The sequence below is a fragment of the Capsicum annuum genome, chromosome 3, assembly GCF_002878395.1.
Source record: "Capsicum annuum cultivar UCD-10X-F1 chromosome 3, UCD10Xv1.1, whole genome shotgun sequence".
Taxonomy (NCBI): domain Eukaryota; kingdom Viridiplantae; phylum Streptophyta; class Magnoliopsida; order Solanales; family Solanaceae; genus Capsicum; species Capsicum annuum.
In genome coordinates, this window is record NC_061113.1 from 15,242,577 (window position 1) to 15,314,422 (window position 71,846).

General features: G+C 35.2%; 6 protein-coding genes, 1 long non-coding RNA gene and 2 pseudogenes across 7 annotated transcripts in view; 1 reads left to right on the forward strand and 8 right to left on the reverse strand.

Moving 5' to 3' along the window:
- Positions 1-7,395: 7,395 nt before the first annotated feature.
- LOC107866607 lies at positions 7,396-8,503 on the reverse strand (annotated as a pseudogene).
- Positions 8,504-8,663: 160 nt separating this feature from the next.
- On the reverse strand, positions 8,664-11,365 carry LOC107866606 (1-aminocyclopropane-1-carboxylate oxidase homolog 1). Its single transcript, XM_016712639.2, has 3 exons — positions 10,723-11,365; positions 9,200-9,521; positions 8,664-9,105 (listed from the first exon to the last, which is right to left on the reverse strand). Exons 1-3 carry the CDS (start codon positions 11,256-11,258, stop codon positions 8,860-8,862), a joined length of 1,104 nt encoding a protein of 367 aa, XP_016568125.1. The 5' UTR covers positions 11,259-11,365; the 3' UTR covers positions 8,664-8,859.
- A 6,869-nt stretch (positions 11,366-18,234) lies between these two features.
- On the reverse strand, positions 18,235-20,333 carry LOC107866605 (1-aminocyclopropane-1-carboxylate oxidase homolog 1). The gene is made up of 3 exons (XM_016712638.2): positions 19,553-20,333; positions 18,998-19,319; positions 18,235-18,727 (listed from the first exon to the last, which is right to left on the reverse strand). Exons 1-3 carry the CDS (start codon positions 20,095-20,097, stop codon positions 18,464-18,466), a joined length of 1,131 nt encoding a protein of 376 aa, XP_016568124.1. The 5' UTR covers positions 20,098-20,333; the 3' UTR covers positions 18,235-18,463.
- Positions 20,334-21,252: 919 nt separating this feature from the next.
- Positions 21,253-23,064, reverse strand: LOC107866603 (1-aminocyclopropane-1-carboxylate oxidase homolog 12). Its single transcript, XM_016712637.2, has 3 exons — positions 22,397-23,064; positions 21,864-22,185; positions 21,253-21,775 (listed from the first exon to the last, which is right to left on the reverse strand). Exons 1-3 carry the CDS (start codon positions 22,939-22,941, stop codon positions 21,509-21,511), a joined length of 1,134 nt encoding a protein of 377 aa, XP_016568123.1. The 5' UTR covers positions 22,942-23,064; the 3' UTR covers positions 21,253-21,508.
- Positions 23,065-23,576: 512 nt separating this feature from the next.
- Positions 23,577-25,461, reverse strand: LOC107865742 (1-aminocyclopropane-1-carboxylate oxidase homolog 1-like). Its single transcript, XM_047408161.1, has 3 exons — positions 24,929-25,461; positions 23,931-24,252; positions 23,577-23,840 (listed from the first exon to the last, which is right to left on the reverse strand). The coding sequence occupies exons 1-3, from the start codon at positions 25,459-25,461 to the stop codon at positions 23,577-23,579; spliced, it is 1,119 nt and encodes a 372-aa protein (XP_047264117.1).
- Positions 25,462-25,973: 512 nt separating this feature from the next.
- LOC124897010 lies at positions 25,974-27,606 on the forward strand. Its single transcript, XR_007053426.1, has 2 exons — positions 25,974-26,110; positions 27,343-27,606. It is a non-coding gene; the product is annotated as an uncharacterized LOC124897010 (long non-coding RNA).
- An 11,556-nt stretch (positions 27,607-39,162) lies between these two features.
- LOC107864589 (1-aminocyclopropane-1-carboxylate oxidase homolog) lies at positions 39,163-40,798 on the reverse strand. The gene is made up of 3 exons (XM_016711007.2): positions 40,214-40,798; positions 39,729-40,050; positions 39,163-39,633 (listed from the first exon to the last, which is right to left on the reverse strand). Exons 1-3 carry the CDS (start codon positions 40,750-40,752, stop codon positions 39,382-39,384), a joined length of 1,113 nt encoding a protein of 370 aa, XP_016566493.1. The 5' UTR covers positions 40,753-40,798; the 3' UTR covers positions 39,163-39,381.
- A 20,384-nt stretch (positions 40,799-61,182) lies between these two features.
- On the reverse strand, positions 61,183-62,358 carry LOC107865741 (annotated as a pseudogene).
- Positions 62,359-70,928: 8,570 nt separating this feature from the next.
- Positions 70,929-71,846, reverse strand: part of LOC107864588 (1-aminocyclopropane-1-carboxylate oxidase homolog 1-like) — a 1,477-nt gene continuing 559 nt past the window's right edge. Inside the window, exons 2-3 of the mRNA XM_047409114.1 lie at positions 71,671-71,846; positions 70,929-71,400 (exon numbers count right to left, since the gene is read on the reverse strand). The exon at positions 71,671-71,846 is cut by the window's right edge and continues 121 nt beyond it. Coding sequence (XP_047265070.1) covers positions 71,149-71,400; positions 71,671-71,846 — 428 coding nt within the window. The 3' untranslated portion in view covers positions 70,929-71,148. The remainder of the gene's footprint in view (positions 71,401-71,670) is intronic.

The window sequence follows — 71,846 nt, forward strand, 5'->3', positions numbered from 1 at the left end:
TGTTTTGAAATTCTAGTTAGTGTAGCCTTCCCTTGTTTTGTTAAAAACAGTGCTTGCTCCTACTTTTCTCTGGAACACAGATAGTTTAGAATATACAGAAGTAAATAATATAGGACCTTGTATTCTCCCACCATTTTTTAAACCCCAAGAACTTGCTTGATCTTGAAATACCGCATCTTGCAATCTTGTTAAGTTATAGTCTTGTATCAATGTTCTTGGAGACTGCAATCTCACCGACTTATTCAACTCAGGTGTCAATCCACCTAAATAACAACTAATTTGGTTCTCAACTGATAAATTGACAAAACTCAATAATCTATCAAATTTAGCCTAGTGCTCCTTGACACTACCTATTTGAGTCAACTTCTTGAGTGCTTCTATAGCATCCTCAAACCCTTCTCCAAATATTTCATTTAAAGCTAAAACATACTCTGACCAATTCAATTGCACACCTGAGTTTCTAGACTTCATATAGGGCCTATGCCAGGCTATAGCCTCCCTTTTCATGTGCACAGAAGCTATTCTAATCCTTTGGTCAAATGGAAAATCATCCACAAAAAAATATTTCTCTATCTTGTATAACCAATTGCGTAATTCTGAACTCGAGAATTTGGGGAAATCTAGCCTAGATCCTTGGGCCTGCGATTATTGGGAAAATCTATAGAACAAGATCGAGCAGTTGAGGATTCTGTCGGACCTCCTTATTTTTCCCTGTTAATATCAGCTTGCGTGTTTCTATCCATGATGCTAGTCATTCCTTCCATCAATTTCTGAAGCTGGTCTTGTATCTGGGATATTTTATCCTCTATGACTTCAGTAAATTTGCTTCTGTTAACCATTTATGGCTGAAAATCGAGTGGCTTTGATACCAATTGATGCACAATTGATAATTGAAGGCCAATTGTGAAGTAGTTTTAGGAATTATCTTTGAAAAACTAGTGTGCTAATCAGGGAAAATCCAAAAATTTAGCTAAGAATAAGAAGAAATTGAGAAAGAGAAAAGAGGTTTGCTGTTATTCAATGGATGTAACAATTAGTAAAATGGTTTATATAGCAAAAACTCTTAATCGGATAATTGTAACCGCCTTAACTAACTTTGGGACGTAGCTACAGTAATAGCTACAGTAAAATAGAATTTTAAACTACCATTATCATTTTAACTATTTTAACTAATCAATGCCAGCTCAGCTCAAATTCTTGCTTTCTTCTCTTCTTTATACTCTATGTTGCATACTTGTAACACATAGGCAAATCCTGAACATAGCGAGAGCTACTAGGTTTCAGTCACAAATGCCTTTTAGATTTTGCGGTCTAGTTGTTCAGGCTGATGTCTAGCTGATGAATAGATTACCTTGATCCTCCATTAGTGGTAAGAGTCCATATGAGGTATTGTTCTCTAAATTACCTTTCTTATCACATCTAAGGGTAGTAGGTTGTTTGTCCTATGCCTTAACATTGCCTAAATATGATAAGTTCTCTGAGAGGGCCAAACCTGCAATGTTGATGGGGTATTCAACTACACAAAAGGGATACTTATTGCTAGATATGAACTCTAACAAGGTTTTTGTCAGAAGAGATGTTACTTAAGAAGATATTTTCCCTTTTGCTAAAGCTGAAGGCAAGAGCAAATCCATGGATTTTTCCAAGTCATAAGCAGAAGATAGTGGTGGTGATGAAGAGTCAGTAGAATTAACAGATACTATTAATGATCTAACATCAAATATAGGAGAATTACCTCAAAGCACTTCAGTGCCTGATCCATCAGTGGATGTAGAAGATCAGTTAACTATTCAACCCAGCTCCAGCATATACAGACAATACAGAACCTATTACTTATAGAAGAACATCAAGGGTGGCTAAAGAGTCTATTTGGATGAAAGATTACTCTATACCTGGGTAGAAGAAAGGTAAAAGATATCCAATGTCAAATTATCTATCCTACAAGTATGCTATATCTAATTATCGATACTATGTGAGTAATTTTGTAGACCTAGTTGAGCCTTAGTATTTCGGCCAAGCCGCTAAAGATGATAGATGGATAGAATCCATAAAGTTAAAAGTTAAAGCACTTGAGGATAACAACACATGGGAGGTAGTTTAGTTGCCTCCTGGAAATAATGCCATTGGCTCAAAGTTGGTATACAATATCAAGTATAAAACAAATGGGGATGTTGAAAGATTCAAAGCAAGACTGGTAGATAAATGTTACAGTAAAAAATAGTGACACCTTTTCACCAGTGGCAAAGATGGTGACTGTCAGGTGTATTATTGCACTAGCTGTATCAAAAGGATGGTACCTGTACCAAATAGATGTGTATAATGCCTTTATGCAAGGAGATTTAGATGAACAAGTGTACATGCAATTACCTGAAGGCTTCCAAAAAAAAAGGGGGTAACAAGGTCTGCAGATTTCTTAAATCCTTATATGGGTTAAAAAAAGCTTTTGGACAATGGAATATCAAGCTGACTACAACTCTCACAAGTTCAGGATTTACTCAGAGTACCTATGACTACTCATTGTTTACATGGAAGAAAACAATAGAAATGGTATAGTTCTAGTGTATGTGGATGATCTGCTAATCACTAAAGATAATGAGAGTATGATTTCCAAAGACAAAGAAGGATTACACAAAAAATTTAAGCTCAAAAGACTTGGGAGAGCTCAAATACTTTCTAGGAATTGAAGTTTTGAGGCATCAAAGGGAGTCATTTTGAATCAAAGAAAATACCTATTGGAACTAATCTCAGAAGTTGATTTAGCTAGTGCAAAGCCAGCATCTACACCTCTAGAATCCAATGTTAAGCTGACATTAGTAGAGTATGATAAAATCATAGGGGATACAGGTGATATTGTTTTGAGAGATGTATCTCATTATCAAAGAGTGGTGGGAAAACTTATGTATGCCACTATAACTAGACTAGACATCAACTATGTTGTTCAGACTTTGATTCAATTTATGCAGAGGCCTAAGAGATCTCACCTAGAAGCAGCTTACTGGGTGATCAGATACTTAAAAGGTTTAGTGGGTCAGGTAATCTGGTTGAAGAATCAAACTAATGATGGGTTAGTTTGTTAGTGTGACTAAGATTGGGTTGCTTATCTCAACACTAGAAGATCAGTGACTTGATATGTGGTGCAATTTAGTGGTTTCTTAATATCTTAAAAGTCTAAGAAATAGCACACAATATCTAGAAGCTCACCTGAAGCTAAGTACAGAAGCATGCCTTCAGCTATAGCTGAGCTTACTTGGCTAGAAGGGTTGTTTGTAGAATTAAATGCGATGATTCCTAAACCTATTATAGTGTTCAGTGATAGTAAGTCTCCCATACAGTTAGCAGCAAATCCAATCTTCTATAAGAGAACAAAATATATAGAGATTGACTGTTATTTTATCAGAGACATAATCAAGAGTGGTTTAATACAGTCTCTACATGTTTCTTCATAGCATCAGGTGGCTGACATACTGACTAAAGCCTAGGCCATGACCAACATTCTACGCTCTTAAGAAAGCTTGGTGTGCTTAATATTCTACACCCTTCAGCTTGAGGAGGAGTGTTGAAAAATCTGGAGTCACACTATAAGTATGATCAATATGTGTGCACTATCACATTGGTTCACTGTGTGCATAAGAGCTGGCTACTAATGCATGTAAACTGACTAGTGCACGTGAGTTTGTTAGTTTGTTAGGTGGTTAATGAGCTGTGTGATGAGCTGTAAGGTTAAGTGTGTAGTATAGTGAAAAGATTCTAGAACATATCTCTCTCTATATAAGTGCAAGTTGTAATAACAATGTGATTTTCGACAGTTAATAGAAGTTTTCTTCCTTCCTTCCTCTTCTTCTCTGTTTAATGCAGCTTGGTAAACCAAGTCTTGTATCAGTTGTTTGGTAAACTTTCACATTATGCAAGATAATGGAGTAAAATGTACGCTAGATAAGACACTTTCTTCTTTAACTTCTATTTTATAACTCAAACACATCGTTTAATTGTATATGAGGTTTTATAAATTTATATAGTTATTAACATGGTAGATGTGCAAAGTGTGGCAACGGTCCAAAACTCTTTGCAATAGACCTAGGGCAACAGTTTGGGAACCTCTCATGTGATAGAGTTGCAGTAGGTCTACTGCTACGATTTTGTGCAGTAGGGTTAAAATGGCATAACAAATAAATCCTGATAATAAAACAGATGAAGAGTTGAATCTATTGTATAGACAGGTTTGCAGATTTATTAGGCAGTCGATTGACATCAATGTCTTGAACCATATTTCTGGAGAAACACATGATCGGATCCTATGGGAGCATCTTACAAGTTTAGGTGCTCGAAAGACTGAAAACAATAAGATGTCCTTGATAAAGCAAATGTTGAGTTTAAAATACCATGGTAGTTCTCCGATGACAAATCATCTAATAACTTTCAAGGGATCATGAATTTTGGAGCCACATTCTTGAGAAAGAATTTTGTCCTTCATAGCCATGTGAAGCACGCTATAATGGACTTTCACTTTGTTTTCCACCATGTCCACATCAAAATGGTTCATGTTTTTCATGTCCATGGTGCTGATCATATAGTTGACACTCTCACCAAGGCATATCCTAAACCTGCATTTGAGAAAATCTATTCCAGTTAGGCTTAATGACCCATCGCCTAACTTGAGGGCGTACTGCAACACCAATAGTTCGTTTTGTTTATTGTTATTAGTCATAGCATTAGTTATTTGTTTAGTTAGTATTAGTTATAGTTATCCTTTCAGCAGTTATTTTATAGGTCATTAATATTTCGTTAGGAGTCTTAGCTTCTTAGTAGATGTAACTCTATATATTCAGCTTTTGCTTTCAATAATAAACGACTTATTCCAGCACTTAGTTTTTATAGAGCTCCATGTTGTTAGGGTTTTTGTCTTGATTCTCCTACTATATTTAAGTTTCACTTTTTTTTAGAACAAAAATAAAAGTTACCATAATTACTTTTACTTTTCCTGAAAGAAAAATTATTATTATTTTTCATATTTAACTAACCTCTTTCTAGGAGGAAAGGTTTTGGACACCCCTTCTCATACCATAACACAATAGCATCCACAATGTAGTCGTTTAAAGGGTATTGTTTAGGGGGAGATTTTCTTTCTAATAGTTTTATGTTTCTTTTATATTAGATTTTATATGTAGGCCAATTGGTCAAATCATATAATAAAATTATGTTTTTAGTATATTTTTATTTGTCATCTGAATTATCACCATGTTGGTTTGCAAACTTTAAGCTTCCGCATGATGCCCTCATTTCGAACCCAACACATATCAATAGTACTAGTGCTAGAAATAATTGTTCCCACACTGACCCATCCTTCTAGCTAGTTGTTGATCTAATCATGTCACCATAATCCATAACAATAACGAGAAATATTTGATCTCTTGACATGATTTCTTCATCCCAAAGGCATCATGTGGTGAGTATTTTACTTTTCTTTGAACAAGTTGTATATGGGCTTAAAAGATTTGGACTGTTGGACAGTATCCTAAAGCCTAACTATTCACTCTTTTTTTGGTCGACCGTGTATAATTAATTACACAGCTTCCTCTTCACTGTACTGAGGTTTAAGATAATGTTAACGTCTTGTGGTTAATTGGCAAAAGCTGCTAAGGCAGAGCACTCGATGGCTCTTGCGGAACAGATTTAATGTAAAAAAACATCCTCAACTCCAATATTACCGTGGATTGAGGCAAACAAGGGGATGATAGTGCATATAATATTGGAAGAAGAGGTGAACACAAATTAAAAAATGAAGGATATATGAGGGAGTATTTTCTTGAGATTTATCCCTTCATTTTTTGAAAATAAACAGCAGAATAAGAAGGGCATTGTTGGAAAACATTATTGTACGGTGAATCAAAAACTCTAACATTGTTCTATCTGAATGTTGGTAGTCTTTTCTGATGGTTTGTGATGATTTTCTCTGTTACTTGGCGAGGTGGTGCTCGGTCTCTCTTCATAGTCTAAAAAGATCAAGAACATTCTTATCAAGAGGCTTGGAGAAAAACTTGGCAGTATAATCAGCTACTAGAAACTCTTTATATACTGGGGGGTTTTCTTCTATTATGAGCTCTTTGATTGGACCATACATCTTTGGGTGTACTGAACCTCCACCGAAGAAGCACGCCACAGAAATCCTTGGTCCTACCTTTTTTGCTATAACTCTGTGATTTATACTTACAAACTTGTCATTTGATAGGATCTGTTATAAAATCAGATTGATATGAGTAACAATTTGTAAGGAAATGAAGATAAAAATTTGTGTTTTGTTTCAAACCTGAAGAAAATCACCAATATTAACAATCAGACTATGTTGAATCGGTTTTACATCGGCCCATTGGTTATCATGCACAACTTGGAGCCCACCGTTCTATTCTTGAAGCAGAATGGTAAAGAAATCAGGATCTGCAGAGGCGGAACCAGCCCTTTTGGGGGGTTCGTCCGAACCCCTTTGACGGAAAAATATACTATTTATGCATGATTAAAATTATTTTTTATGTGGTTATAGTAAGTGTTGAACCCCGACGAACCCCCTTTGACGGAAAAATATACTATTTATACATGATTAAAATTATTTTTTATGTGGTTATAGTAGGTGTTGAAACCCCTTCAACTTAGTTTTCTTTGAATATTGAAATCCTGGCTCCGCCTCTGAGGATGGAGGATCTGTTTAGCAGTACCAAGAGTTAACTCTGGTTGTGGGTATACCGGATAGTAATGGCATGCCAACGTTTGTCCTTTGCCACATTCAGTCTCTTTCAAGTGATCTGGTTTTAGACCAAGAGCTTCTGATAGTAAGCCAAGAAGAATATCCGCTAGTTTTGTGACATGATTTATGTACTCAAGGGATGCTTTCCTGGACATTAGGAAAAGTTACAATTGTGCCCTTTAGATGGATTTGGAATCCCTTATAGTTAATGATGCGCAATGGCATAGGTATATGTGGGGAAGGGTGGTCAGTTGAATACCCTTTATCAAAATATTATATATGCACATAGAAAATTACACAAAGTATACAGATCAAAAATCATTCCTTATACTTACATATTAAATCTTGAATGCCTTTAATGAAATTTCTGACTTTGCCAATGATTCGGTATCAGTTCTATATGAATTTTGGTTCGGCACAATATATAAACATGTCGTTTATCTTGATCTCAGATCACATTTATGAGCTCCAACTTTGGACGTACACAAATAGACACTTAAACTTATATAAAGTTGAACAAGTAGACACATACTCCCTCCGTTTAAAAAAGAGTGACCTACTTTCCTTTTTAGTCCGTTTCAAAAAGAATAACTCTTTCTTTTTGTGACAATACTTTAATTTCAACTTTCCACATGGTATGTTCCAGATTACAAGATTAAAGGACATTTTGATAAATTTAACACAATTTTAATTTAAGGCCACAAGATTCAAAAGTCTTATTTATTTTCTTGAACTCGGTGTGAAGTTAGAGTAGGTCTTTCTTTTTTAAACAGAGAGAATATTTCCTATGTGGCGTCCTACGTGGTCAATTCTTGTCCTACATGGTGTCTTACGTGTATTATGCCATATTGCGACGTGTGTGTCTACTTGTTCAACTTTATACAAGTTTCCGTGTCTTCTTGTGCACACCCAAGTTGGATGTAATGCAAAAACTTAAACATATCAAACATGACAGATATAGAATTGAATTACCTGCAAACTAGTGGTATTTCTTCAGGATGAGAAACTACCCCAGGGATGAACAATGTATCCTTCCAGTTTGAAGTCTTACCTTTTGTTTTGTACACATGAAGATTGCTATCATATCTAACTTTTCTGATTGGATTAGACGAATAGTACTCTTTCTTCATTTCAACATCTTGTTCATGAAATTTATGAGTCCCATCGATCATTCCTTCCAAAACACTTGAAGGAACTCCATGATTTATCACTTGGAAAAATCCCCATTTCTCATATGCTTTCCTTATTTCATCAACAATCTTCTGACGTTGATCTTCAACTTCTATGCCACTGAGATCCACCACTGCACATATGCAACTCCTCAGCAAGTTCGTGAGGTGGCCTAATGAAAATTCTGGGGATTTCGACTATTCCAGCGTCGACTAGTCCTTTAACACCAGCTTTTGTATCATCAATAGCCTTTTTCTCATCTGATAGATCATAATCCATTGCTAAATTCAGCTTGAGACTCTTCAGTGCCGGATATTTTTCTTCTTCTTAATTTCAAGGTCAACTCTTGAATATTCAGAAGAAATATAAATCTTTTATAATTAGTTTGAAGTTAAGACTGCAGATCTTCGGTATCACTTTGTCCTTGAATTTTGTAAACTACTACATTTTTTACTATTGTTTTCTTCATATTGGCAAACCCTGTTGGGTTATTTTAAAAAGATGTAAATATGTTTAAAAATGTGTTGAATATGCCATGCTTCTATATAAAGGGATAAGATGCATATTTATTTCTCCAGAGGCATCAAGCATCCTCTGTGAGTATTTGAAAGGAAAGGAACTATTAAATAAGAAATGGTTCAGCATAAGTGTTACGATGTTCTTTAGAAAATTATTAAATTTTTTGGTTGGGATCGGAAATATGACCCGATGATACTACATTAGATTGTTTTGAGATAAGAATGGACAAAAAGAATAAAAGTGAAAGATACATAAGGGTGTGTTCTTGATAAAAACAGGAATAACAAAGATGCTCTTGGCTAATCCAGTATTCATGTGAAAAACATTATTGTACAGATAATAACAAACTTTAATGTGAAGATAATGATAGAGTTTCCGAAGGAATATATTGATGATGTTTGTCGCGGCTTGGTAATGTACCTCTTGGTCTGTCTTCATAGTCTGAAAAGGTCAAGGGCAGACGTACCAAGTGGCTTGGACATAAATTTAGCAATGTAATCAGTTACCGTAAATTCTTTATATAATGGGGGATTTTCTTCTGATATTAGATCCTTGATTGGACCATAGATTTTTGGATGTGCAAAACAACCATTGAAGAAGCATGGCACTGACATTCTTGGTCCTACCCCATTCGCTAAAACTCTATGATTAGCGCTCACAAACTTGTCATTTGATAGGATCTATTACAAAACCAAACTGAAATAAGTTAGACAATTTTGTTTAGATCGAAGATAAATGAGACTAAAAAGGTTGTTATTTCTTTTTGTTATAAACCTGAAGTGCCTCGCCAATATTAACAACCAGTGCTTCTGCAACCGGTTCAACATCAATCCATTGGTTATTGTGCAGGACTTGAAGGCCACCAATTTGATCTTGAAGAAGGATGGTAAGGAAAGAAGGATCTGTATGCTTCGCAGCGCCAAGAGTTAGCTCTGGCTGTGGGCATGCTGGATAATAATGGCATAACACTGATCTTCCTTTGGTACATTCCATATCTTTCAAGTGATCTGGTTTTAGCCCGAGAGCTTCAGATAGTATGCTGAATATAGTTTCTCCTAGCTTTGTGACATGATTTATATATTCAACGGTCACGCTCCTGAATATTAGAAAAAAGATTTGTGTAATATTGTCTAATGTGTCAAAACACTATACTACCATTTACTGGAGGACAGATGAATTTCGATATTTCCAAAAGATTTGATACCTTTATCGAGTCTTCTCAATATTAAAAAATTTCAGTAATGCAGATCAGTCATCTTAGATACTAAATGAGGGAAAAGCTGAATGGAACATATCTAAGAAAAATTCTTCCATTGCTTTTAAATAAGTTGTTCACACGATGCAACATGGCACGAGAACAGGTAGACATCATGAGTTCAAATCTCATGACCATCCATTAGGAAAAAGGTTCATGGGTTTGACTCATGAAAAAGTTTGGCCTAGACGTCAGATGTCATGTTTGAATTATAATTAAGTGAATAAATTAGTATCCTTTCAATCAGCTTAAGCTTTAAGATGCATGAGATAATCACAAAATTGAATTTGGACGAGAGCAAGTAGTGGCACGGCCCTGATTTCAAATCTCACCGACACCTATTAAGAAGAAATATTCATGTGCTTGGCATATGAAAAAAAAATCTGACATTTGTTAGGACTGAAATAATGAGGTGTTGCTTGGAAGCTAACAACGCAAACCTCAAAAGATGCCAAATAAGAAGACAAATGAGAAATACCAAAAGAGACGCAATAATTTAATGTGGTTCGGTGAATCGACCTAAATCCACAAAAAGAGATGAGCGATTCATTATATAAAAGAGGGTATAAGATACCTAGAGAGACAACCTCACACAATTCATTTAGAATAAAAAGAGGTTCACATAAATGACACCGTAACACTTGTTTCACACAAATTCTCCCCCAAAATAAAACTCTCAAAGCCCTAAAGACTACATTATAGATGCTACGAAGTTAGAAGGAATGAGCTTCTATTTATAGAGTCATAAAACTTTTCCAACGAGAGAAAGGATTAGCCAAAGATGGAAAATCTATATTTTGCTTTTCCTTAAAGGGACATCCAATTATGGCAAGATAAGTGAGGACAAACACCCAACAACACGCACATGGGGAGCATGTTGAAGATATAATTAAGTGGATAAAGGTATACCCTTTCTAACAACTTAAGCTTTTAGATGGGATTATCACACAATTATTGAAATGTCTGTCCAAGCAACTGATCTAACTACTCCATGAAAAATCAAAGGCATGAAATTCAAGAGCAGAAGAACATATATACTGACCTAAAAACTGCTGGTATTTCTTCAGGTTCAATATGACCAGAAATTAGCATAGAAATGTTCAATGTATCCCTCCAGTTTGCAGTTTTTGATTCATAAAGATCGTAGTTGCTCTCATATCTAACACTTCTTGTCTTATCACGGGAATAGTACTCTTTCTTTAATTCAGAATCTTGTTCGTGAAATTTGCGAGTCCCATCAAGCATTCCTTCTAAAACACTCGAAGGAATCCCATGATTTATCAGTTGGAAAAATCCCCACTTCTCTGATGCTTCCCTTATTTCATCTACAACTTTCTTACGTCGATCCTGAACTTCTATGCCACTGAGATCTATCACTGGACAATGTAGACCTGATTTGCTCCGAGTCAACTCTTCAACAAGTTCATCAGATGGCCTAATGAAAATTCTTGGTATTTCCATTATTCCAGTATCAACTAGTCCCTTAACACCAGATTTTGTATCATCAAAAGCCTTTACCTCCTTCGATCGATCATAATCCATTGTTGATTCAACTTGAAACTCTTCATTTCGGGACATATTTGTTCTTAAATTTCAAAGGCTAAGTTTCTTGAGCAATTAATAAGTTAGTTAAAGTAAACTAGAGCTCACAAATAATGTGGTCCAATGTGAATCAATATTCAAAAGAAACACTTTATTTTATTATTAGTCTGTAGTAGGGGTATCAAATATGGCTGTGAATCAATATTCAAAAGAAACACTTTATTTTATTATTAGTCTGACGTAGGGGTATCAAATAAAGGGGTAGCCCGGTGCACTAAAGCTACCGCTATGCGCGGTATCCAGGGAAGGGCCCAACCACAAGAGTGTATCGTATACAACCTTATCTTGTATTTCTGCCAGAGGCTGTTTCCAAGGCTTGAACCCGTGACCTCATGGCCATAAGGCAACAACTTTACCAGTTACTCCAACGCTCCCTTCAGTAGGGGTATCAAATATGACTGAAAAAATTGATGGTCCCAATCCATCCAAAATTTTATCGGTTGGGCACAAATTAATTTTTGCATTGGGCTATTTTTTAGTGCAACCAGCTTAATCCATTTTTAAATTAATCTCTATTGTAGTCCAATTATAACTGATTGTTAAGATTTACATAGAGGTGGAAAGGGGATGCAGTGTGGGGCCTCGGGAGTGGGATGGCTAAGGGGTAGGGGTTGGGGTCCGTTGGATGAGTGGGAAGATACTATAATAAACATAGAAAGCCGCTTATAGAGCTTGTTTTCTTGACTGGCCTTAAGAAAGTCATTTGAGAAAATCAGATAGGAGGTGACAAAAAATTCTTTAAATTAAAAATGGTGATAACTTTGATCAGTTAAGATAAAAGTTTCATTTAAATTGTGATTAAGTTAATTGGGGTGTAAAGTATAATTTTTAAGAACTTTAACCGTCGGCCTCCCTTCCCCCTTTCTCTCCTTCTATTTCTCTTTAACCGTCGTTGCTACCGCCGGAGTTAGCCACCAGACGGCTGACAACCCGCCAGCACATTGCTACTTCTTTCTCCTGCTGTCACCGCACTCATTGGCCGGTGAAGAGTCCAGCGTCGCCGTCGACAGGAGGCTCCAAGACTAGGGCACATCAGTCCTAACGCTGGTCATCGCCGATCGGCGATTCTCTATCACATACATCCACCGCTCTTCCATCCCTTCCCCCATTTTTCATCTCTTATCCGACCAAACGGCAACAACGGGAAAACCTCTCCTGCCTCCTCGTCGCTGCTTGCTCCGATCAATTTTCTGCAGAAAATCAATGGGTTCTTAAGAACCCATCCAGGTTTGATCTTATATATTATTTGAAGTCTCAAAATCGTTTCTACTTTTTAATTGTTTGACAGATTTCGTGTCAAATTAATCTTTTTTTCGGGATATTTTCGTGTTCGATTTGGTTGATAGTCGAGTTTTGGTACCTGTTAAGATTTCGAAACTGCTTTATTCTCTTCTTCATCAATCAAAAATATTCGGAAGCTAATTTGGAGATTTTATTGTCCACCGCTTCGGCGAATCTTCGGGGACATTCCGGCGACGTAACCAGCGGCCTCTTTCCCGTTGACCTTATTCCGACAAACACTTTTTAACACCAACATTGCCGGATCAGCAGCACGGAGGCGTCCCAGTGACATCCAAACTTTGGTTCTTTCGTAACTTTATATAGTTTGATTTCTTTATATTATTTTGCTCCTTGTCTTTTCCTTAGTGTCAGGCCATTAGTGTGCTCTATTTTTCTTACTGTTAGTTTTGTCCTTACCTCAGTTTTGTTTTTTCTCCCTATTTGAGTTTAGTTTTGTTTCTTGATTATTTTTTCTAATTTGTGTGAGCCTTGTATTTCCTGCTGCTGCTTTGTTACTACCATTGTTTAGATTTTCTTATATTTTCTTGTAGTAGTAGCTGTGGGCGTTGATGGTTGGATAGGGTCATGTTCGAGGGGGTTGGGATGGAGGGCCGTTGTGGGGGCAGGGAAAGAAGAAAGGGAGGGGGTAGGAGGGTGGCTAAGGTTTGGCCTCAGGGGCTGTAGAGGAAGACATGTGGATAGAGATGGTAGGCTGAGGGTTGGGTCTTGGAATATAGGGACTCTTCAGGGTAAGTCCATAGAGCTTGTGAAGATTCTTAGAAAGAGGAGGATTAATATTGCGTGTGTTCAAGAGACCAAGTGGGTAGGGTCTAAGGCTAGGGATGTGGACGGTTACAAGCTTTGGTACTCTGGGAGCGAGAGGCGTAGGAATGGAGTTGGCATCTTAGTAGATGAAGAGCTTAGAGGTCAGGTAGTAGAGGTAAAGAGGATCAGCGATAGGTTGATGACTATTAAGTTGGTCATTGGGGGGTGTACCCTGAACGTGTGTAGTGCTTATGTGCCGCAAGTGGGCTTGGATGGGGAGGAGAAGATACGGTTTTGGGAGGCTTTGGATGAGGTGGTGAGAGGCGTGCCTAGCTCGGAGAAAATTGTTATAGCAGGAGATTTCAATGGGCACATCGGGGCATTACCGAGAGGCTTTGGTGATGTGCATGGTGGTTTTGGTTTTGGTTTTGGGGAAAGAAATGAAGAGGGGGCTACTCTATTGGATTTTGCGAGGTCCTTTGGGCTGGTGGTGGTAAACTCGAGCTTTTCGAAGAAGGACGATCACCTGATCACCTTCTGAAGTGCAATAGCCAAGACCCAGATTGACTTTTTGTTGCTTAGGAAAAGGGATAGGGTGTTGTGTAAGGACTGTAAGGTCATCTCGAGTGAGAATATTTCGACCCAGCATAGGCTCTTGGTTATGGATTTGGGTATAAGGAAGGAAAGGAAGAAAAGGGGTGAGAAGTGTAGACCTAGAATTAAGTAGGACGGATTAACGCCAGTGAATGCGTGGGAGATACGGGAGAAGTTTGGGGTGTGGGAATGTAGGGGGGACGCGGATAGTATGTGGGATAGGGTGGCTAGGTGCATCAGGGAGAATGCTAGTGAGGTGTTAGGTGTTTCTAGGGGCCCGGCCAGGCATCATCGGGGGGATTGGTGGTGGAATGAAGAGGTTAAGAAGAAAGTGGAGACCAAGAAAGGGGCGTATGCTAAGTTGGTTGAGAGTAAGGACGAAGAAAAGAAGCAGGTAAACAGGAAAGAGTACAAGTTAGCTAGGAAGGAGGCTAAGTTAGCAGTTACAGCGGCTAAGACGACAGCTTTTGAGAGCTTGTATGCGGGGTTAAAGGAGAAAGAAGGGGAAAAAGTTGTTTAGACTCACTAAGGCTAGAGAAGGGAAGGGTCGTAACCTCGACCAGGTGAAGTGCATTAAGGGGGAGGGCGGTACAGTGTTGGTGGAGGACGGCCACATTAAGAATATATGGCAGTCGTATTTTCATAGGCTCTTGAATGACGAAGGGGATAGAGCTATTGTGTTAGGGGAGCTGGAGCACTCAGAGGAGTGTCGGGATTTTAGTTATTGTAGATGTTTTAAGGTAGAGGAGGTTAGAGAGGCTGTTCGCAGGATGCGAAGGGGTAGGGCGACGGTGCATGATGAGATACCGGTGGATTTTTGGAAGTTTTCTGGCGAGGCTGGCTTAAGGTGGTTGACTGGATTGTTTAACAAAATTTTCAAGACGGCGAAAATGCCCGAGGCTTGGAGGTGGAGTACTATGATCCCTCTTTATAAGAAAAAGGATGACATTCAGAGTTACAATAACTATAGGGGTATTAAGTTATTGAGTCACTCTATGAAGATTTGGGAGAGGGTGGTCGAGGTGAGGCCGAGATGGATAGTGTCTATTTTGGAGAACTAGTTTGGATTTATGCCTGGCCGCTCGACAACGGAGGCAATTCACCTGGTATGGAGGCTGGTGGAACAGTATAGGGAAAGGAAGAAGGACCTGCACATAGTGTTTATCGACTTGGAGAAGGCATACGACAAAGTCCCCAGGGAGGTACTTTGGAGATGCTTGGAGGTGAGTGGAGTCCCGGTGGCATATATCAGAGCAATTAAGGACATGTATGATGGATCTAAAAATCAGGTGAGAACGGCGGGAGGAGACTCAGAGTATTTCATTGTCTTGACAGAATTACATCAGGGATCTACTCTTAGTCCCTTTTTGTTTACTTTGGTGATGGATGTATTGACGCGGTGTATTCAAGGAGAGGTGCCTTGGTGTATGCTTTTTGCAGATGATGTGGTTTTGATTGATGAGATACAAGGGGTGTGAATGGTAAATTAGAGGTGTGGAGACAAACTCTTGAGTCTAAAGGGTTCAGGTTGAGTAGGAGCAAGACAGAGTATTTGGAATGCAAGTTTAATGACGTGAGACTGGAGAATGAGGTGGTAGTGAAGTTGGAATCACAGGTGGTATGAAAGAGGGATAGTTTCAAGTATCTCGGGGGCGTGATTCAGGGTAACTGTGAGATTGACAAAGATGTCTCGCACCGTATTGGGGCGATATGGATGAAGTGGAAGCTCGCTTCGAGGGTGTTCTGTGATAAGAAGGTGTCGCCCAAGCTTAAAGGCAAATTCTACAGGGTGGCAGTCCGTCCGGCCATGTTGTATGGAGCGAAGTGTTGGCCAGTTAAGAACTCCCACATTCAAAAAATGAAGGTGGCAGAAATGCGGATGTTGCGTTGGATGTGTGGGCTGACTAGGGGATAGAGTTCGGAATGAGACTATTAGGGAGAAGGTTGGTGTGACTCCAGTAGAGAATAAGATGCGAGAAGTCCGATTGAGATGGTTCGGACATGTGATGAAGAGGGGAATGGATGCCCCGATTCATAGGTGTGAGAGGCTAGCTTTGGATGGTTTTAGGCGGGGTAGGGGTAGGCCGAAGAAGTACTGGGGAGAGGTGATTAGGCGAAACATGGAGCAGTTACAGCTCACTGAGGACATGGCCCTAGATAGAAAGATCTGGAGGACGCGAATTAGGGTAGAAGGCTAGGGTCAGTTTGGGTCGCTAGTGTAGGGAATTACTTGGTGGGGGTATTATTCTTGTTATGATACCTTGTTTCATGCTTTATTACGAATATTTTTACTTTTCTCTGTTTTCTATTACTTGTGGGTGTCGTATTTATGTTATGCCATCTTGTTCCATGCTTTACTATGTATTTGTGTAGTATTCCGTGTCTCGAGCCGGGGGACTATCGGAAACAGTCTTTCTACTTATTTAGAGGTAGAGGTATGGACTGCGTACATCTTACCCTCCCCAGACCTCACTATGTGGGAATACACTGGGTTTGTTGTTGTTGTTGTTGTAAAATTTTTAAAAGTCCTCCAACTCCCAATTTCAAATTTTAGAATTTCCATCATTTTCTTATCTTTCAATCTTTTTTTTTCTTTCTCTCTCCAAATTGCTTTTTCCCATTTCTTCTTCTACTTCTTCTTCTTATTTTTTTCTCTCTCTAGATTTTACTTTCTTCCATCTTCTCTTCTTTTTTTTCTTTCTCTTTTCATTTCGTTCTTCTTTCTTTTTTAATTTTCATGGACTATTTAAAAAAAAAAAATTGAAAAGTTTGAAAAGAAAATTTTTGATTTCTTTTAAAAAGAAATGAAAAATAATTCAGCAAATTCAGCAACTACGAGAGTTGTTTCAGCAACTACAGTAATTGTTACAACAACTACTATTAGTTGTTGCGTTACACAATTATCGAAGTTGCTGCAACAACCATCGAAGTTGGTGCAGCAACTTCGATTATTGCTGAAGCAACTTCGATAGTTACTTAATTTCTGAAAAAAATTTGATTGGAGGAGGAGCCCACGAAAAATTGATATTTATCGTAAAAATGAAGGTGGGGGTATTGGTGGTGACGTCGAATGAGAAGATGACATTTGTTGTGGTGTTGATAACGGCGGTGGTGGGGGAGAAAGAGGAAAAATAGGCGATAATTATGTAGAGGGGTGAATCTAGAAGAGGTGGCAATGGTAGTGATAGTGATAGTGGAGGAAGAGGAGGTGGCGGCAGCGGCAACAAAAAGGGTGTGGAGGAGGAGTGATGGTGATGGTGTAGGGATCTTTGTGTAAATAATAAAACTTAAGGATTTTAAAATTAGTGTCATTAACACTAATCTTAAAATTATCACCTCTATTCAATATTTAAAACTTGTATCACTCTTTTTTAGTTTTGAAACATTTTTGTCACCCTTAATTAATTTGCCCAAGTCATTTTCCTAATGTTTTTCAGAAGTTTGGTCCAACCAAGCATCAGTGGTGGATGTAGAGTAGAAGGTGGGGCTTCCCGGGAACCCACACCTGCTACCGTAAGGCTTAAAATTACATAGAAAATCGCCAAAAGTTATAAATATTAATAGGTGGGAACTCATAACTAAACCAAGGGATAGCTTAGTGGCAGGAAAGAGCCCTTGGGAACCCACAAGTTTAAAATTCTGGATCCCACAAGTTTAAAATTCTGGATCCGCCTCTGCCAAACATAAAAAAATAAAAGAACATTTTTCGGAAACTTCTTTCCTCCATACCAAACACACCCATGCTCTTAATGTATCATAAGCTTGCGATATCATTATGCTTCCTTGTGGAATTAACAAGATTATATAATACTATGGGACTTTCTTTTTATGGACTATGAGACCCGATTATTGCCACTTAAGCAAGCAACTTCCTCAGTACCCTTGTCCTGTCAACTATTTTTCGAGCCCAAGAACTAGCTATTAAGGTGGGAGAGCAGGACTATAAATACTTTTGTAGGTAGCTCTTTCCCAGTCTCGACGGTTGTGCGCTAGACATCACTAGCTCGAGCCGAACATTGCCATTAAGAGAATTCCATAATTGGACCATACCCCAAAAGCTAGTTATTAAGGTGAGAGAGCCCAAGGCAATAAATATCCCACACCAATACTTTGTAGTACTAATGTGGGACTTTTTGCAATGGATCATAACAAATTTTCGCTGAAGGGAATTGATATTTATGCATTTATACAGCTTGCTTGGGATGTTTGTGATCCTAGTGGGATTATATTTGTTCCTACGAGCAAAGAGCGAGGAGCTCAAAAATAAGAAAAGTACAGAACCTGATGATCATGCAAGTGGAGAAGCGAAACGTGACATATGAAAGTGACGGAGGGAGTAATATAGTAGTAATTCCAAATGAAAGTGTGAGATTGCAATCATCAAGAACAGCAGGATGATAATAAGTGTACAAGATTATAATGAAAAGCCTTTTCACACACAATATCCCAATGGATAAATTCATTCCTTATCGTATCTGAATCTGTTTAACACCAAGTAGAAAGCTGAGAAGATGGTGAAACATATCTGCAAATCAGTTTGACTATTTCTGCAATCTGAAAGGTGACAATAACGAAGTTCCATCGAGCCCTTTGTTGTATAGATGTGTGACATACTCTTTTCTGTTTGTTTCCCTGTACATTGGAGGATTTTCGTCAGATAACAACTCCTTAATCGGGCCATATATTCTTGACTCACTGCCTTCTTGAAAATGCATTCTGAAAAAACTTGGCACTGAAATTCTTGGTCCTACATTTTTCGCCAGAACTCTGTGAAGAACACTTTTGAACTTGTCATTTGTGATGAGCTGCGAAAACGAAAAAAAGGGGAAGTAGTGAATTCATTAACAAGTTCGTGGCATTTATAAAGAGTTTAAGTTATGTGCACTGAGAGCTCATAAATTTCTTACACCATCATGTTAAATCGACCTACAATACCATGTAGTTCTCATAACAAACCTAATACGGTAACCTGGAAAGCAGAATAATAACGTGCTATATCCGGGCACTGCTAGTGTAATATATAAATGAAATCCATGTAATTATAAATCAGGTTCATTTTACAAATGTCTACTTGCCTGCATAAGATCTCCAATGTTCACAATTAGAGCTCCAGGCAAAAAAGGAACATCAACCCAATGATTTTTATGAAAGACTTGGAGGCCACCAATTTGATCCTCTAATACTATAGTCAAGAAGCCACTATCCGTGTGACCGCTAAGGCCTAAAGTGAGATCTGGTTCAGGGCATGCCGGATAATAATGGCCAGCTACGAGAAGCCCCTCTGCACATTCCATGTCTTTCAAGTGATCTGATTTGAGTTGTAGAGCCTCAGAAAGTAGCTCAAAGAGAGTAAGTCCCAGTTTCATGATGTATTCCGTGTATTCGATCAAAACATCTCTGTAAAGTCGAAAAATGAATCCAATAAACCAGGTGAAACTTGAATTAAAATTCATATTAATGGAAACGACTATGGGAAAATCTAAGCAAATTTGAAGCAACTTTGAACATTAGCAACATATAATTAGTTTATAACAAAAAACTTCTTTTTCTCTTAAGTATCAAGTATTGTGAAACAAATTAATTGGCTAAAACGACTAATACTTGAGAACGGAGGGGTTAACATTTTGTACCTGAAAACCTCGGGAATTTCTTCAGGTTCAGGAGGATTAGGAGCCATGACACAGTAAAGGGTGTCCCTCCAATTAGCTGCTAAGGATTTGAGTAGATCAAAATTGCTATTGAAGGTGACCTTCCGCGTGATATCACGTGAGTAGAACTCTTTCTTCACAACAGAATCCTGCTCGTGAAACTGGCGGACACCTTGTAGTACTTTCTCCATGATACTTAATGGGATTTCATGGCGGACAACCTGGAAAAATCCCCAGTTTTCACAAGCATCTTTTATTTCTCGAACTATATCAGCTCGTTGAGCTGCACTATTGCCCAAGCCTTCAAAATCTACTACCGGAATGCTAAAAGCACTTATAACATCAGGATCCGATTTCTTTTCACTCACATACTGGTTGTTTAAGAATATACGCGGTAACTTTGTGACACCAGCATCTAGTAGTCCCTTTACTCCCGTCTTTGAATCATCAAAGGCGTGAACTTCACTTTTTCTATCATATTCCGAACTGTCGTCTTGCTCAATTTTTTCATTTCTTGAGACAACCATTTTTCTCCTTCTAGAGGAAAATTCTGTTGTTGAGTATGAAATCAAGTTTTTTTTTCAGACGTTATGAAAAGATCATTGTGGTCCGGCTCTTCTACAAACCCTGCGCACAGCAGAAGCCTTAGTGCATCGGGCTGCCCTTTTATACATTATAAAATAAGTACATAATAGGGATGCTTACTCAGTTGATATGTTTTATATAGTTTTTATGGAATCAGATTCCTTCACATTGAAAAGCCAAGAAGATCCAGGACAAAGGTAGGTATACTGCATACTGTCTGTATTAGGCTATGTAATATGTTTTGTCTTGTTGAGTGTGCTGATGATAAGAAGAAATACAATTAAAAAAAGACTTTGAAATATTTTGCTACAAGTCCCCCAAATAGCAAGACAGAAATATGAAGAGCACACCAAAGGGCGTGTTTAATATAAAGGAAAATATTTTCTAATTTTTTAATGTTCAGTTGGTCAAAATTCTTGAAAAATATTTTCTCCAGGAAAATGACTTCTCCAGGAAGTGGAGAAAACAACTTCCAAAAGTAGCATTCCACATTGATTGTGTCCTTCCCACCTTCACACACATCTCATCGTCACCCCATCCCGTAGCCTTCATCCAACCCATTCCCGGACCCCTCATTCTCACCATCCAACCTCTCATAGTATTTATCTATAGATTATATACAAATGCTTTTAGGATAGTATTATTTACTTGCGTATCGAACAAAAGAAAATAAGTAAGAAATCACTTATTCTCTTGAAAACATTTTACGACACATATTTGACACATTTTGTGCGTGTCAAAAACATTTTCCTTCACACCGAACACACCTTCAATATGACATATGTTTGCACTTTGATCACCATAACTAACATCAAAAACTTATCGAAATGGTGACATACTGAACCAAATCAAGAAAATAGGGAAGATGAACATAAAAGCTGTACGTAAACTGACAATCATCCTAGTGTCAGCATGACTAGAAACTATAAAGATGAAAATTTGTAATCATAAATATCGATATACTAAATTATATGCTTAATCACATAATAGGTTTACTATATACTTAGTATCAAAATCACAAGTCTTTAGGTAGGAAATTGAAGTTCCCATTCTTGGAATATAAGGGGACATAATCAAAGCTGGAGAAACCTCAAACAAGCTAAAATGAAGATCATGTCATTTGATCTGGTTACAACTCAGAAGGCTAAAAATTATTGACAATGTATAACTCTTAACATATTTTTCGACATTTTTTGTGTTCAAGAAACCACTCTTCTAAATTTCATTAGATGAACAACACTTTCAGTATATACAGAATAGAAACAAGAATTTCAAGTGAACTCACAAGCAGAACAACACAGCCAAAGAGTAAAACCCTAGGAAGATTATGAAACATTTCTACTGAGCCGGTTACTATTTCTGTAATTTGAAATATTGTGACAGCAAAGAAGTTCCATCGAGCCCTTTGTTGTATAGATAAGCGATATAATCTTTTCTGCTTGGTTCCCGGTACTTTGGAGGATTTTCTTCTGATAACAACTCCTTGATTGGCCCATACAGTCTTGATTCACTGCCTTCTTGAAACTGCATTCTGAAAAGACTTGCCACTGAAATTCTTGGTCCGGCATTTTTAGCCAGCACTCTGTGATGAACGCTTTTGAACTTATCATTTGTGATCAGCTACAAAACAATGGAAACTAGTTAATTTATCGATCAAGTTTGTGACATTTACATAAATACATAAAAGAATTTACAAATATGAACTTGCCTGCATTAAGTCTCCAATGTTCACTATTACAGCTCCACGCATGAAAGGAACATCAATCCAGTGATTTTTATGGAAGACTTGGAGGCCACCAATTTGATCCTGTAATAAAATAGTCAAGAATCCGCTATCGGTGTGATCGCTTAGACCTAAAGTGAAATCTGGTTCAGGGCATGCCGGATAATAATGGCCAGCTATGAAAAGCCCCTTCGCACATTCTATGTCTTTCAAGTGATTTGGTTCAAGTCCTAGAGCTTCAGAGAGTAGCTCATATAGAGTAAGCCCCAGTTTCATCACATACTCCATGTATTTGAACATAACGTCTCTGTGAAGTCAAAATATTGTGTTCATAAAAACCAGATGAAACTTCTTTTAACATGCATATTAAAGTAAAGAATATCTTATATCAAATTAGAGATGAGGTCAGGAGAATTTGAGCAAACAGCAACATAAGCATAACAGTTATGAAGCATATCATAATATGCTGAAGTTGCATAAGCAAACAAAGGTATATTAGTAGTAAGCATATTATGTACCTGCAAACCTTTGGAATTTCTTTTGGATTGGGAGGATTAGGAGCCATGACACAGTAAAAGGTGTCCCTCCAGTTAGCGGTTGGTGCTTTGTGTAGATCATAATTGGTATTGTAGGTGAACTTTCTCGTAACATCACGGGAGTAGAACTCTTTCTTCACCTCAGTATCCTGCTCATGAAAATGGCGAACACCTTCTAGTACCTCCTCCATAACACTTGATGGGATTTCATGGTGGACAATCTGGAAAAATCCCCAGTTTTCACAAGCATCCCTTATTTCTTGAACAATATCAGCTCGCTGAGCTGCATTTTTTCTCAGACCTTCAAAATCTATGACTGGAATGCTAAACTTAGTAGCTGCATCGGAGTCCAATTTATTTTCAATCACAGGCTGGTTGTGCAAGAACATACGCGGTAACTTTGTAACACCAGCATCCAAAATTCCCTTGACACCAACCTTCGAATCATCAAAGGCTTGAACTTCACTTTTCCTATCATATTCGGAACTATCATCTAGCCGACTTCTGCCATTATTCGAGCCAGCCATTTTACTTGCTCTAAAGGAAACCACAACCTTTGACTATGGAAGCAACATTTCTTGTGAAAGATTGAGGATATAATAACGACGCTTATTAGATTATTATCCATCAGAATTCAAAGCCAAGAAGTCACAGGACAAAATTAGGTATACCTAACTCTTATATTTCCAAACTTGTTCTCTTTCAATTAATTGATCATTTGCTTATTTTAGATAGCAAGTGGAGCAGTTCTATGTCACTCTTGTTAAAAGCTAGATGATTTCAATCTTTTAAAATGATAAATTTGATAGGTTACATCCTCCAAATGAACACATCAAAATTGAATCATTTCTTCAAATTATATATTAGATCCTTTAAATTTATTACTTTTAGGAAAATGATGGATTAACTGCTATTTTTGACTTTTCTAGTGTAAATGATATTTTTCTTGATTGCCATCTCATTTCTAACGCAAAAAGCATGAAATTATTCTGAGAAAACTCTAAATGTGATGCTTGAGCAGGGAAAACAACATTTCTAATGGCTAAAATAACAGGTTTGTTTAATTGCTAAGAGATGTGTGTTCAACAGGTACAAGAACACTTAATTGAACTCACAAGCAGAAAAATCACTGGAAAATGAAACATTTCTCCAGGTTCTACCACTATTTCTGTAATTTGAAATTTGACGATAAAGAAGTTCCATCGAGTCCTTTGCTGTATAGATATGTGACATACTCTTTTCTGCTGGTTTCTCGGTACATTGGAGGGTTTTCGTTTGATAGTAACTCCTTGATTGGCCCACATAGTCCTGATCCACTGCCTTCTTGAAAATTCATTATGAAAAGACTAGCCATTGAAATTCTTGGTCCTACATTAGTTGCCAGCACTCTGTGATGAACGCTTTTGAACTTATCATTCGTGATTAGCTACATAACAAAAATGGAAGCAAATGAATTAAAATCAACTTTGTGACATTCATATCAATGCATCAAGCTCAGTTTACAATATGAACTTGCCTGCATAAGGTCTCCAATGTTCACAATTAGAGATCCTGGCACGAAAGGAACATCAAACCACTGATTTTCATGAAAGACTTGGAGGCCACCAACTTGATCCTGTAATAATATAGTCAAGAAGCCACCATCTGTGTGACTGCTAAGGCCTAAAGTGAGATCTGGTTCAGGGCATGTTGGATAATAATGACCAGCGAGGACAAGCCCTTTGGCGCATTCCATGTCTTTCAAGTGATTTGGATTGAGTCCTAGGGCCTCTGAAAGTAACTCAAATAGAGTAACACCCAGTTTCATCACATACTCCACATATTTGATCAAAACATTTCTGTAAAGTCAAAATATGTGTTCATATAAACTGGATGCAATTTTCATTGTTGATGCATATCAGTGGAAAGACTAACATATCAAATTATGTTTTTTACGCTTCAGAGTTCTAGCCCTAGGCGTACAAGAGGATGTTAAGAGTTCCCACGTTAATTAAACGAATGGGTTAACAATCCTCATCTTATGAGCTAACTTTTGAAATTAAATTAGGCTCAAGGTCCATTTTCTTAACAGAGAATTAGAGCAAAACTGATCCCTAGTCTCGGTTTGCAACTCAAGTTATGTTATCCACGCTCCAACTATCTAGACACGGGCTTACAGGGTGAGGGACCGCTATTAAGTGACCCAAATCTTTTGAAGAAATAGGCTGTCTGGTCATATGATTTTAAGAAATCCTCATCTCATGAGCTAAATTATGGGATTGAGTTACACTTGAGGTTTATTTTTTTGCATGGTATTGAGCTAGACCTATCCTGATCTTGGTACATTCAACTTTGGTCTACCTTATTGTATTGCCCATGGTCCAGATGACCAACTCTAAGCATGTAAAGTAACGGGAGATTTATGTGTCCACATTGGTTAAGAGAATGAACTGGTGTCTCCTTATATGGTCTTGACAATTCTTACCTCGTGAGCTAGCTTTTGGGATTGAATTAGGCCAAGTCTATTTTCTTTACAAAACCTTAGCCATTTCTTTGGGATCAGGAGGATTAGGAACAAAAACACATGAAAGGGTGTCCCTCCAATTAGCTGCTCGTGCTTTATGTAGATCGAAATTGCTATTATAGCTGAACTTCCTTGTAACATCACGGGAGTAGAACTCTTTCTTCACCTCAAAATTCTGCTCATGAAAATGGCGAACACCTTCTATTACTTTCTCCATCACACTTAATGGGATCTCATGGTGAACTACCTGAAAAAATCCCCAGTTTTCACAAGCATCTTTAATTCTTCGTACAATATCAGCCCGTTGAGCTGCACTCTTTCCCAAGCCTTCAAAATCTATGACTGGAATGCTAAACTTTGTAACCATCTCGGAGTCTGATTGCTTTTCAGCCACATACTGGTTGTGTAAGAATATACGTGGTAAACTTCTGACACAAGCATCCAAAAGTCCCTTTACACCAGCCTTTGAATCATCAAAGGCTTGAAGTTCTCTTTCCCAATCATACACTGAAGTCTGAGCTATCATCTTGTTGAGTTCTTCCATTGTAACACCCCGTATTTTTTTTGGGCTAGAAATCGAAGCATCGTTCCCACGCGTATTGATCCGAACTAGATGATTATTTGTTAATATATGTGTGGTGATAAATCCTACAGTGTGGGAATACCTTAGGATACGAATTGAGGTCACGAAAATCCCCTAACTCAAAGACGAGTTGAAAACAATTCCATCGAGTACGTTTTAGTGGACAGTTCAACTTGGGTTAACTTTCGTCGAGTATAACTTCTTTCATATAATGAACTGCATGGCCTTCTATATATCAAATGAAAGGTCTTTGAGTCCTCTTTCCAACATAATTAATTTTGTCAAAATCCAACATTGGACTAAAAAGTTATATCCAATTTACGTCAGCATGTCAGTCTGTCAAACCGAGGGACTGCTGCGGCGTTTTTGATTTCCTTAGGGGTATTTTGGTATTTTTCTTCATCCCAAACTTCTTCCACACGATTTAAATCATCCAAAACACCCTATAATTCATTTCTTTTATCAGTTTTAATTCTCAATTCCTCTCCTCTCTCAAGAGTAAAATGGAAACTAGGCTTTTTTTCAAGATCAAGAATCAATCTCGTAAATCCAAGATTTTCAAAGAACAAATCAAGATTCGAGTTCTACTCTTCAAACCTTGTAATCTAAGGTACGTAGGGTTTTCCTAAATCTACATGGGCATGGTAAATTCTTATTAATCATGTTAAAAGTTTAGTTATGAATTTACAAAAAAAGGGATTTTGAATTTATAATTAGATTCATGCTTTTAAAGTTTTTGATGATATTAATTTGGTCTTGAGACCTTTCCCCCAAATCTGATTTATAACCATGTTTAAGTAGATATATGTATGAGTTTGATGAGTTTGAATTATGAATTGAGAGTATGAACTATTTGAAATCCCTCTCTTATTTACAAGTCTCTTAACTTCGTAAGATATACATTTGTGGGTTCAATGCGAGAATTGTTATGTAATGTGTTCGAAATGTGATATTGGAAATATAATTTAATATAAAAGCCTTGACTTTATTTATGACTTGATTATGATTTTTGAATAGAAGAGAGAGGGTTTTACATGTTGGTAAGTATTGAATATATATATATATATATATATGAAAAAAATTTCGTGGGTTGTTGAAACTCATGACCACCACTTGTTTGTTGAAATGATTGAAAAGAATGACCTTTGCGTAATTTGATAAATATTTTGGAAGAATGAATGTTTCGGAATTGTTTGAAGTATGGTGATCTAACATGTGTATTTTGAAAGAGAAAACTATAAAGGATATTTTATGGCTCAGAATTATGACTTGCAAGTCTTGGTATGACAATACAAAATCAGATAAAGTCATGATAAAACTCAGAACAGGATACAGATTTCATTTTAGATTTCACATTTTGAATTCAAAAAGATGCATGTTTAGAATGGGTTAAAAACTGGGCACTAAGAGAGTTAGGTGGTTACCTGAAGAAGGCACGAGTCATATGATTCATTGCCCGAAACCATGTTTTAGCAATATGAGTATATTATTATACGTCGGCCTAGTGTCCTGGGGCGTATCAGATTCAGATACTTCAAACCCTTGCGGAAAACTTGGGTTGGGGGCTTGGCCGTCGAGTTAATGGCAGATCCCATATTGCCCATGGAAAACTTTCAGATATGTAGGGTGTACCACTTACCTCAGAAGTAAAAAAAAAAATAAAGAATGGTTTTACATCTACAGATTTGCATTGAACGATTATTTTAAGTTGCCCATGTGTTTTAAATTATTTCTTGTTTAACATTTTTATGAAAAGCTCTCACCTATGTTGTATATAAAAATATATTATTTTGGATTGCTCTGCGTACCAGTACATCTGTATTGATTCCCCCTCCATCTTAGGATCTGAGGCACAGTCTCGGGGTCCAGTTCAGCAATATATTTGAGTGCGTCGGAAGTTGCAATTGGTGAGTCTCCCTTACATTGGAAGGCCTGTATTAGAACTTGTTATTATTATTTCATTTTGACTCATGGCCCAACTGGGGGATTATCCCAGATTTCAGACAAATGATTTTCAGTTGTTAGAGATTTCGCAGACTGATGTTAGACGTTGTTTAAAGGTTTATGCTTTCCATTCCAGATTATTCAATTGAATTATGATATCGACCATGATTCCATTTTGTTTTGTATTTCCACAGTTCCTCTTTGTAAATGAATAGTGTATATGATTGCAAGTTAGAAGGGCTCTCGGGCCTTCATGGTACGGGATCCCCGTCACAGCCAGGGCCCCAGCTCGGGTCATGACAAATTTGATATCAGAGCATGGTTCATGGTCCAGGGTGTCTGTGAAATCGTGTCGGGTAGAGTCTTGTTTATGGGTGTTTAGCATGCCATACTGATAAGCAAGAGGCTATAAGGCGTTTAGGAATGTCTCTCTTTCTTCATGTTCTAGTTCGTGTTATGGAGTCAAAATGTTCCTCTTTCATACTCTAATTCGTTCCATGGTGTCACCCATACGAAAGAAAAGTTATCCTAATTCTTTCCTTACTCTGGTGTTCCTAGATAATGCTCTTAGATTTACTAGTAGAAACTTCAGAAGTCACACAAAGGTCTTGAGAGGAACTCTCTAGTATGTCATAAGTCCCTCAAGTTTAAGTTATGTCCTCATTCTTATGAGGCATTCAGTTAAGATAGAGTAAGATGTGTATTCTTAGGTCATTGAATATTATGTGTTAAGTTTCTATCTCTTGTAATCTTATTATCATTATGTTGTTAAAACTAAAAATCTAGTGAAGCCGTGTGGGGCTCTTTCGATTCACTAGCATAGTTGCTTTGTTATTCATCTCATTTTCCTATTCAAAACACAAAATCAAAGTATAGTGAAGCCGTGTAAGGCCTATTTCGATTTACTAGCCACTTGTTGTTCTTGTGTTGGTTGGAAACTAAGGGTTTAGAGATGTAGTGACAAGAAAAGTGGTAAGGGAGATTTCTTGAATATATATATATATATAGATGAATCTTTTTGCATATTATTGAGTTAGTAATGAAGTGATATATCCTTGTGTGTTAGGTTAGTAGAAGGTAGAGAAGGAGTTATTGGTTAAGGTAAATTATTTTCTTGCTTGAAGTATGAAAAGAGTTGTTGATAGTGTTTGTTGTGCTAGAAAAGTATAGGTTATTGGTGAAAGTACTTAGTGGATGAATGATATTAATTTAGGCTTCCTTGAGGTTGCAAGAGGGAGTTTAGTTGAAACTTATAGAGCTATGAAAGAAGTTTAGGTATAATGATAGATAAATAGTAATAATGTGTAGAAGGGGGATGCATTAATGGATTGTAAATAAGATAGGCCATATGACTATGATCGATTATTTTTGTTATGATATTTTAGTGGGCTAGTGTTTCTCGATGTCTTATTCTATAGCTTCCTAGTGAGATTTGTATGTAAGGTGGGTTATTATATAAGATTAAGGTTGACCATGTCTATTATATGACTTTACCCCCTTGACCCTCTTTTCTTTAGTGGTTGCAAACCAGTACTTCATGTGAAAAGGTATGAAGTGGATCTTAAGCTAATATAGTGGTGTCATGGAAGGGATTGTGATTGTAGGTAGTAATTAAATGAAATGAGTATTTGGAGTTGATTTCTCAATTTGATGGACTGGTATATGATGTTGCGTGCTTTACTTTATTTGTGGTAGATGTTTGATGCTAGGTTATAGGCTTGAATTGTAGATGTAGAATATGATGGTAAGGATAGTATCTTATGATTAATGATGTATGTTTTATGAGAATGAATTAGTAGGCTTGATATGATTTGTGAAAGAGCCCAGGTTAATACTTGATAAAAAATTTAAGTGGTAATTATGAGGTATATGTATATATGAGGACTAGTGTTAAAATGATGATTTTTAGGTGAGTCATTAAGTGAATAAGGGCGGCCCCCCGGTAGTATGGCATTACTCGTTAGGTAAGATTTTATGATATGAGTTATACAATTAACGGTCTAATGTTAGAAAGTTAGTAATGGAGAGTGGATTTTTATGTGATAAGGAGTGAGATTGTATATGCTCTTGGGACTGCGAGTTGTGAGTTGATGATGATAGAGAATGGTGGAAAGCAATGCTCTCAGAGTATACTTAAAAAGGAAAAGTGTAGCATTTATGTTTATAAGTTTTTTGCGTACCTAGTTTGTATTCTTGAAAATTGTGGTATGGAGAAGTTTGGGGAGTTATGGTATAGCGTTATTTAGAGTTGAATTGAGAAAATATGAGTGGAAAATATGGGCCTTTGGTATAGTTTAACAAAGTTTGTTAATTCGTAAGTTGTGTGATTAGAGGTGTAATGCTAGTATTCTAAGGAGTTGAAGAAGAGGTGTTGAGCGATTCGAAGCATAGACGCCCATACCCATAATGATGTTAGTCATGAGTTATGATTTTGGAGTTATAGGAAGTCATGATTAGTATCCCTGAGGGAAAATGTCCCAGAGAGGATTTAGTGTCTTTATATTAAAAAAATGAATGAGAAGAGTTGTATTCATGTATATGTCGATGTCCCTTGGTGATAGGGCATGTGAATGCGTACAGGAGTGGGGGTTGTAGAGTGATGGCTATAGCGAAATTTAAGAGTAACATTTACCAAAAACCAAGGCCTTCGGGGTATAGATCATTAGGGAGAGTTAGAGTTTAAGTATATGGTGATGTCTTTTTTATGTTGAGAGTTGTGACTTTGATCTAAGGGGGAGATGGTGAGTTAAGGTAGTTTTCCAAATTTTCTCATTGTGGCAAGTTAATGAAGAGTCATGATGAACCTACTCCTATTCAAGAATATTCCTCCTACTTCAGTTTAGGAGTTCATCCTACCAAGGTCTTATGAATTCAAGTCCTGCCGATGTCTAAGGTTTGAGTTCTCTATGTATGTCATGTCTTAACCTGGCGTCCAAACAAGAAGCAATAATATTCCTCAGTGACCCAATACGTATCCAAGTCATATGTTATGTTACTCATGATCCAAACCTATGTCTCACAACATGCTTGGTCATAAGGAAATATGTTCCTGTATGTCACTGAATCATTTTATGTTGGAATTAGCCAATGCGGTAAAGCTGTGCGAACTTATTACTATTTCAGATCTGAAAATGAGAAGCAATAGCTTCAAGTATTCAACTTTGTCTCAATCATCGACCCTTATGTTATACAAATCATGAGATTTGTGCACCAATATTTCTCACCGTAGTCTATCCTAAGAAATCATGTTGTGTTGTCATTGTGCCGAACGACTCTATGCTTACGATTCAGACACCTAATATCTGAAGCACCCTGTCTCTCTTTTATTGTATATTCACTTCATGTCCCTCCTTGAGTAGTATTATAAGTGTCACACCGCATTTTTCGACTCCAAAAAAAGATTTATATTTAGGTTTCGAAAGGGTTTTTATTATTAAAGTGACAAAAGATGAAAATTTATTTCGAAAAGGATTCATTTTGTTCAAAACTTAGAGTCGCCACTTGGCATAATCCAGTGTGCCAAGTCCCTTTGGAAAACCCTTTTCAAAACAATTTTGACTCTATAAACTGATCCGCGAACAGAAATTCCGACTAAGGAATTTTGTTGACCGAGGGAAAGGTGTTAGGCACCCCTTGGTCCCGTGGTTTGACCACAATCGCTTGGTGGAGTGTATTGACTATTTTGGCATTACGAATGTATAACCACACAAAAACACATAAAACAATCAAACCAATAAACCAAACAAAACGAATAAAAGTATAGTGTTCAGTCTAATTATACAATCCCAAAATAAATAAAAATGCGAAAATGAATCCTATCTAGCCTACACTAATCCTAACTATGCTCTCAGGTTTTACCTGATGCCTCGGGCCTTGATCATGAGCATCCTCCGAGTACAAGATACCTTGGGGCATTCCCCGATGAATAAGTACATAAAACCTCGGGGCATTCTCCGATTAAATGAATACATTTCTCAACCTTGTGCGCTAAAAATAGAAAGAACCAATCACCAAATATTCACACATTCAACAAATCACCAAGAGTCCTAAATTTTGCCTACCCAAAACCTATTTTTGCCTATTTATTTCAACATATCATAATTCTGTCACGTTCCAACAACATTCATGTGTGTTTCAAATTTAACAAAAACTACAATAAATCAAAATTGATCCTATCAACCATTTTTATCAAGTTTCCAACTCTCACCCCCCAACTTCATTTTCGACCACATGATTTAACCAATTTCGATGAAGAATCAACAAGTGGACATCAACAAACATTCACGGTGATCCAAAATATATCAACATCAACAAACAAGAATCCACACATAATGAATTTAACAAATAAAATATCAAACAATTAGAAATTAATAGAGAAAGAGATGAAAATTGGACCTTAATGTCGCTTTCATTCAATCAAATGGAGGAGCTTTGCGGATTCAAAACCTCGACTTAAACCGACTTCGAACAAAACCCAATACCAAAAATCCAAAAAGTAGCTTCGAAGAAGAAACACGGACCAAACCTCGACATGAGAACCAAAAACCGAACCCAGAAGGACGACTAATGAACTCAAAGTTCGGTTTTGATCTCGTATCACTAAAATAGACGAACCCAAAGCTTCAAAAATCTAGTAGAAAACTAAAAAATCCACACGACTTGAATTCCGGTGAGATAACAGTGACCAAAACAGACGGAAGTAAGTCGGATTTTGGTGAAGCAGAATATTTTCTAAATGGGGGTGCTTGAAAACATTCGAAAATGGACTGTTCCAGAGAGATTATCGTCTCTCTATTGGATTTACCCAGAAGTCAAGAGAGAACGGTGAGGTTCCAGCGAAGTAGTCGCCGGAATAGCTACCAAACCCACCGGAACCCGTTTTCGAGTAACCCAGAATCAACCCCGCTTTCTTCTACATTACAGATCTCGACCTCAAATCCCTCTCTCTCTCTTAAATCTCTCCGTCAGCTCTCCATAGCTCTATGTGGTGTGTGAGATTGATACATGACTGGTGAGATTGGTTCGTTGTTTGTCGATTTTATTTTAGTGGGAGCTTCAGTGAGGCTCATCCATGGCCGTGGGTATGTGCAAAGTTGTATGAATTGAAAATGGAAAACTGATGGAGAAGGTTCGTGACAACGGAGACCCCCTTTTCAATCTACTCTATTTTTCTTTTGTTCTTTTTAAATATTCTGTGAGTATATAGGTGGTGTAATGGAGTATGTGTTGCTACTGTCAGTGAAAATGTGAGTGATGTTCTCTGTCATTTTTGGTGAGTGAGATTGTGTATCTATGCGTATGTGCTCTGTGTGAGAAGAAGAAGAAGCAAAAATCTGTTGTTTTATTCTGTGTGTGAAGTGTTGTTATATTGTGAGTGGATTTCAATTACAGTGAGGTGAGAGTGGGGTAGTGAGGTAGGGTAGGTGGGGTAGAGGTAGGGTAGGTGAGGTGTAAGGATAAAGTTTGTTAGGATAGGATCAAAACAAGATAAAATTTATTAAGGGTTGTTATTTTTGTCATTTAATGGAGGGTATAATCACGTGGGTAAGGGTATATGATAAAGTGAGGTAAAAATGAATAAAATTGGACTTAGGAGGGACAAAATTAGGTGTCTACAATAAGTATAAGCTATGAATTGATAAGTGTTACTTCTATTCATGACATTTATGCTCGGGTCTCTCAATCACCCTCCGTAAGGTAGTATGATGGTGGTTGTGGAAGCGTGGTGATATGCTATGTAGAGGAGTAGATGTTCTTAAAAAAAATTAGTGTGAATTCTCGAGATAAGGTTATAGGTGAAAGGGGAAAAGAAGGAGATAAACTTTTGTTATGTGGAAAAAGTCAGGAAGGAGATATATGGCGAAAATTTTTATGAATGTGATTGAATTTGCTAATCTTAGTGGGGAAAATCCATGAAGTGGGTGTAGTAATGATAGGCTTGAATGTTGAGATTGATGAAAACTCAACCCATGTACTATGCCGTTAGTATTCCTTAAATTAAAACCCGAGGGTGTTTGACGATAGTGATGAGGTAAGGTAACGTTCTTAATGGGATGTAAAGTACAAGGTCCTATAGCTTAGGACCTTAAGTTAGCACCTTTTAACTCCGAGTTAGGCTTCAATATAGCAGTACTAAGTAGTGGAACTCAAATTCTTGTGGCTAGAAGTGTGGTTGGGGATTCGTAAGTTGAAAAGTGTGAAATATGTAATTTATTGTTTGGGGCGTAGATATATAGTGTCTACAAGTTTAAGTATTTTCATTATATCTTGTAAGATGGAGAATGTTCATATTCTTATGCCCCACGAGAATCTTATCTCATGTATTGTACCAATATTAATCATGGTCTATGATCATCAAATAAACCTCTACCATGTGTGGTGCTGATGATGATTCATAGAACTCATGTGTAAGATCATCCCTATGTAAAGTCTCATTGCCTTGTGTTTCGTGCTTTCACGTTTCGCTAGGGGTTATCATGAAGCTTGTTTAAGTCCTTTGCATATTTTATCGTGGAAAAATGTTCAATGTAACACTGCGTTCTTTATTCTACACTCTTAGAGCTTCAAAAGGTCCCTACCCATCATTCGGGGATGGATGATACCAAGGGGGAGATAATGTAACACCCCACATTTTTTTTGGACTAGAAATCAAAGCATCGTTTTCGCGCGTATTGATCCAAACTAGATGATTCTTTGTTAATATATGGTGTTAAAAACTCAATGGGACAAAACCTCGTAAGGAAAAAAGAGTACAGCGCATATTAACTCCCCCTAATGAGAACATCCTTAAACCTTTGCATTCCGATCTTGTGCACGACCTTCTTAAAAGTTGTAATTGGAGAAGACTTGGTAAATAAATCAGCCACATTTTCACTTGAACGAATTGTTGCACGTTGATATCACCATTCTTTTGTAGCTCATTTATGTAGAAAAGTTTTGAGGAAGTGTGCTTCGTTCTATCTCCTTTTATGAATCCTCCATTAAGATGTGCTATGCATGATGCATTATCTTCGTATAAAATTGTGGGTAGATTGTCATATTTCACAACACATTTTTCTCGAATGAGATGTATCATGGACCTCAACCATACACATCTCGGCTTGCTTCATGAATAACTATTATCTCAGCATGATTCGATGAAGTGGATATGATAGATTGCTTTGTATATCTTCAAGATATTGCAGTACCACCACATATGAACACATAGCCTATTTGAGACCGAGCTTTATGTAGGTCAGATAAGTACCCAAAATCAGCATGACCAATAAGATCGGGACTGCAAACTTGCTAAAAAATTAACTAAAAAGGGTTATATCAGGCCTTGTAGTATTTGCAAGATACATTAGTGCATCAATTGCACTAAGATATGGTACTTCATAACCAAGGAGTTCCTCATTCTTTTCTTGAGGTCGAAATGGATCCTTATTTAGTTTCTTCATGTTTCTCATTTAAGCAAATACTCTATTTGTTTTGAAAACTCTCCAAGAGTTTCAATGATACTCAAATCATCAAATTATATCTTATGATGATAATAAAAAAAAATTTCGAAACTTCATATGCTTTAGGCATTTTGAATCTTTTAGAGATTTTCATATGGATGTTTGCCTAGTAACAATATCCAACATGTCAAGTGTGACATCTTCAAGTATCTGTACTACAAATCAAATAAGTTTTACGCTTACTAAAATGCATTCTTTCAGGTCACTTGATAAATATTTCTACATCAACATGTTTAAATTAATGTAGAATTCAGATCCTCATAATCTTTTAAAATATTGCGCCAATATTGTATCAAAGATATCGTCGATGATTTCTTATTTTGTATCAGTTCACAATGAGACATAACATTTTGAGATCTCATCACTTCATTATTTTCAACTACCTAAACCTCTCATAAGGTTTCATGAAGTATTATGTCGTAGGCTCTTCAAGAGCACAATGCCTTCTTATCATGATTATTTTCTCCTTATCCTTTTCAAGGATTATTTCATTTGGAATCGATTGGTCTATCATACTTCACGCATGCATAGACTTTATTCTTTAAGGACACAAACTAGGAGCACTTGCAGCTAAATATGAGATGCTTTCGGCATTTGTCTTGAATTATCTTTTGAATAAGGATCTGATGATAATTCCTAACATATTTCATAGCTGCTTATAATCTCCCCCTTATGTTAGGAAAACTAACATACATCCTCCATCTTCTTTGAGGAATTCATCTTTGTGCATCATGGTATATTTATTAATCGTATACCACATATCAAAATTATTAGATGGAATAGTTAGTTCCTGACCTTAAACCAATTGAGAGAGAAGAAATAATCATAATATATTGGTCTAATGCATACAAGTGCTATTGTATGCAACATATCATATTTCATATCAATACATAAAACTCTGTTCTCATTAGTAATGGTTTAACTATTTATGGAAGACATTCAATGCTAAACCATCATCATCAAGATGAATTATCTTGATTACACAATCTGAAAGTTATGCTCAATTTATAGTGAACAAGTAACTTTATGAGTGTCAAACGTAGGTTGATCATGATACATATGATCATCTTATTGATGCATCTTTTCAACATATCACATGATAGGTGAACGGGCCCTTATTCACCTTTTATTCTTTTCAGATTTTGAGGGATCCAATTCCAAAATTAGTTGGTCCAACCAACTTACCATGAGAACAAGCAACATTAAAGTTCATGAAGAATTAGAAAATTCTTTAATATATGTTCAATACTCAATATGCACATCTTCGAAATATCGCAATCATTCATGTCAATTTATGAACTTTTAATCTAGTAAACTCCAAGTTAACCATGATGTGTTTTTGCTTTAGTAAATTTCAGACTTACTATTATATGAATAAATTTCAGATTTACTACTTCAGAAGTAGATTTTAAAATTATTCAACTTCTTTCGGAGGTGAGTTGTGATATAATCACAATCAAGTGCACGTTTGCATTAATAAGTTTCTTACTCCCCATGAATGGAATATAATCGTGCCTTAAGCCTATCAAATTATGATAGATTATAACCTCTTTCAAGATTTTGCTACTTCAGAAGCAAATCAAAGAATACATATGATGTAGAAAATTTTTCTCTTGTATATCTTATAATCATATAAGCGTGTGAAAATATTTTTTTATGATCATTATCATATTGTCCCTCCACGCGTATATTCGTGCATTCAATCACTTGTCTTCTTTTTGACATATTATGCACTGCTACCACATACACCTCAAGAATGAAGTAAGTTGTCATATTTCAGACTTATCATATATTGCTACCACATTCACTTCATGGAATGGAGCATATTCAATGAGTCGAATTTCATGACTTTTCATTAAACACTCATTATTTTGTCTTAACCATCATAATATCATCAATATGGTGTATTAAGATTCAAACTTAACATCTTATCCATATAAAAACATCTTAGACATGAAATGGGACTTGAACCAAAAATATTATCATTCTTTTTTATAATATTGTTCTTGAAGAAATAAATTTAAAATATAAATGGTTCCAAACCAATTATTTTCCTTAAATCCAATAATAATTATATTAATAGTAGCAAAAGAAAGATAACATAAAGAATTACTAACCTTGAAATCCTTCAGATTTATAATCTCACCTTGTTTGGCAAAGTCTCATACTGATAATGTGTTATAAATAAATAAAGAATAAAGAAGAAGAGTTGAGAAAATAGAGGGAGGAATTCTTATTTCTTCTTTTGAGGGATATTTACAATGAAGGAAGCTCTTCTATTTATAGGGGGAATTTGCCCCTAGTTTCACACTAAAAGACAAATACATCAAATCCTCATAGATATCAACTAAATTTTATTAGATCTTGATAGACATTCACTATAATGTAAATAGATTTATAAGACCACGTGATATTGAGTTTGGAGAGCATTATATTCCAACTAGTGAATTTGTCCGGTTAGAGTAGATTTTTATCAAAATCATACATTATTATTTTGAACCAAAATAATTATAAAACTACAATAATCAGAAATTCATATTACAAAATAAAGAGAAATCATATAGAGAACATGCAAAATAAAAAAATGCAACATCATTCTTACGAACTTAATCATTAAAAACATGAAAATATAATAAGCACCAAAAACATAACAATAAAAATGGTAAATGTATTTTTATAATAAATTAACACTTGAATTTAGTAGCTTTTTTTTCAAAAATAATAATAATGAAAGAGTTACTCCTTTCAAAAATAATAATAATGAAAGAATTACTCCTTGAATTCAAACCGCAGAAAATAGAACATGTCTTAATTATCCATCATAAAGAGCAAATAACATAAGAAAGTAAACGGAACATGGATAAAGAACAAATATTAATAGAAAAGGTGAAGAAAAACATTGTTCACAAAATTTATGATAAATTAATATTCCTCAAGAATCAAGCTTAATTCTACAAATAAAAATTAAATTGGCTATTAGAATCAAACATTCGAAAATTAGAAGGATCTAATATTCATAATTAGTATTTGATCTATATGAATATTTTTCTTCAATTTATAAAATATCATCACTAAAAAAATTTTAAACGATAAAAAACCATGTATTTAAAATTTTATGATGCATTCTTACAAACTTTCAGCTACTAACATTTCAGCTACTAACACACAAGAAAAATAAAGTATATTTGTTTACCTTGATAATTGCCAGCTGCTAACATTTCAGCTACTAACACACACAAGAAAAATAAAGTATATTTGTTTACCTTGATAATTGCCTTTAGAGTGATGAAGAAGTATAAATCTGTAAACAAAAAAATAATATTAGAAGAAAATTACAATCAATATTGACCCAATGCTTAATTCTGAAATTGCTTAATAGTGTGTTGAGAAATGCTTATTTAAATGTTTAAATCAATGCTTAATTCTGAAATTGCTTAATAGTGTGTTGAGAAATGCTTATTTAAATGTTTAAATTTATAAAGTGCATTGAGATATGCTTATTCAAATGTTTTAATTTATAGAACTTATATTTGAAATATAAAAAGGCATGAGAAGATGAAATATAAAAAGGCATGAGAAGATAAAATAACTTTAAAGATATGAATGGATAATAATAATAGTAAGCCATAATTGTCATGTTTAATTCTCTTAAAAATTTAGTTAAAATGGTAGTATCAACTTTTAGATGATTTTTGAGTTTTTAAAATATTATATAAAATAAAAAGAATAAGAAAAAGCTCAAAAAATATAAGAAAAAGCTCAAAAAATTGATAATATATATATATATATATATATATATATATATATATATGAGAGAGATTTTGTCATAAAAGTATTTTTAAATCCGGAAAGTGGGATGAATTATTTTTTCTCAAAACAAGAAAAGATAAATTAGATGGTTTTTATTAGTTTTAAATAATTTATTAAGATAAAAATAGGAGAAAATAATTCAAAAAACCCCCACAAAATAGATAAATAATATTAGACACCTCTAAGGCATGCTATATATATATATATTGATTTCAAAGGACTAATGAAAGTTTTTTTTTTTTTAATTTCTGTTTTGCATTTCAAACACATAGTGTTAAAATATAGACATAATTAAAAATAATAATACAAAATTTGTAATAATTGTCATTAGATATATGTGCATTACGAAACTGGTTAAATAAGTAACCAAAGGCAAAATGAGAAGGAAAAAAAAAAGGTATAGAGGAGATCACACCAAATTTTCTGTTACATAAAATGGGACTGGGACTTTTGATCATCACATGACGATGAATTTAACCATTTGATATATCAATATTTAAGTTGCAACCAAACCACACATTATATTTGAAATAACAATACGATACAATACAACAGCCAATGACCATCCGAACAAGCATCAAAAGTTAAATTTTCAGTTCTCATTGTAAAGTCAATTATTACATTAGTATTAGATCTTGTAATCCAACAATGCAGAAGTTCCATCTAGACCCTTTTTACGGAAGTAATAAAGGTAGTCATTCGCTGTGGTCGCACGATATTTTGGAGGGTTATCTTCTGACAACAATTCAGTAATTGGTCCATAAAGCTTGGAAGATGACATTGTACATGTACTGAAGAAACATGCGACTGACATTCTTGATCCAACTTTATTTGCCAATGCTCTATGCTCAACACTTAGGTACTTGTCATTTGACATGAGCTGAAAATGCAGCAAAAATAAGCATAATTGGTTTCAGTACCGAATAAAGGTGTTATGTTCGTTCTTATTGATTAGAAAAGAACAAGAATACTAGCCTGCAAAAGATCTCCAATGTTGACCACAAGAGCACCAGGTGTAGGAGGAACATCAATCCACTGATTCTGGTGAAGAACTTGGAGTCCTCCGATATGATCTTGTAGAAGCACTGTGATAAAATCAGCATCAGCATGTCTGTTGGTGCCTATGGTGAGTTCTGGCTGAGGGCATGGTGGATAGTAATTGCCCACAAGAGCGAGCCCCTCCGCGCAACCCATATCTTCGAGATGACAACGATCAAGACCGAGACCTTCTGACAATAATCCAAGCAAGGAACAGCCCAGTTCCATCACATGCTTAGAGCAGTCCATTAGTATTTCCCTGCAGTAATTTCATAAAATCAACATAAGTGCTATTTTTGATTGGGACTTCTAGCTAAATTTTCTTATTTTCCCCAATAGGTATTCTTAGTTTTATCACAACATAACACATATTCAACTACTAGGTAAATAAATGAAATTGGTTACTAGTTTTTCTAACATACCCGCATTGTCTTGGAAATTCTTCTGGTCTGGGAGGATTAGGAGCCATTGAAAAGAAAATGGAATCCCTCCAATTTGCAGCTGGAACCGAAGGTCTATACAAATCAATATTGCTATTGTAATATACCTTTTTTGTAGAATCTCGAGTGTAATACTGCTTCTTAACCTCGTTATCTTGCTCAAAAAACTGCCGCAGTCCTTGTAACGTCTTGTCCAGGATGGATGTTGGAATGCCATGATTAACCACTTGGAAGAAACCCCATGTCTCTGATGCATCACGAACTTTGTACACAATCTCTTTATGCTTGATTGGGTCCTCGTCGATGCCTTCGAGGTCTATCACTGGAAAAATGAACTTTGTTTCACATGTTACAACCCTGCATTTTGGAGGTAGAATGAATATTTGAGGTACTTTAGTGATTCCAGAATCAACAAGTCCTTTGACACCAGCCTTAGTATCATCAAAGGCTTTTAATTCACTCATTTTGTCATAACTTCTCTCAAATTTGGCCTCAAAATCATTTGTGCTAGAGATTGCCATCTATTATTTTTTTTGTTCTGATGCTATAAACTAGACAAGATGGCAGCACAATATTTGTCTTGTACATTTATAGGAGAATGGTAATAATTGAAAATTATGACAAGTGTTCAACACTTGTCTTCAAGGATCCATGCAAGGTGCCACCACAATGTTATATACATGACACTTGTTAATGTGCATGCTAGCTAGAGACTGCCATAGATCTGCTATGGTGCTTTGATGTAGTAGTGTTCTTGAGGTATAAACCTTAAAAGGATTATTACTTTCTAAAGCAAAAATATCCAAAATATGAGAGGTGTTAGAATGGAGTACATGAGTTAGATAGGGAAATGAATTGATTGTTATGGATTTGGACAATTTTCTCTCGGGTGAAAATCATTTTCACCCCAACTTTCATTAAAAAATCAAACTCTCCCTCATTGAATAATAATTATACTCCCCTTTATTTCATGCAATGTCTATTTTATCCTTATAATTTCAATTTTGTATTTATGTAATATCTTTTTATATTATATATAATGAATATTTTTTTTAACATGGATATTTATAGCATTTTATTTAAGTTTATTAACTTTATAAGCAAATTAATACTTTTTATAAATTTATCACAAAATTTAATGTTATTTTTTAAGATCGTTATTTTAGTATTATATGTATTAAAGAGTCGTTTGACGTGGCGTATAATTATAATAATTCAGAGATAAAGTTCATGATTATTTATCCTGCGTTTAATTAGATGTATTAGGTAGTCTCAAAATTATTTATATCACCATTTATACCACAGTGATGAGATAAGTTATCACACATACATATTAGTACAACTTAATTTTGTAATAACTAATTCCGGAATAACTTGTTTCCAAACAACCCACCCCTAAGTGTGTATATATACATATGTATGTACATGCGTGTGCGTATATTTTCGTGTTTTATCACTCTCTTACTAAATTCATTTCATATTACTTAACTTTTTTTTTTTGATATAATACAATCCTTAGAAAAATTTTACTTAGATATTTTGCTAAATTAACCTTATTAACGATAATTTGAAATTTTAAATTTATTTATACTGTTACTTTATATAGTTATTTAACACTAAAGTGTAGAAAAAAACATAATACAATTCTCTTGATTTCACAAATTAAGCAGATAAATTAAAACGTCTATTTTTAGTATGAGGATCAAGTGATAAGAAACGATATTATCTATTGTTTATATTAGTAAATAAGCTGTGATTGTCATTAATAGAGTATTACATATTTTATAATTTATATAAATAAATATAACCTTTAAAATTTGACCTTATTTTTATTCGAGAAAAACATCTAGTTCCCCGAACTATGACCAAATTTGCTACGACACACGTCAACTTCACAGGGTCCTATTACCCGTTAAACTAAATTTTAGCGTATTTTTGTCAATCTTTTTAGCTAACGTTATGCCTTTTGTCAATCATTTTAGATAGTGTAACACCTTTGGTGTGAGCTTCATTTTATGTAATAAAGGTGTCACATTAGCACAAAAAAATGATAAAAATAAGCTAAATTTGAGTTCAGGAGATAATAGGACCCCTGTGAAGTTGGAGTGTGTCGTAACAACTTTGACCATAGTTCGGGGTGGTACCAGAGGCTTATCTCTTTCATTTATTGTTTGTATTTTCTGCATTGAAACATGTTTATAAAATTAGTATTACTTATTATTTTCACTTGTAAAATAAATATTATAGTTTTGATCATTATTAATAAAACTAATTTTCTTCATAAAAATCATCATTAGCTTATATACTTAATTAGTAGTTCTTACTTTTTTTTTTTCCTAGAAGATAATGTTTATGTTTTTCTGGAAATTTTGTTATATGAATTTTTTTAAAATGAAAATATGATGATTTTAAAGAAGTTTGAAAAAAAAAAAGAATAAAAAAGTTGATGATACAGGGTAAACTAAGAATTTTAAAAAGTCAATTAGAATAAAAGGGGAGTATGATTATTGTTCAAAGTTGAGGGGGAGTTTGGTTTTTAAGACAAAGTTGGGGAGAGAAAATGATTTTGACCCATTTTCTCTTTATAAATTAGTTTTAGAGGTTAAGTTATATTCAGATACTTAGCTTAACAAAATTATACATATTGAAATTATTTTTTATATATATAAAGTAGATATCGAACCTACTTTAATTAATTCGTTTGTTTGCTTCTTTGTATTTGAGTGAAAATTTTGAATCCTCTATTGGTAAGATGTATAGCAAAATATAAACAAGAGAGAAAAAGGAGCAACTTTTCTTATTTTGCTTCCTTCTTCAAACCTAATAAAAGATATGTTTTCTCTTTTATCTCACCCTCACTTCTGAAATCTTTAATTTCTATACAGATCTATGTACTATTTTTTTCATTTTACTTAGATTTTATACTAAAAATAAAATTTTATTTATTTAACTATTTTAATAAATCAAAAAATAATATTATTTTTCTTTAATATTATCTTTATTAGTATTAAATAACAACATAAAATATTAGTAATTAAATTTAGAGAAATACTTAATTATAGTATAAGTTAAAGAGAAGAAGGGCTTTTTGTCTACGGGTCAGTGAGAGAGAGTGGGCCCAAAGCCCAAAACTATTGAACCGGATTGGTGAGAACAAGTGATTTTGTATTCAAAATTTGGAAGTTCATTACTTGTGGGGGTGTTTGATACGTGGTATAAAGTGGGATATTTCATGTTTAAATTTGATATTAAATTTTAATATCATATTTGGTTAATGGTATAAAAATTTATACCATCAATCAGACATGATATAAATCTAATGCTGAAATTATAATCCCTAACTAATTTGGTTTGTGTACCGAACAACTCCTATCGTCCGTTTATAGGATTGTGTCACGTGTCCCTTCATTAGTGTAAAGGAAATATACAACCCAAATGATTGATGACAGGAGAAAATACATACCTAAAGTATAACTAAGGTTATATACGTATCATTTACGATAGTTTGGGTATATATATTATGTCCCTTTTCCGTAAAATAAATAAAAAGTAGACAAATGCATCGGATTGTACCATGTGTCCCTCCGTTAGTAAAAAGGATACATATATACTATTTATAATAGTTCAAATGTTTTTAAAAATACATCTAGTATTATCTGAGGATACCTATGATCAAATGAGGTTGAGTGATGCACTGGTTGAAAAATTGATCTTAAATACAGATCGATGGATCGAATCTCACAAAGTGATGATGTAATTAATTATCGCTTGCTATAAAACTTCATCTTCCAATCCTAAATTCATTTATGATATTGATAAGAGGAAAAAAGTAAGTGACAAAGGTACAATGAGAGAGGAAAAAGAATGAAGTATATAGGTGTAATACCGGAGTGATTCAAGGATAAGACTAATAAAACGTTTATTTGAGGTCCCAAAAATTTAATATAAATTATGATTTTAATTTTACTTAAATAATATGATAGAATGTAAAATATAAAGGTATAAGAATTAAATTAAAAAAGAAAGAAGAACTATCTACGTTTCATCAAATATTTTAGAACTTTGAATTAAACAATTCAAATCTTCATATTAATAAATAAATTTTTTATAATAATAATTAAGGAAATGCATTACAAGCAAATGATTAATATCTTATTAATTAATATCTTATTAGTTAAAACTAGTCCTTCCTTTTATAAATAGTAGTATTATTAGTATGTGAAGTTAAATGTTTAATGTCTTCTAAGGATACTATAGTAAAAAAAAATAGTACATAAAAATAGCTCTAAATTATTAATATAATTTTGTCATGTACATATATTTAAAGCCCTGTATTAATTTATTTATTTTTAAATAAGAAGAATTATTCCAATTTTCTGTTCGAAGTGCACGAAAAGAAATGCACTAAGAAGTAAGGGTGGTAAATTGCTTGATCAACTAATTGCAATTTCTTCAATGATTATGTTCTTGCATTGGCTGTAAAACAAATTTCATCACCATCCTCAAGAACAGCATCCACCCAACCACATTCTTCATCGGTAACTCTCTACCCTTCAGTTTTCAGTGTTTGAACTCGAACCGTGTTATTATTTGTTATCAAATTGAACCGTACGTTTATTTGTTATAGAAAAATGACTTTATTGTGGAACTAGAGGACAAAAAAGTGGAGGTATTCTAGCAAGGACATGTTGAATTGAATGAGCAAGAACAAGAATATGATGCTTTTCTTCTTCATGTTAATCAGGATTTCTCATCAGGAACCAGATCGACGTTATATTGAAAATGTTGCACAAACTCATTAGCTAGGTCATCCCAGTTGTTCCACTTGTTAATATCCTGACCGATAAATCATTCCGAAGTCAGATCGGAAAACTTTCGCTAAAGGAAGCCATGAGCAACTCTTCTCTTCCCCTACATCCCTCATTTGGTTGTAATAACGTCTCAGATGCGGCACGGGATCACCATGCCCGACATATTTCTCAAACTTGGGCATTTTAAAACCAAGGGGAAGGTTAACGTCTGGGAACATGCAAAGATCTTTATAGGCAACACTCTTATAACCTCCGACCCCCTGCAAATTCCTCATGGCCTGTTCTAAACTCTTCAACTTTCACGCCATGACTTCTTGTTCCTCTGTTGCAATAGGTGAGGATTGATAGAAAACCAAGGAGAAACGGTCCGACAGGGAGGTGAACTGTAAGTTGCGGAGGTCGCTGGAGCTCCGGCGACGCAAAAACACTAATTCCAAGCTCCGCAGTCATCAAATCCTTCAGGAAACATCACCAACAACAATCAGTAACCACCTCCGGTATTGGTTTGGGGATTTGGATTCGTTCTGTCTCGACCCATTCATCGTGCTTCATGGGTATTATTTCGGATTTGCTCAGTTTTGGGAGTTTGCTCGAGTTGGCAGATTTGAGTTGAGTTTGTCGGATCGAGTCATGAATTTGGTTCCAGTTCATTGGCAACATAAATAATTTGGCGTTGAAATAAACTTAAGGTCCATTTTCATCCCTTTCTCCATAATTTTGTAATCTTTACATGAATGATGGAGTGAATTGTTGTTTATTTTGATTCGGTGTTTGATTTTCGTAATTACGAATTGCATGATGAAATGATATCTTTTTTGAGAATTAAAGTTGATTGTTTGGGAGCGGGATTGAGAAATTGATAAAAGGAATGTTTTTAAAATTAACGTCGGTTTGTTAATTATTCTGTTTAACTCGGAATTAAGTTTGTGAATTCTATAGTATCATGATAGGTCGAATTGGATAGGCAAAATATTTTAGGTTCGGGTAGGCAAATTTAGAACTTGTGGTTGTTGAATGTTGAAAATGTTTGTTGAATGCTGTTATTTTATGAATTTGATTCAAGTGTATTCATTTGGCCGGGGAATGCTCCAAGGTTTCGTGTATTTATTCAACGGGGAGTGCCCCGACATACTATGTTGGCGGAGGAGGTTCGTGATGAAGGCTCGAGGCATGGGATAAAGCATTGAAGTTTAGCCTAGAATTAGTTTAGCATAGGATTTATATTTCCATATTTTTCTATTTTTGAGACTGTATAACTCGGACTGGACATTATTTTGGCTTTTGAATTTTGTTTGATTTGTTTTGTTGCTTGTTTTGTGTTATGTGATTTATACATTCATAATGTCGAATTAGCCAATATGCTCCGCCAAGTGACCATGGTCGAAGCATGGGATCGAGGGGTGCCTAACACCTTTGCCTTAATCAACAGAATTCCTTAGCCGGAATCTCTGTTCGCAGATCAGTTTTAGAGTCAAAACAGTTTTTTGAAAATGGATTTTTAAAGGTGACTTGGCACACGCGATTATGCCAAGTGGCGACTCTGAGTTAATTATAAAATGAATCCTTTTCAAAATAATTTTTATCTTTTGTCACTTTAATAAAAATGTCTTTCAAACTTAAAACGAATCTTTTGGAATAAAAAGGGGCGTGACAGCTCTGGCGACTCTACTGGGGATATTTTAAGAATTCGAGCTTATTTTTGGAGTTGTATCGGCTTAGTTTGACGTTATGAGTGTATAAACATTTCGTTTGTGTTATTGTTTTATCATTGTTGAGTGCCTATATTCTCTTTGTTTACATTTTTTCTTATGTGTTACTATTTTATATCTGGCATCATGTGCATAACCCGAGTCAATTCTTTCTGTAACAAGTTCTGTAGTACACGTTGTGTACACGACCTATAGTTGAGTCACCCTAATTTTAGGAGGGGGAGCCATTGGCTGGTATGGAGTAGGGGAAGTAAAGCAGCCACTATCGACCATACACTCCCCCAAAAAGACTTGTTATGAACCCCAACGTAGGTCAGCCTTTAGGTCATGCTTATGTGCATCATATTGAAACCTAGCGGGGCCCATTTGGTCCCTTGTAAGAGACTCACCTCTAAAGCATCCCTATGTGCTAAATGTTTCATATCTAATGGTAACGTGGTTATTTGATGGAATGATTTGGGAAAAACATGTGTTAGAAGTAAAGTGTGTAGGCAATGAAAAAAAAAAGAAAAAGTAGCGAGTCGGAAAAAAGCGAATCGAAAAAGAGTTTCGTAGTATTTTTTTTTAGAGTTTTTTTATGGCTTTTGTTTTCACAATCCAAAAATTCAAAAAGATTTTTACCTTTTGCACTCATTTGTCAAAATCAAAAACATTAAAAAAAAAATTCTTTTGTTACCTTTAGCAAGTATTCATAATTCGAAAACTTCAAAAAAGATTTTTCATTCATAGGATTTTTTATAAAAGAAAAATGCAAAAAATTGTAGGAGTTTTGTACATTTCATGAAAATACCAAAAAGATTTTTGTTTCATAGTTGTTGGTGTCAGTTTTATGTGGAGTGTCAAAGTGAAAACCCCAAAAAAGATTTTTATCACTGTAGTCTCGTCTCTCAAGTTAGGTATCAGTTGGTTATTTAATCCTTAATTGTCCAATCTGAATAAACTACGCACCCCTGATTCTCCTCTCTCGGGAGTGAGATACATAGACAGCCTATTGTTGGTTCGAGGATCTTATTTAAAAAATACAAAAATATTTTCTTCAGTCGTTATTAGAGTAGGTGTTTTGTATACATATTTAAAAGAAAACTATAAAAAGATTTTTTTTAATAGTTTCAAGTTTTATTTTTGCATGAAATTCAAAATCGAAAACCCAAAAAGATTTTTCTTTGGTAATCATAGGTTTTATTTTGTATAGGAAGTTTAAACTTAAAAAATGCAAAAAAAAAAAAAAATTCAATTCTTTTGACAATTTGTTATTTCCTTTTCTTTTTAATGTTTCAAGAAAAAAGAAAAAAGAAAGGAAAAAGAATTAATTGGCCATTTTGGCAAGACTTCACGAACTACGCACACCTGATGCTCCTATCTCAAGAGTGACATACGTAGGCGTCCCTCTTGAGTTCGGTGACCTTTTTAAAAAGAAAAAAAAATGTTTGAAAAAAAAGTGTTGAATTCTAACGCATTTGTTATCTCTTGTTCAGTTAGTTTAAGGTGGTTGGTTTGTGGCACTTTGGCTGGTCCTCCATATTGCACCAAATCACAGAGAAAGTTATGGACAACAAGGATATCGATTTTGTTGTCACTGATCAGATAGGGAGTTCGGGCAATGAGAATTTAGGAGCTAATCAAGAGATTCGAAAATTAAGGCAACAAATGATAGAAATGCATCGAGCTTGGGCTAATGGGTTGCCACCTCCTCCATTTCTCGTTGATGATCTGGAATATCTTTTTAGCTTGCCTCCAATGTCACATACACGGTTTCCTATTTTTGTTGACACACCACAATATGCATCAGAACCTGCTCCGGGGCAACACTATCTTAACACTTCCAATATTCATTTCCTCACTCCTCAACACAAAGCTACCACATGCTCGACTCCACCCACTGTTTATGTTTTTGCAGCACCACCCCCACCCAAAGCTCCTACTTTTGAGGTTTATCCACTAGTTGTGCCTCCCTACTCTGCGAGAGAGCTTGTATTAAATATTTTTGCTAATCAACATCATGCTATTGAGCCCACATTTAAGTCGAATAATCCTTATGGCTATACTCACTTGCCTGAATTTCCTCTTAACACTGAGAAGCCTGTTATAACAGAAGAACAAGGGAAAATAACCAAAAAAGTGAGAAGTTTAGAACTGGCTATGAAAGACCTCCAGGGACTTGGGGGATACAAAAGTGTCTCATATAAAGATCTGTGCATATTTCCAGGGCTTCATCTTTCTTTTGATTTTAAAATGCCGAAGTTTGAGAAGTATGATGGACATGGCGATCCTATAGCACATTTGAGACGTTATTGCAACCAACTAAGGGGTGTTGGGGGAAAGGAAAAAAATTACTCATGGCATATTTTGGTGAGAGTCTTTCAAGCCTAGCTTCGGAATGGTTTGTTGACCAAGACATCGACAAGTGGATTAGTTGGGATGACCTAGCTAATGAATTTGTCCAACAATTCCAATACAAGTTGGAGTTGATTCCTGATGAGAAATCCCTAAGTAACATGAAGAAAAAGAGTGTTGAGACTTTCAGAGAGTATGAGATTAGATGGCGTGAATAAGATGCTAGGGTGAAATATATTATTAACACTTGTTACCTGCATTAGGCAAGCCATTTATTGAGGTCCTCAAAATGGGGGAGATGATAGAGGATAGAATTAAGACCGGCCGCATTGTGAGTTTTGCAACATTGAAAGCGACTACTCAAGCAATTCAAAAAGGTTCGGGAAGTGTCGGAGGGAAGAAGTATGAGGAAGATGCATCTACTATTGTAGTTGGACAACAGGCATGGGCAAGAGGACTGCACCATTGTTACCCATAGGCTCAAACCCAAGCTTATGCCCAAGCTCCACAGAATCTTTCCCAAAATCCATTATACTGTATTTTCCCACCTACATATCCAATATTCAATGCACAACCCTATGGCCAATTCCCTTTTTACCCACAATGGCGTGCACCATCTCTTCAGAGTCATCCTCAAACTCCACAAACATACCAAAGCCCTTCTAGGTTTGATTTTCGATCCACGCTAAACAATGAAATGAGGCAGAAGTCAAAAAATAGCTTTACACTAATTGGAGAGTCGTACACCAGTTTATTCTAGAGATTGGTACAGTGGGGCATGATCACTCCTCTCCTTGGGTATACTCCTGACCCGCATTCAAGAAGTTTTGATGCTAATGTACAATGTGCATATCATTCTGAATTTCAGGATCACAGTATTGAAGATTATCGTTCTTTGAAAAGAGAAATAGAAAAAATGATTCAAGATAAATCAATTATGGTGCAAACCATTGACAGTGAGGAAAACTCTAGTCATGCTGATACGCAAACCAGTGGCTAAGATGTCAGGATGAGCAATAGAGAAGTTACCCCTCTCCCTACTAGGAAGAGGTCTGGTAGTGTGTTTTGTTTTATTTTCTGTTGTTTGAATTATTTCAGGGTTGTAGTTCGGGATTTATCTTGTTTTGTCCCTTTGTCGTTATGTTCAAATCCTATCTTTTATTTTAATTAAATGGAATTTCCCTTTTTTCTTTGTATTTAAAATTTGTGTTGTTTGTTTGTTTGTTTTCTTTACATAGCACATTTATGTTGATTCTAGTAAAATGACATGCTAGCGGAATTTTCTGCCAGATCTTGAAATCCAGTTTAAGTATGAATATTGAATCAGAGGTTTGAGTTATTAAAAGTGAATATATGAGGAAATAGGTAGAGTGCTGAGATATTTGTTGACAAGTTGAATCCTTCTTTGAAAATTAAGGCACTTATTTTAAGAATCACAAGAATAATTTGGTCATCAATTGAAAGACATGTCTCAATTAGGTCAAATAGTGGCTGCGTGAACAGAATAAAAATCAGCTCCACAAAATCATGAGTCATTCAATGTATGGAATATGCAACAAAAAAGGAGTTGTATACTACAAAAGTGCAGAAGAAATAGTGACGCACAGACTCAATCAAAGTTAATGCTGCAAAAGATGTCACAAATGATCTTCATTTTTCACTTCCATATTGCATGATATGTACTTGCATTTTTAAGGACTGATATGACGAAGACATTTCATTCTGCTATCCAAACACTGTGTCATCCTTTGTTTACCCCATTTGAGTTTTAGTCTTATTTTATTCATACCCCTATTTTGGAATTAAGATAGAGTCAGCAAAACTCAAAAGAAAAGTATCGAAAAAAAATGTGTCCAAAAGGAAAGAAATGAGAAGTGTCAAAAATAGGGTCAGAAAAAAAATTCCAAAGAGAAAAGAGAAAAAACAACAAAAAGAAACAAAAATTAGAATCAATCAAAAGAACAAGTTGACAGAATTATGCGTGACCTGATTCTCCTCTTTCAGTGGTGAGATACGTACGCTGCCCTACTTTGGGCTCGGTCCAACCATCCAAACAATTTAGAATTTCCCAGTCAATAGAAACTGGGGCATGAGTTAGTCTTCATTGTTTGAGTCGATTCCAAAAGTTGTAAGTCCCATCCTACTTCAAGTGTCGTTTGGGCCCCATGTCATCCTTTCTTTCTAATCCTATCCAAAATCCAAGTTACAACCAAAGAAAGACCTCCAGATCAATCTTTGAGAATATTAAGGCTATACATGCAGAAAATGTGGTGACTTATTTTGGGAACTACTTCTCTTCCTCAACATAAGGAATCAAGTGAGAAATAAAATGAGAGAGTCTTATCGGTGAAAATCCTCATGGGTACTGTAAGACGACGGTGAGTTGAGACAAATAAAAATAAGAGAGTCTCATTGGTGAAAAACCCTCATGGACACCATAAGGCAATGGTGAGCAGGGAAAAAGAAAATGAGAGAGGTTTGTTGGCAAAAACCCTTCAAGGCGCCACTAGCCAAATGAGGCCTTAAATACAATTGACCTAAGGAAGCAACTCAGTTTCGAGGCCATTAACTCAACAACAATTGGTAGAAAGTTTTGAATGGAAAGATAAGGGAGTTTTATCCGATAAGCATATCATAATCATTAGAGTTGACTGTTATATTTTGATAAGTTTTTCTTTCATCTTTTTCAATGGGGACATCCATTGTCATTTTTTTCCTTCTCTTTACTTATATTTTTATTTTCTTGAGTCAGGTATCCAAATAAAACAAAAGTTGCTGTCATTTTTCTCGTGTCTTTGAGTCAAGTCCATGTCAAAACAAGTGAGAAAAGATTTCAAAACTGGTTACCAACTTCTTTGATTGCACAAAGCAAGACAGAAAGGCCAGCGGATGAAATAGACATGATTGTGAGCTAAAAAAAAGGGTATACAGAAAGCTTTGTCAACAAGCAAATCTGGGAACTCATGAAAATACCAAAGTTTAAAGGGTTTATCTAATAAGCATGGCAAAGCAGATATACTGTGTTTATTTCAGAGTCACTCTTAATAATCTGAGTTTGGGTCAATGACACGATAAAGAAGGGGCAAGTGCCAGTAATCTGAAACAATAAAAAGGGAATGAATACTGGAGCAGGTGTCAGCAAAGCCAAGTGCTGTAAACCACCACTAAGCTTTTAACTGACAAGTTTTTTTTGTTGAAATAAGGGCAAATTCGCTTCACTTAATTCAACTACCATTGGAAATGCACATCCAGGGAATTTACTTTATATTCAAGACCCTCATGGAAAATGAGAATTTACTTTCTGTTCAAGACCCTCCTAAAAAATGGGACTTTACTTTATGTTCAGGACCCTCCTAGAAAATGGGACTTTACTTTCTGTTCAGGACCCTCCTGAAAAATGGAACTTTATTCTGTTCAGGACCCTCCTGGAAAATAGGACTTTACTTTCTGTTCAGTATCCTCTTGAAAAATTGGATTTTACTTTGTGTTCAGGACCCTCCTGAAAAATGAGACTTTACTTTATGTTCAGGACCCTCCTGAAAAATGGGACTTTACTTTTTGTTCAGGACCCTCCTGGAAAATGGGATTTTACTTTCTGTTCAGGACCCTCTTGAAAAATGGAATTTTACTTTCTGTTTAGGACCCTCTTGGAAAATGGAATTTTACTTTCTGTTCAGGACCCTCTTGGAAAATGAGATTTTACTTTCTGCTTTGGACCCTCCTGGAAAATGGGAATTTACTTTCTGTTCAGGACCTTCCTGGAAAATGAGAATTTATTTTTATGTTCATGACCCTCCTGGAAAATGGGTACTTACTTCAGTTCAGGACCCTCCTGAAAAATGAGAAATTACTTTCTATTCAGGATCCTCCTGAAAAATGGGACTTTAGTTTTTGTTCAGGACCTACCGGAAAAATAGAAATTTACGTTTGTTCAGGACCCTCCTGAAAAATGGGACTTTATTTTAAGAAAAAAAAAGGAATCTTTCTTTATCATAATATTTGTTTGTGATAGTTTTTGTTCTAGTTTTGATTTTGATTTCAGGAGCCCACCTGGATAACAGGGTGAGGGAATTGCAAGTCAGGAGCCCGCCTGGAGAACAGGTGATGAAATTGAAAGCCAAGCAATGAGTTGAAGAAATTGCAAGTCAGGAGCTCGCCTGAAGAATAGGGTGATGAAATAGCAAGTAAAGAGTCAAGGAAAGCTGCATAGATAGGATTTTTGTAGTTTTATTTATGTGCTTAACTTGTAATTTTTATTTTTGATGTAATGACAGAGCCACAAACTGGAACCTCACTCGACTCTCCAACTCTGTATAGTCCCTCTCCTTCCAATCCTTTGAGATATTTATTACTTGATTCCCTCATAACTTGGGTAGATAGAATGTCCTAAGTCAAGACTCGGCTGCCCTGCTCCCTTCTGTTTCATTCTTTCTGAATAATGATCAGGATAAAATTCTGTCTCGTTGTCTACTTCTTTGTCTGAAAACACTTCGTGTTTACATTCAAAGGGGGCATGTTGTAGACACCTAATTTTGTCCCCCAAAATAGATTTCTATTTATTTTTAGCTCATTTTACCATATACCCCCACCCATGTGATCATATCCCACAAAAATACAAAAAATAACAACCTCAAAATAAAATTTCTAACAAATTTTATCTTATTTTAATTTATCCTAACAACTTTATCCTAATCACCTACCTCACTTCCTTATCCCTACCACCTACCCCACGCCACCCCCTAACCCCATTTACACATTTTCCTCATCTTTTTCTATAACAGAACAGGCATACAGTACAAAAGAAAAAGGGAGGAGGGGGCCACTTTAGAAATATGGGTGGATGGTCCAATTCATGAACAGAAAAAGGTTTTTTTTTTTTTTTTTTGGTTTTTCATTCATAGACACAAGACAACAAATAGAAGTGAGGCATACAAAATTATTCCATCACCTTCCATATAGACTTTATCATCTTCACAGAATAATGGGGGATCTTTCTTTTTCCATTCATCACAACAAATCATGGACTGAAAAGAGGACTCTATTTTTTGGTTTCTTCTTCACGCACAACAACGACAAGATTAGACACGCACAATTCACTCATACCCTCACGCACAGCATACATATACATACTTCATTCATCTCTTCTTCACATTATACATACACGCTCAGAATTGGGAGAGTGAGATAGTGATAGAAGAGATGGGTGGGTAAGAAAAGGAGAGGTGAGAGAGAGATTGAGAAGAGAGTGAGATATTGAGAGTGTAAAACAAAGGGGATTGATAGAAAACCACAGGAGAAAAGGCCCGACGGGGAGGTGAACTGTAAACTGCGGAGGTCGCCGGAGCTCCGGTGACGCAAAAACACTGATTTTGAGCTCCGCAGTCATCAAATCCTTCAGGAAACATCACCAACAACAATCAGTGACCACCTCCGGTATTGGTTTGGGAATTTAGATTCGTTCTATCTCGACCCATTCATCATGCTTCATGGGTATTGTTTTGGGTTTGCTCAGTTTTGGGGGTTTGCTCGAGTTGGCAAATTTGAGTTGAGTTTGTCGTATCGAGTCGTGAATTTGGTTCCAGTTCATTGGCAACATAAATAATTTGGCGTTGAAATAAACTTGAGGTCCATTTTCATCTCTTTCTCCATAATTTTGTAATCTTTACGTGAATGATGGAGTGAATTGTTGTTTATTTTGATTCGGTGTTTGATTTTTGTAATTACGGATTGCATGATGAAATGCTATCTTGTTTGAGAATTAAAGTTGATTGTTTGGGAGCGGGATCGAGAAATTGATAAAAGGAATGTTTTTAAACTTAACATTGGTTTGTTGATTGTTCTGTTTAACTCGGAATCAAGTTTGTGAATTCTATAGTATCATGATAGGTCGAATTGGATAGGCAAAATATTTTAGGTTTGGGTAGGAAAATTTAGAACTTGTGGTTGTTGAATGTTGAAAGTGTTTGTTGAATGTTGTTATTTTATGAATTTGATTCAAGTGTATTCATTTGTCCGGGGAATGCCCCGTGGTTTCGTGTATTTATTCAACGGGGAGTGCCCTTACGTACTATGTTGGCGGAGGAGGTTCGTGATGAAGGCTCGAGGCATCGGATAAAGTATTGAAGTTTAGCCTAGAATTAGTTTAGCATAGGATTTATATTTCCGTATTTTTCTATTTTTGGGACTGTAAAACTCGGACTGGACATTATTTTGGCTTTTGAATTTTGTTTGATTTGTTTTGTTGGTTGTTTTATATGTTATGTGGTTTATACATTCATAATGTCGAATTAGCCGATATACTCCGTCAAGCGACCGTAGTCGAACCATGGGATCGAGGGCAGCCTAACACCTTCTCCTCAGTCAATAGAATTTCTTAGCCGAAATCTCGGTTCGCGGATCAGTTTTAGAGCCAAAATAGTTTTTTGAAAAGGAATTGGAAGAGCTGAATGCCCAAGAAAATATATTGGAGGTCTTGGAGGAACTGAATGACTTTTATGCGCATTATTGAAAAAAAAGTAGAAATATCCAATATAAACAAAAGGTGGCTCACATTGTCGACAGAGAAATTTGATTATGATTTTGTTTTGTATGATCAGTTAAACATAAAGGTATCAAGTGGGCGGGTCGGGTCAACCCGGAATTGGCCCATGTGATTTAGCCGGGTTGTGGACCGGTTCGGTTCCGGGCCTAGTTAAATGAGCCAGTTCGGTTTCCGGCCGCCCAACAGTAAAATTTTTAAAAATAACCCTGAACCGGCCCACTTAACCCAACCCGGTCCAACTCACCTAAACCCGGTCAAAATCGATTAAAAATCCAATCAAAACCGGTCAAAAATAAAAGAAAAAGTTTTTTCTCCAATATACACCATATATACCCACCTATATATATTTTAAATGCGTTAAACAATATATATTCACTATATATATATAGTATATACTACAATAGAATTTAAAAAATATATACACATAATACATATACACAATTATACATGTAATCGAGTATACGACTATACATTAGTTAAATATATATACTACTCTAAATAAAACATATACTGCAAGATATATACTACAGTATAATGATATATATAATAATTTATAAAACATATACACATGTATACGTTAAATATATACGTCTATAAAAGATATATACACATATATACGTACCATTCAATATATGTACTACTTTAAATAAAACATATACTACAATATATATATATACTACAATAGTACAATATATACACACACTAAATGTATAGTTAATAAAACATATACACATTATATGTTAAATATATACGTCAATAGAAGATATATACACATAAATACGTACCATTCAATATATGTAGTACTTTAAATAAAACATATACTACAATATATATATGTATATATATATATATACACTACAATATATACACGCACTAAATATATAGTTATATACTCCCTCCGTTTCAAAAAGAATGACCTACTTTAACTTGACACAAAGTTTAAAAAAATAAAGAAAACTTTTGAATCTTGTGGCCTTAAATTAAAGTTGTGTCAAATATACCAAAATGTCCTTTAATCTTGTGGTCCTAAACATGCCATGTGGAAAGTTGAAATTAAAGTATTGTCAAAAAGGAAAAGGGGTCATTCTTTTTTAAACGGACTAAAAGGCAAAATAGGTCATTCTTTTCGAAATGGGGGAGTACTAATTTCTAAAATATATACACATGTATACGTTAAATATATACTACTTTAGAAAATATACACACATATATACGTACTACTTTAAATAAAATATAATACAATATATACACACACTATATATATAGTTATATACTAGTTAATAAAACATATATACATGTATACGTTAACTATATACGTCTATAGAAGATATTTACACATATATACGTACCATTCAATTTATGTACTACTTTAAATAAAATATATACTACAATATACACTAAATATATAGTTATATACTAATTTCTAAAACATATACACATGTATACGTTAAATATATACTACTTTAGAAAATATACACACATATATACGTACCATTCAATATATACGTACTACTTTAAATAAAATATACTACAATATATATACTACAATATATACACATACTAAATATATAGTTATATACTAATTTATAAAACATATACACATGTATACGTTAAATATATACTGCTTTAGAAAATATACACAAATATATACGTAGCATTCAATATATACGTACTACTTTAAATAAAATATACTACAATATATATACTACAATATATACATACACTAAATATATAGTTATATACTAATTTATAAAATATATACACTTGTATATGTTAAATATATATGTCTATAGAAGATATATACACATATATACGTACCATTCAATATATACGTACACATATAAAATATATGTACTTCTTTAAATAAAACATATGCTACTTAATATTATAAATTAATAATACTTTATAGTAAATTAGTAATATATTAAAACTAAGTATTTAATTTAAACTAAAAATTCAATCTAAATCATTAAATGGAAAAAATTACAAAGTAAGGACTAAGGAGTGAATAAATGTTGAATTTTATTGATTATAAAATGATCCAAAATTTATAATTTACATGGATGAAAAATCTACAAATTTTGCATCATTTTTTCCAACTCATTCATGTTAATATTAACGGGAACTTGCATAGGATAGTCTAAGTCAATGGGGGCAAAATCATGCATTGGACTTGATTCTGCTGAGTTCTCCCGTGAAGTCATAATTTTTTCAAGTCTCTGCTCGTCGTTCGGCTCCGCTTCCATTCCTTGATTTCTTCGTTCGTCTCTAATCCAATCTCTAAGGCAAACTAGAACATTCATTGCATTAATTCCCAATGAATGTCGGTTGTCTCCAAGCTGGTGTCGTCCCTAACTAAAAGCGCTCTCCGATGCAAGGGTTGACATTGGACCATTCAGGATATCTCTAGCTAATCTTGAAAGCATAGGATATTGTGCTTCATTATTCCTCCACCAATCCAACGTGTTGATCTGTAATCTGCGATCCTTTAGCGGCGATCGGAGATAATACTTCAGCTCTTTTCGATAAGTTGTTGTGTAAGCTCCCTCCTCAACACTGTTCCAACAAAGTAAATCATAAAAGTGATCAAGAAAACCAGTATGTGCCGGCCTTTTAGAAGATGATGGTTCCTTGGGAGGCGAGGAGCGACAGTTGGAGTGATATTTGTCGGCACAGCTAAATCAACTAAATCAGCATAGTGGTTATATAATTTATCTATGTAAGTGTTCGCATCGGCCATAGCCATCCACAAATCAGGTTTTTCTTGTTCTTCATCATCAGAATCATTGTTAGTATTTATCTCTAAGTTAGCATAAATAAAAGTACTAAAGTGGCACATAGTAGTATATTTCATGCACGGATTTAGCATAGCACCAACCAAGTAAATAGGAAAAATCAAAAAAAATATTTTTAAAATTTAGCAAACATGGCACCAACAACTTCTTTGTAACCTTCTTTATTTTTATATTCTTCGAGTAAACCAGAAATATTGGCTATATATGCCAAAATATTACAAACAGTAGGATAATAAGCACCGAAAAATTCAACCATAGCTATATAAAATTTTTCCAAAAATTTAACAAGATCATTAATTACAGCCCAGTCAGAATCATGTGGCATGCAGTGGGCAGAATCAGCAAACGAACCACATGTTGGTTAAAAGATAGTGTAATAGGAACTCTATATTTATAACAAGGTTTTAAAAAATCATACGTAGCATTCCATCTAGTATCACATTCTTTAGGCATCAATATCGGTGCAAGTCCATTTTGTTCACATTTAAGTTTAACGTCTTTAATTTTTTTCTATGATTATTTCCTTGAATAAAACCAACGGGAAGCCGAATTTTTTCAATATAAAGTTCAAAAAACTCAAGACCATCTCTTACAATTAAATTATATATATGACAAGCACATTTAACATGAAAAATTTCAGGTAACGGCGGAGATAACTTAAATTTTAACTTTGTTATAGCAGTCTTGTTGTTAGAAGCATTATCAAAAGCAATACATAAGAATTTATTTTCAATACCGTAAAATTCTGTAACTTTAGCAATCGAATCAGCAATAAAATTTCCAGTATGTTTAGATTTTCATCATATAAAAAAGCAAGAATATATTTTTGCATAACAAAATTACTATCTATCCAGTGACAAGTAATGGTTAAATAATCATTTTTATTTACAGCACGACCAAGATCAGAAGTTAGGGACATTCTACATTGAATATTTTTTAACAATGTTGATAAATAAAAACAATATTGTGAATGAAGTCTAAAAATATCAGCCCTACAAGTAGTTCTAGGAATACCATTAAACATAGGATTATAATTTGCTTGAATATAATGAATATAGGCATCAAAAGAAGGAAAACTAAAAGGCAAACAACCCACAGCTACCATTTTAGCTATTTCTTCTCGGTCCCTCAATTTATTATACTTTTTTATTACCTGACCGGTTGCTAGGTCCATTCTAGTTTGCGTTGGTCCACCAACATCTACACCATCTCGTGTAATATTTAACTCTCTTTGGTGATTATCACTTATATGTCTCATTAACGTACCCGTACCCACTTACTTGCCTCCTCTTTTATGCTTATATATTTGTTGACAAATATTGCATTGCACCTCAATATCTAATATACGGTCAAAAAATTGCCATGCAAATACTAGTTGATTTACGAGCTCTTGGGACACGGGGAAGACGGGGAGGGAGATTAACCGATTCAGATCTAACGTTAGCATTTTCTACTGCGGGTGTCTCACCAATATTTTCATCATCTTCGTCTAAATTAACCGCATCTACTTCATTTTCTTCTTCTACACCATAATTTTCCTGAGCTTCTACATAATTCATATCGTGGGTACCTACAGCTATTTCTTCCTCAAAAATTTGACTAAGCGGTACCGAAGGCGGAGGCACACAGGTATATCTACTACTTAAAGTACCTCTACCGCTAGTAATTCGCTTTTTACTACCACTATCACTGCCGGGACAAAAATTTTAACACCTTCAGTGGTGAGGTTTCTTAATTTATCCATAATATAAATTAAACTAAAAAAATTCAAAATACACAAATATAATAAAATTAAATATTCAACTATTAATACACAAATTAAAATTACACGTAAGAGATGGAACGACAATACCAAATTTTGGAAGTATCTGAAGGTTGCGACTTTAGAAACTTCCACTCGTACTTTATAATCGCAAAATTAAAAAATTAAAGTGAGCACTTTAGGAAATTAAATATATAGAATATTTGAGAATTGAGATTTGAGAGAATGAAAAATTATGTGAAAATGGATTTGAAGGTGTAGGGTATTTATAGGAATTTTTTTGGGGTTAAAAAATAATTTTAAATGATTTTTTTTATTTTTTAATTAAAATGGCCAAAGTAGCCGTTTGGACCCAAAAACGGCTATATAGTCGTTGGTCCAACGGCTATATTGGCCCAACGGGTCAATTTGTTAATTTAAAAAAAAAAAATTAAACCGGGCCGGTTAACAGGCGGGCCTGGACCAGGCTTGGTCCGGGACGGGTTAACCGGGCCCAAAACCAAAAATAAACTGGCTTGGGACCCAGTACCCTACAGCCCGTGGGCTGACCGGGCTGGGTTGATTAGGTGGGCCGGGTAGGCCCGACCCGTTTGACACCCTTAGTTAAACATCATCCTCCAGTTCAAGAAGCAAATCCTCATGTTCAACAAGCAAAGAAGAAGCACACCATGATGAAGTAGAGGAACAGGAACATAATGATGAAGCGGGAGGTGAAGAAAAAAAAAGAGAAGAGAAAGAAAAAGATCAAGAATTTGACGTCCAAAAAGAGAATGTGGAAGAAGCACACCTCTCTGATAATGATGATGAAGCAGAGGAAGAGGAAGATCAAGAATTGGATGCGTTCATTTTTCAATTAAGAAGGATAACATAATTACAGTGCTCACTAAGCATGCATCATAAACAATGTTATACTAAAGTAATATCTTTTAAGATAGTGAATATGAATCTTTGCCATGTAACATAAACAGGATGAATACATAGATCCTTAGAAGGAAGGACCTATATGATTCCTAAAGAAAATACGCTTTTTGCGTAAATTCCATAATGCTTTAACCTAAGTGATTCCACTAGTTTGAAGCATTTTCTTTTTAGGTCATAGAAGACAACCATATCTAAATGTTGGAATATTATTAGTTCATTGCATGACTGGAGGAAAGACTTAATCTCCGCATATTTAAAATTGACCAAATCTACGTTGTACTCCTTTACCAAAGTGCAGCTTACGTTATCCTTGAGTATCCACAGGTCTAGAATTGAATTCCTACGAAAGCGGAGTGCGTCTGGCAAGCAAAGCATCCCTTTCAATTCCATTAGAGCCAGACCAAAAATACTTCCAAAAGGCTATGGGGGTGTACAGTTACGAATTTTTCATTTTCTAAGTCAAGTGAAATAATTCAATTAGTATGGGCATAAGGAAAACATCGAGTCAACCAGTACATACATTCATTTACTAACAGACCTGACAAACACTGATGATCAGGTATGTCGGTAATTTCTTTCCATCTATTCAAAGAAATGTCACCAACCTTGTTTAGAGTACGAAACTCACATTTTAGTTGAGAAAGCTGAAGTTTGCCAGGAAGACACCGGGGACCCCGTAGAAAATATGCACCACTTTGTATTCCTTCCTTGAGTGAAGATTTCCAAAACCAAAATGGTAATATCCAGGGGTAGCAGAAGGTGAACATTTCGACAGTTCACACAGTTGTTGCGTGGCAGGATTGGACAAATAAATACGATGATAATCCGTTTTAAGGCAAACCAAACCATAACATACTTGCATTTTGCTGCAAACAAGTTGCCCATCAGGAATTGTGACGGTGTATAACTCCTCCTTGCTTCCATCCATGTCAACTGAAACAAATCGCAGCCTGGACCTTTCTGACCGGTGCAAGAAGTTCTAAGAAGTTGGGGGCCATTTTCTGTTGATTGTCTGAGGTGAGAATGAAGAAACGAAGGACTAATAATGAAGTCATTCCACAACTTGGATGTGCACCTTATCATGGACAATGACTTGATGAAGCATCTTAGCAAAAGAGAGGTTATAGCATCAGCAGATAGCTTATTGAAGTAGGCACTATTTGCATAATTTCCTTTCTCCTCCTCTGTATTACCTCTCTTTTCCTCCGTATTACTGATAATTCTTTTCTTCTTGTTAGGTTGCTGCAATATCATAAATATTAGATACTAGACTTGCAATTTTAATTGTTCTTTTTTCGAGCACAAACCCGCTATAATTCTTTTGCTAATGAAGAACAAGGAATGATTGTTACTAAGAGAATTCCAATTCAAAGTATAAAAAGTAGGTACACAAAGAAGACAAAAGGATTCAACATCTACCATATATACAAACAAAAGAAAAAATTAACCTTTTGGGCAGAACTTGAACACTTAAAACTATTTCACCAGCTCTGAGCATAAAGAAATTTGCAAAAAACTGTCTCAAATTTCTTTTTGAAGCAACTTGCTTCAACAAATCAGTTCATACCGATAAGCTACACCTATATATTTTTTATACCATTCGTCAGATCGTCTCCCTAAATTATAATAATTCTTAGTTCTTTTTTGTTTTTACCAAACAGCACAAGTATGTTTTATCACTCTTAGAGGATTAACTATAACAAGTAAAAGTTTGATTGAATTACTCTTCCATGACACAAGAAGCATTAAGAAGATACTTACTGCATAAGCAACAACAGGAGAAAATTGACAAATATAAGGCATCTTTATAAAAGTAAATCAAACCTCTATAGATTATAAGCATACAACAACTAATGAAAGTGACAACACTAACAATTATAGGATATTGACATATTGTTAATAGGAAAAAAATGTAAGTAGACCTTAAACTATGACCAAAATGCCTGCGACACACCCTAAATTTATTAGATGGTTGAGTTGTTACCTTTTTCTTTTGTTGTTCCCAACTGAGATGTGTAACTTTCATTTTTGGAGGTGATGGAGGAAGAAGGTGGTTAAATTTTCATTTGGCTTAAATTCTGCAATTTAAGGGCAATCCAACACTATTAGTATCATTAAAATATTTCTCCTTTACACAATACATTAGACCTCTCTATAACGTCATTTTGTTATAACGTTCTTTAACTATAGCGGTAGCTACCAAAGAAGGCTAGAATTTTATACAGTTGTAATCCAATAAACTTAACTCTGCTAGGTAGTAGCCTAGAAACTCAAACTGCAAATAGGGGTTATTGTTGGTTTAAAACCATTAAAGGAAAATAACGCAGGGATTAAATTCAAAAGCTAGCCGCTGAAACAGAGATGGAGTTTAAAGAAGAGATTATGCAGAGAGGTTAATTTTTTCTGGTGAAAGGCATATATTATTGATCACCAACTAGCAACTTAAATAGTTGCTATTATAACTAAAAATAGGACAAACCTACTATAAAAGAAATAACCTATTTCTACCTAAATTAACATATGGAATCCCAATTTGGCTAGAATTTCTAAGTAAAACAAAAATAGGATGCATTCTTAAAGCAACTTTCAACACTCCTCCTTGCTTTATGAAATGCAAATACCAATTCTTTGCCTTAGAAGCTCTAACTTGCTGACTGGAACGCAGTTGAACGCAAGGAGGAATAACAACATAATTCCCTCCCTGTTGTCCGTAAAAACAAGCTCGGCAACTACTTTATTAGTATTAAATAACAACATAAAATATTAGTAATTAAATTTAGAGAAATACTTAATTATTATAAGTTAAAGAGAAATACTTAAACATGATATGGACACCTTATGATTGTACTATTGAGAGAAGAGTGTTTTGATGTAAACTCAAATGAAAATCTATTGCATAACTCTCTCTCACTTGATGTTTAAAAACTAAGGGTGATCATTAACATGATAATAAGTGAAAAGGGGCTAAGATATGATATGATGTGAATTGATTGACTTGCAAGTCAGGGTATGACGATACCCGGTGATGACATGCCCTTGACAGAATAAGTACTATTGACCGTTTTGAAAGTGTAACACCCCGCATTTTTGAAAAACTGTCATTTCTATGCGTAGATGATCCAAAAGCCATAAATCCTATGCAAATTTGACATGTTAATCAATTATGTAGTGTGGGAACCTATTTGAGCATGAATTGAGATCATAGAGGTCCCCTAACTCAAGGACGAGTTGAAAGCTTTCCTATCGTTCGAGTTTGAGTGAGCGTCGAAACTTGGGTCAACTTCAATTGACCATAACTCTTTGTATATAACGAATTACAGAGCCACCTATATATCAAATAAAATCTCTTTGAATTAGCTTTCCAACAATATCAATTTTCACCAAAATCTATTTTCACATTTTTAGATAAAAAAAGTGGTATTTTTCACCCCCTATTCAGTCATAACACGGGATTAAATCCCCCAAACACCAAAATAAGGTTATTTTCACCCAAAATCACCAAGAATACTCCTTAGTATTTCAACCCAAAGATCAAAATCTTAAGATTTCACCATGGATTTTCAATAATTCTTCAAGATTTGAAATCCCCATTGCGAGGGCTACAAGAAACACCCATCAATTGTTCGAATAGCATCCATAAAGCACGAGTTCATTCAAGAGTCATAAATTAAGGTATGTGGAGTTTTTCTAAAATTTCATGGGCAAAAAACCCATCTTTAATTCATGCTAATGGTTTAGAAATCATGATTTTTAAGAAAGGGGTTATGAATGTATGATTACTAGCATGTTTTAGAAGCCTTGATCAGTATTGTTTTGGTCTTTAGGCCTTCCCCCAAATTGATTTGAAACTCTATATATATGTATGCATGTGTTTAAGGATGAATATACAATTAAGAGCATGAATCCTAAAGAATCCCTCTCTTGTTATGATTTTTCTTTACTTCTCATATTCTATGGACTGTTTTGAATGCATCTTGAAAAGCATGATATGAAATATCTTGATTAATGCTATGATTGAATTATGGTTTTAATTTCAAAAGAGAGGGATGTTTATGTTGACCAATGTTGAATATAAATATATAATGAGAAGATTTGCATGGTTTGTCAAAGATTACATGACCACCACATATTTATTGGAAGAATGAGATTTTTGCATAGTTTTAGGAACATGAAATCTCTTATACTATTTGCATGCTTGGATGGTCTGAATTATATTTTAATGAAATAATCATGCATGGTTCAATATGGCTCAGAAGTAGGACTTGCAAGTCTTGGTGTGATGACACCAACTCAGTTAAAGCCATAGTAATTCAGAACAGAATAGAACACATGTTTGAAATCAGATTTTCAAATTATGAATTCTGAAAGATGCATGTTTAAGAAAAGGTTTAAAAATGGGCTTAAAGAGAGTTAGATGGTTACCCAAAGAAAGTACGAGTTGCAGGACTCTATGCTAGAAACCGTGATTTACCGATATAGGATTATGGTACCATGCTTTGTGATCTTGTGTACCTTGATTCATGTCGTCCCAAATTGGGACTATGGTTAGGAGCCCTGCTTTGTGATCTTGTGCACTACCATGACATATTGATTTGATTGGGGATTTTGGTACCCTGCTATGTGATCTTGCGTGTCCCCTTATAGATACTCCAATCCTTGTGGCAAACTTGGATTGGGGGCTTGGCCGCCGAGTCAAGAGCGGATTCCATATAACTCGTAGAATTACAGATTATAAGGTGTACCATCTATCTCAGAAGTAAGACAAAGAGTGAGTCATGGTTTCAAAGAAATGTTTCAAAGTCTTTAAAATGTGCCCATGTGTTTCCATATATTATATGTAAAATGTTTTATGAATTGCTCTCACTTATGTTATATATAAATACATTATTTTGGATTGCTCTGTGTACCAGTACAATTGTATTGACCCCCTACCCTCCTAGGTTCTGAGGCTTAATCTTGAGGTCCTGATAAGAAGTAGATTTCTTCTGGCAGAAGTGCAGAGTTCAGTTGGTGAGCTTTCTATATTTCAGAAGGCCTAGTTGTTTTCAGTCATTTATCATTTATTATGATTTTGGTCTACTGGGGGCCTTGTCCCAGTTTTCATACAGCTTTGATTTGATCATGTAGTAGAGATTTCGCAGATTGGTTCAGACATTATCTAGTTATTGTTGGGCTTTACTTTCTATATTATAAATTGAATTCAGACTTATGACCATGATTCCGTTTCATTATGTATTTTTCCGCATTTCCTATTTGTATATGAATGGTATATATGATTACAAGTTAGAAGGGCTCTCGGGCCTTCATGGTTCGGGATGTCTGTCACGGTCAGGGCCCTGGTTCGGATCGTGACAGAAAGTATGGAGCATGACTTTAAAAAACTAAAAATTGAGTTTAAGAGAGCTAGTTAGTTACCCGAAGAAGACGTTTGAGTGTAGGGGCTCATCGCTGGAAACCGTAATTACCGATGCGGGACTTATGATATATTGACATTTAGGACATCTCACATGGGAGAATTCCTTGCAGTGTGCTCACATGGGGGGATCACCACTCCAATCCTGGCGGCTACTTGGATTGGAGGCTTGGCCGCCGAGTCAAGGACAGGTTCCACATAGCTCGTGAAATTACAGATTTGTAGGGTGTACCGACTAGATTAGAAGAATAACAAAGAGTGAGTCAAAGTTGTCAAGAATTGTTTTGAAGTGCACTAAAATATGCCCATGTATTTTTACTTGTATTATGTTCACTGATATTATGAAATGCTCTCACCTATTTTGTATAAAAACATGTTATTTTGGGTTGTTTGGGTTGTTTCACATACCAGTACATTTGTATTGACCCCCTCTATTTCAGGATCTGAGGCACAGTCCCGAGGTCCCGCTAAGTAGTAGATTGGTTTGTCAGAGTTTGCAGTTGGTGTGCCTTCCTTATTTCAGAAGGCCTTGTTATGGGACAATGTCATTTGCTTTTAGATCATGGTCCGACCCGAGGCCTTGTCTCGGTCACAGACAGATGTTGTTTTCGTATTGTTAGAGATTTCGCAGACTGGTATTAAATGTTTTCTGAATACTTATGAACTCATATTTGTATGGATTAGTTGAAGTAAGAGAATGACCATGTTTCCGTTTTGTTATGTTTTCCGCATTTCCTTTATAGTATATGAATTATGCATATGATTGCCAATTAGAAGGGGCACTCGGGCCTTCATGGTTCGGGATGCCCGTCGCGATTAGGGCCTCGGTTTGGATCGTGACATAATCGATCTGTCTATATATAAGTCGGATCGATAATCGATCTGTCGGATTAATAATCGATCTGTCTATATATCTGTCGGACAGATAATAGATCTGTCATGGGTCATCTCCCTAAATAAAAAAAACTTATGGACCATTTAATTAAAAAATAGACTTAAAAGGTCTATTTAACAAAGAGTCCAGGCTATTGACATAACATGATATCTAAAAGCTACAACGAGAAAAAAAATTCAAATTATTTTCTTCAAAGAATTTCTTGTTCATATCATCAAGAAATCCAAACAAACAATAATAAATGTACAATTACAACAAAATTAAAGAGTTATAATCACATTAGGCAAGTCAAATCATTTTTCCTAGTAGATAACATTCACGTACTCTGTAAATCTGATCAAATAAATAAAAAATTGGTAAATATACATTAAGTGGTAGATGATGGGGCACATATGCACCACTTTTTTAACGAAGAATATATCACTTTAAATCGCAAAATTGAGAGAATATTTGCCGCTCTCAGTGATTTTGATTGCGTTGAGTGAGATGGTCACATAGATAGGTTATTCTTAATAATAATAATAATTAAAAAAAAAAAACAAAAACTGGAAAGTCACCTCTTTGAATTTTTCCAAAGTCAATCTGCCTCTGCCTTTTCTTCTCTTCTTTATGCACACCACATATCCATGAGTACCATTAAATAACCCTTTTGTTTACTCTCTTTGTCTATCTTTACTTGGGATGTTACTAAACTAGACGTTCAACTATATTTGTTCAGTTTTGAAAATCAATCAATAATTTAACCATTTGTGCTCATTTTACCTTCTGTAATAAACAAGTCGAGCGCGCTCCTGAGGTTATCAAGGGCTGATGAGTTTTACTGCACATATTTCCTAAATTAAATAGTGGTTAGAGTTACTGTCAATGAGCTACTAGCGTGCATGCATCTTATGATTAATTTCCTAAGACATGAACTAGGTAATTAATTCATGTACGATCTTTCATGATCTTAGCTAATTGTAGTTGTGGAGCTTGTTTTTACTGACAATAGGCATAACTCATTAAAAACTAGTAATCAGCAAAACAATATTCAAGAATACAGCATATTTGAGTTTGTTTTAGGTACTTTAGTGATTCCAGCATCAACAAGATTTTTGACGCCCGCCTTAGTATCATCAAAGGCTTATAAGTCACTCATTTTGCCATAACTTTCCTGAACTCTGGACTCAAAATCATCTGTGCTAGAGACTACCATCTTTTTTTGCTATGATAGTCTCCTAACTTGGATGAGAAATACTTCAATTTGATGTTCTAATGTACTTTGATTTCTATGACTACAAGAGAACTATAAAAAATATATATATATCAAATCTAGAAAAAAGAGAAGATGAATAACAACATGTGGAATTAAGTCTAGGAAAGGAAAAATTGGTTTGCAAGCTGCAAGTACACATTTTAATGTCACAATTACAAGATATATCTCTTTTATCAATAATAATTTTAGACACTGAGTTGGTTGACACGTTTGAATGTCACAATTACAAGCTCTGAAGTTAGAGAGGGAGCGGCATTACCCACTTTTGGATGACAAGGACATCATTCAAGCTGGATAACACCTCAGACAAGCAACAAACCTAGAATGTATAAGACGTGTATATGTATGTATATGTACACATAATTACTTATTAAAAAAAGACATACAAACTATATCGGTTTTCCAAGAACAGGTCTAAGAGATTAATAGAAATAGAAGGTAGTGGCAAGCATCTCAGAATAGTTCATATCTTTTGAAATTGTTAAGACATTATTGAATGAAAAAAACAGGATTCCTACTGTAACAACTTAGATGTATTAAATGAGGTGGTCAGTCATATAGAACTCCTAGTTTCATGTCTCACTGTCAGCCAGTACCAAAAGGTACTTCCACATGCATGGCCCAAGAAAATGATCAGGTTAGCACAAGTAGGCATGCTAATATAAGATTGAATTAATATATGTTTTCTTCCCTTGAAATTTTAACACATTTAGAAGAGATGGTCACAAGAAGTTCAACAAAGATGACTAGGCTTAAGCTTCTACATAAGGTGACGACATATAGTTCGACAGGGATGACAAGGATTGAGACGCAAACCCTTTGACACGAGTCTGAATTTCGTTAAAAGGGAGAAAATAACATTTTAATAAGTATGGAGTGCATCTATCATTCATAAACTTTCTGTTCCTTTAGGCATTTCTTTGCTCAAATCTTGAGAAGAGAATATCTTGTGAAAGCTAATATGAGTCCACCACAGTACTAAGGACCTGTTTCTCAACCTGGTGGCTAAGCTATAAAGACAAGTTATCTCAAGAACAGGAAGTAAACAGCAGTAAAGTAGGACACAGGATGTTTACGGGTAAACTTCCTTGATCAAGGGAGTAAAACCACGACCTTCCTCAATGGGATTTCTCAACTGCTTCACTAGCGCCAAGCAAAATTCAGATTACAATCTTATGTAATCTAGAAATTAACCTCTTAATCCCTGTTAAAATGTAATAGTTATTGATCACTTTTCTGAGATTTTTTACTGTTTTTAGGTTTTTACTGTTACATTGATAAAAGGTTGATTAGCCAAGTTAGTTAGTGAAGTTAGTGGAGGCACCAAGTTAGTGTTTGCTGATTAGATTAGTTATCCAAGTTGTTAGAGTTAGTTAGGAATGTTCTAGAAGCTCATGTGACATACATGTGAGCCTATAAATAGCAACCATGCCTCTCTCATTGTATACTCTCACCACTTGAATAACAATATCTTAGCTCTTTCCTTTCTTCTCTTCTCTGCTTCAATGGTTTCCGTGTGTGTGAGAGCATTGTAATGCATCAGTTTAACAATCCCTAATCCCTTGCAATAACTCTATTGCAATCCCTCATCACAATAACTCCATTACAAAGACTCTGTCAGCTAAATCTAGCTAACACCCACAAGTAGAAAAGAAAAAGGAAAATCAAATACCTACACTGATCTCTTGAAGAGGAGTGGGTTTACAATGTTAAAAATGAAATTACAAAGACTCAAGCAGGGACACTTTTCACCATGAGCAGAATGGTTTCCCGGTTGTTGAAGCTTTGTTTTCAATAGCTCAGAACGGTAGCTTTTGCAGAAGAGAATAAGCTCCTTTTGTTTTTTGCAAAAACTAGGTTTTCTTCCAATGTAATGATGTGTATATATGTATATATGAGGGGTGACGGGAGAGAAAAGCCTTAATTGATTCTCATTGGAGGACAGGGGAGGACCAGTGCGGTGCACCTCAGCCCTACTTCCATTTACTACTGATACAAAGCAGTACGGAGACAGATTTCGTGTAACAAACTTGTAGGGAAGATAGCATTGCATACCAGGTGCTCTCATCAGGTTTGTCAATCATCAAAATTCACGATGCTAGGAGGCACCTGAACTCATCATCTTGTATTTCCTTTTCGTTTATACAAGTTTTAGCTCCAGAATTTGAAACTAATTTTCGTTACTCACTAGCAGTAGTCACACCACACTATATTTACAAAAAAAAGAAAAAAAAAAAAGATAAATAGAACAAAAACAAACATTTTATCCAATGCTACATGTATTTAATTGACAATCATTTATTTCGGACCAGAATAGACAATATAACAAATAGAAAAACTTTGCCAGCCTGATCATTCACGAGGACGATCTTGCAAAGATCATAACAGTTGATGTTTCAACATATATAAACCTTCAGCATAAGATACATCAAAAGTTAAATTCTTATTACTCATCATACTTTCATTGTTCCATTGCTGTGATTATATCTTGAAATGCAACAATGCAGAAGCTCCATCCAGGCCCTTTTTACGGAAGTAATGAGTGTAGTCTTCCACTGTGGTTGCGCGATATTTTGGAGGATTATCTTCTGACAACAATACAGTAATTGGTCCATAAAGCTTAGAAGATGGCAATGGACCTGTAAGGAAGAAGCATGCAACTGATATTCTTGGTCCAACTTTATTTGCCAATACTCGGTGCTCAACACTTAAATACTTGTCATTTGATATGAGCTGCAAAAAAACCAGCAAAAATAAGCACAACTAGTATCAATACCAAATAAGGTATTACATTCATTCTTATTGAGTAGATATTGTCAAGAATGGATCTTGGACCTAACTCAACTTCAAAAGCTAGCTCATGGGGTGAGGAGGATTACCCACTAAGCTAGCTCATTAGTTGGACCTATTCCCCAACTAATGTGGGACTTTTTACCCACTCTAACAGATATAAGGATCGAAAAGAAAAAGACTACTAGCCTACAGAAGATCTCCGATGTTCACCACAAGAGCACCAGGTGTAGGAGGAACATCCACCCACTGATTCTGGTGAAGCACTTGTAGTCCGCCGATATGATCTTGTAGAAGCACTGTGATAAAATCATTGTCAGAATGTTTACTGGTGCCAATGGCGAGTTCTGGCTGAGGGCATGCTGGATAATAATGGCCCAAAACACTGA

Coding starts and splice junctions, on each gene's coding strand:
- LOC107866606 (XM_016712639.2), bottom strand. CDS start 11,258: ATGTCCCGAAATGAAGAGTTTCAAGTTGAATCAACAATGGATTATGAT. Junction 9,522..10,722: donor GAAATACCAGCAGTTTTTAG/GTCAGTATATAT, acceptor TCTAATATTCAG/GAGCGTGACCGTTGAATATA. Junction 9,106..9,199: donor ATATTGGCGAGGCACTTCAG/GTTTATAACAAA, acceptor GTTTTGTAATAG/ATCCTATCAAATGACAAGTT.
- LOC107866605 (XM_016712638.2), bottom strand. CDS start 20,097: ATGGTTGTCTCAAGAAATGAAAAAATTGAGCAAGACGACAGTTCGGAA. Junction 19,320..19,552: donor GAAATTCCCGAGGTTTTCAG/GTACAAAATGTT, acceptor TCGACTTTACAG/AGATGTTTTGATCGAATACA. Junction 18,728..18,997: donor ACATTGGAGATCTTATGCAG/GCAAGTAGACAT, acceptor TCGTTTTCGCAG/CTCATCACAAATGACAAGTT.
- LOC107866603 (XM_016712637.2), bottom strand. CDS start 22,941: ATGGCTGGCTCGAATAATGGCAGAAGTCGGCTAGATGATAGTTCCGAA. Junction 22,186..22,396: donor GAAATTCCAAAGGTTTGCAG/GTACATAATATG, acceptor TTGACTTCACAG/AGACGTTATGTTCAAATACA. Junction 21,776..21,863: donor ACATTGGAGACTTAATGCAG/GCAAGTTCATAT, acceptor ATTGTTTTGTAG/CTGATCACAAATGATAAGTT.
- LOC107865742 (XM_047408161.1), bottom strand. CDS start 25,461: ATGGAAGAACTCAACAAGATGATAGCTCAGACTTCAGTGTATGATTGG. Junction 24,253..24,928: donor AAAGAAATGGCTAAGGTTTT/GTAAAGAAAATA, acceptor TTGACTTTACAG/AAATGTTTTGATCAAATATG. Junction 23,841..23,930: donor ACATTGGAGACCTTATGCAG/GCAAGTTCATAT, acceptor TTTGTTATGTAG/CTAATCACGAATGATAAGTT.
- LOC107864589 (XM_016711007.2), bottom strand. CDS start 40,752: ATGGCAATCTCTAGCACAAATGATTTTGAGGCCAAATTTGAGAGAAGT. Junction 40,051..40,213: donor GAATTTCCAAGACAATGCGG/GTATGTTAGAAA, acceptor AAATTACTGCAG/GGAAATACTAATGGACTGCT. Junction 39,634..39,728: donor ACATTGGAGATCTTTTGCAG/GCTAGTATTCTT, acceptor CTGCATTTTCAG/CTCATGTCAAATGACAAGTA.